Source organism: Heteronotia binoei, chromosome 15, assembly GCF_032191835.1.
Source record: "Heteronotia binoei isolate CCM8104 ecotype False Entrance Well chromosome 15, APGP_CSIRO_Hbin_v1, whole genome shotgun sequence".
NCBI classification, from domain to species: Eukaryota; Metazoa; Chordata; class Lepidosauria; order Squamata; family Gekkonidae; genus Heteronotia; species Heteronotia binoei.
In genome coordinates this window covers 39,263,971-39,331,380 of record NC_083237.1, presented here as the reverse complement: position 1 = coordinate 39,331,380, position 67,410 = coordinate 39,263,971, and the positions used below count along the sequence as shown (strand labels likewise).

At 46.1% G+C, this 67,410-nt stretch overlaps 3 protein-coding genes across 3 annotated transcripts; all 3 read right to left on the bottom strand.

Moving 5' to 3' along the window:
- Nucleotides 1-11,542: 11,542 nt before the first annotated feature.
- On the bottom strand, nucleotides 11,543-16,830 carry LOC132583484 (olfactory receptor 6F1-like). The gene is made up of 2 exons (XM_060255115.1): nucleotides 16,734-16,830; nucleotides 11,543-12,501 (listed from the first exon to the last, which is right to left on the bottom strand). Exons 1-2 carry the CDS (start codon nucleotides 16,828-16,830, stop codon nucleotides 11,543-11,545), a joined length of 1,056 nt encoding a protein of 351 aa, XP_060111098.1.
- Nucleotides 16,831-26,082: 9,252 nt separating this feature from the next.
- Nucleotides 26,083-27,020, bottom strand: LOC132583483 (olfactory receptor 287-like). The gene is given in 2 exon segments (XM_060255114.1): nucleotides 26,083-26,402; nucleotides 26,405-27,020. Coding segments are annotated over 2 exon segments (936 nt in total).
- A 25,630-nt stretch (nucleotides 27,021-52,650) lies between these two features.
- LOC132584348 (olfactory receptor 6F1-like) lies at nucleotides 52,651-53,589 on the bottom strand. Its single transcript, XM_060256212.1, has one exon. The coding sequence runs from the start codon at nucleotides 53,587-53,589 to the stop codon at nucleotides 52,651-52,653; it is 939 nt and encodes a 312-aa protein (XP_060112195.1).
- Between the last annotated feature and the right edge of the window lie 13,821 nt (nucleotides 53,590-67,410).

The window sequence follows — 67,410 nt, the reverse complement described above, 5'->3', positions numbered from 1 at the left end:
AAGCTCACGTACACACCAGATGTCACCTTTGGCCTGCAAGCAACCCATCTGCCCAATGAATGGACCATCAACCCAACTGTTGCTCCCTTTGTCCAACAGAACCCTGGACAAAGACTCATACCCAGAAGAAGATAGAAAAAGAGGAAGACCATTTCCTGCCAAAGCCAAGTCTTTTGTCTAATCTGGGTGATGCCTAGGCCAGTATTTGATTCTCTATTGTCACCTTTTTAGATAAGCCCATCTAATCTTAAATGTCCCCCACCCAGTAGTCACCTCTATTCTTCTTCCCCACTGTCACTTTGGAGCTGCCCCAGGGCCTGTTTCAACCTGAAAGTTCTCTCAGGTATACAGGATCCAAGCAAGTTCATTGGTCAAGAACAGGTACCCAATTATGTGCCACCAAGGAACTTTCTATTGGCTACTGCAGTAGTCCAGCCCTTATGGTCACTGCAGAGCCTCCCCTTTCTCCTCCCTCATACCTCCCATCCCCTGAGGGCTCAAGAGAGTCCTTATAACCTGTGGACTAGCTACCCACAGGTGTGCTTCTATCAGTATCTCATCTTCCGCTGCATAGATCCATCCCCAATTCCTGATCAGTTTCGGGTCCCTTACCCGCTTCCTCACTCGTCGCCCATTGGAGCCTTCCTCGAAGACTACGATAGGTAAATATTACCCTGTGTGTCTATCCTTTATGTTCCCCTATCCATCTATCTATATTTCCTAGGACTGTATGTGTGATTGTATGTGTATTTTTACCCTGTATGGAAGACTATATTTTCCTCAATAAATTATAATTGGTTTTACTAAATTAGAGTCCCCATTATTTAAGCATCACTCTCTGGTTGGTTAATCTTGTATACATTGGGAAAAGATCCCGAGTGAGCCAGGTGCCCACCTGACTAATTCCCCAACCTCGTTTTGAGGGCATTTCAGCTTACACTTCCCTCTCTCATTCTGTTGTCAGACTTCTACCCCCCTGCCAATTTGACTGCTCCAAGCAAAGGAGAAGAGTGGACCACTTATATTTTGTTCTTAAAAACTAGCATGCTTATTTAATATTCATTTTTGAATAATGCAGGGTTTGCATTGTAGCACTGAATTAACAATATATTAAAATAATTATCTTTTGACCAGTAGAGGTGCTCAGTAATGATGCTTGATGTCAGTTTTTTTTAAAAAGATCTGATAATAATTCTGAGTATTTCAGTAAAGAACAAAATATGTGAAATAATGATTGCATCTGATTTCTTTCCTGTCTCCTCCTCACCTTGCAGGATCAAAGATCTCTAGAAGTTTATCTACATTTGTTGGATAAGAATAAAACAAATATTTTTGCCAGACTTCAAATGGTTCGACCAAAATAATTAAAGCCCATATGTGTATGATCCACTCCTCCTCAAACCCAAAGCTATGGGGGGGGGGCTGTGGGGGCCCTGCTCTGACTTCTGGGTGCAGTTCCCTGACTCAGGGCCCCCAAGCAACTGTAGGGCCTCTACAGCCACCTCCTCCACAATTCCAATCATGCTGGAGGAGCAGCAGGAGTAGCCGCCACCCTCCAGGAGCAATTTAAAGACCCCACTGACCAGCTGGTTGGTGGCCAGGGGTCTTCAAATTGCACGTGGAGGCTGGGGGCTGTTCCTGCCACCCCTCCCATGCAATTTGAATCCCAGGGGGAGGTAGTGGCTGAAGCCTTCCCTCCCTGCCTCAGCGGCAGCTTCAGGGCTGCTTCCTCCCTTCCCCACCATTCAAATTGCACCAGAGAGGCAGTAGGAGCATCCCTTGACTTTCCTGTGCAATTTAAAGACCTCACCAGTTAACTGGTCGGGGGTCCTTAAATTGCACGTGGATAGTGGGGGAGATGTGAATAGCTGGGGTGGTGGGGTAGGCCCTCAACCTGTGGTCTGGTGGGGTGGTTGGGGAAGGAAGGTTGCATGGGTGGCTAGGTGCCCCCTAAATTTTAAAAAAAATCTGGCTACAAACCTGCTGCTCCCCAATCTTGCAGGCAGATGTAGCAGAGAACCCAGTTGTTGTCTTGTCAGGGCACCGATGAACACTTACACTGTCACAGAAATAATTTCCATATAATTTTATGTAGTTCACATCAAGGTTGATCATTTGCAGGATTTTAACACTGTGCAAGCGCACTCTAGTAACATAATACAAATTACACAAAGCCAAATTTAATTTAATTTAATTTAATTTTAATTATTTTTTTGGATTTATCCTGCCCTATCTCACAAGTGGGATGCTGAAACTATACAACATTCAGAATATTTTTTAAAGGAGCAATAGAGGATTCCTAAGATTCCAAATTCACATTAGAAACAGCATCATCTGCCATACTTTCACTGCTTCTACCTCACATCTCCTTCTTCACCTCCACTCACTACTTCTATATGATAGCCAGAGAAGTTAATCCTACTTGCCTTCTTAATCTTCCAGCTAGAGATGCCAGGTCTCCCAATTTGGTAGGAAATCTCCCAACTCATTGCTGTTCTTTCCATTGCTGCTCTGCTGGGCTAGCAATGTTGGGCTAGGAATGCTGCTGGGATAGGAATGCTGTTCCCATAGCTGGTCTGCTGGGAGAGGAATGTTGCAGATGTGATCCATGCATGGATAACCATGACTGCATTCACATTTCAAGGCAATAATGCAGTTGACATACGAGCCACAGTTGGTAAAAAAATTACATGTTGTGTGTCATGGGTACTGGGGACCCTGCAGAAGAAGCTGAGCCTGCAGAAGAAACTGTGCCCCTGCCACCTGCACCAGTGCCCCTGCCTCCTGCTGGAGAAGATCCAAGCCCCCCTGCCTCACCCTCTCGGGTGGCTCATGTGCGTGACTGCCTTAGTCAGGACCTCAGGGATTGGAGGAGAGCGACATGCTCACGAGCAAGACGCTCCCTGAGCCCTGAGTTTTGAAAGGATTCTGGCCCTTCTAGGAGTGAGGATGCTTGAGTCTCAGCAGGATCCTGGCTGCCTCTCTGAGCCAGCAATTAGCCCAAATGGGCAACAGACAGCAGAGGGCTATATAGCTGTAGGCTTTGGGAGGAGGCTTTGTGGAAGCAACTAGTCACTTTCCTGATGTTCTAGCATCCACTTTGGCTTTTGACTTTGGCTTCTGGATCCCCTGACTTTGGCTTCTGAACCTCTGACCTGCGATACCTGGACTGTGATTCGGTTTTGGCGCCTTGGACCCTCTTTGCTCACCAGCTACAGACCATGGACTGCCCCTGGACTTTGCCTGACCTGGCCCCAGCCCGTGACAGATTGCTTCCACCACCACAAACACCCATTCCACAGGATGGATGCTGAAGCAAGTGGAACCGCAGGACTACTGGCTGCCCTCCAAGCCCAGGTACAGCAGCTGACACAGGCAATAGTGCACTTGCAGCAACAACCTGCGGCCAGTGCTCCAGCCAAGTGCCCAGTTCCCCCACCTAACAGATTTGGGAGTGCCGTGGAAGAATTTCCTACTTTCCTAGCACAGTGTCGGCTGTACTTCGAACTAAGAGCACGGGACTTCCCCAATGACAAAACAAAGGTGTGTTTTATTATTAGTCTGTTAAAGGGGCAGGCAGCCAAGTGGGCCACGCCCCTACTGGTTGAGTCCTCTCCCCTACTGACTGATTACCAGGGGTTTGAAGCCCACCTGTCTGCTGCCTTCTCAAACCCAGTCCAAGCAGCCACAGCCAACCGGAAAATCAGGGTCCTGAAACAAGGCAAATCCTCGGTGGCTCAGTATGCCACCGAATTCAAGCTCCTGGCCCAAGACTTTGCGTGGAATGAGGCTGCCCAGATGGACCAGTTTACCAAGGGGTTGGCAGAGGAAGTCCTGGATGAACTGGCCAGGGTGGAGCAGCCACCCACGCTCCAAGAACTTATCACCCTCTGCCTCCTCATCGATGGCCACCTGGAAAGTCGCCGCCAAGCCAAGACCAGAGGGCGCCAGATCCCTGCGCCGTGCCACTTGGCTCCTCTCCCATCCCCAGCTAGTACCAGAGACAAGGGTGAGCCCATGCAGCTTGGAGCTGCTCGACCCCGCCTGACTCCAGAAGAAAAGGCCAGACGCTGCACGCGGAATCTGTGCCTCTACTGCGGCATGGCAGGCCACTATGCCTCTGGCTGCCCTGCTAAGCGTCGGATACCCGGAACTTCGTTGCCACCACCGCCAAAAGGGCAGCCCCAGGTGTAAGTGGACCCTCCAGCCTGGGGTGACTAGCTGGGTCCTCCGAACAGCAGGCTGATACCCCGGGCCCGTTCCTGCTACCAGTCAAACTCCATCTGCCCGATGGACACTGGCTCTTCGTGTATGCCATGCTGGACTCGGGAGCGGCCCACTGTTTTGTAGATACCACCTTTGTAAAGCAGCACCTGATCCTAGTGAAGACAAAAGAGATTCCGATGCTGGTGGAGGCTACTGACGGGCACCTCCTCCGTTCTGGCCCCGTCACCCAGGAGACCTGTCCCATCACTTTCCACGTCCAGCAGCACCAAGAACAGCTGCAGTTTGATGTCGCCCGCATGCCTCGCTTCCCACAGATTCTAGGCCTTTCCTGGCTGAAGCTGCAAAACCCCATCGTGGACTGGGCCCAGCAGGAACTATGCTTCCGAGACCCATGCCCCCATCTGACTCCTCCCACCACTCTAGCAAACGGCATCCCGAGTGGTGATCCTCAGCTCCCTCAGAAGTATGCGGATTCCGCCGATGTCTTTGAAGAGACAGGAGCTGATCAGCTTCCCCCTCACTGGCCCTATGACTGTGCCATTGATTTGGTACCTGGGGCACCACTCCCGGTGGGGCATCTGTACCCAATGTCGGAGCCTGAGTTAGTAGCTCTGCGAGACTTCCTGGACAAGAACCTGAAACGCGGATTCATCCGACCCTCAACCTCTCCTCTGTCTGCCCCAGTCCTCTACGTGAAGAAGAAAAGTGGGGAACTCCGGCTGTGCAATGACTACCAGGCCCTGAACAAGATCACCATCCGTGACCGGTACCTTCTATCACTGATCTCTGAACTCTTGGATCGCTTAAAGGGGGCCCAAATCTACACCAAGCTGGACCTCCGTGGAGCATACAATTTGGTGCGCATATGGCCCGGAGACAAGTGGAAGACCGCGTTTGGGACCCGATACAGGCAGTACGAGCACCTGGTGATGCCCTTCGGATTGTCCAACACTCCCGTTGTCTTCCAGAGGTTCATGAATGACGTATTCTGGGACCTGCTCGACCGCTTTGTGATCATATATCTGGATGACATTCTGATTTACTCCCACAATCCTGCCCAGCACGCCGAGCACGTCCACCAGGTCCTGCAGCGCCTATGAGCCCATGGCCTTTATGCCAAGCTGGAGAAGTGTGACTTTTACCTGCGCTCCGTCGAGTTCCTTGGTCACATTGTGTCACCGCAGGGAATCCTCATGGACCCGAGAAAAGTGGAAGCGGTCCTGATTTGGCAGGCTCCTCAGAATCGCAAAGACCTGCAGCGGTTCCTTGGTTTTGCCAACTACTATCGGCAATTCATCCCGGCCTATGCATCCCTGACCACACCCCTGACTCCACTACTCCGCCCCAAAGAACCCTTGCGCTGGTCCCCAGAGGCAGATAACGCCTTCTCCACCCTGAAGACCCGCTTTGCCTCCGGGCCACTCCTGAGGTACCCCGACCCCCAGCTTCCCTTTACGGTGGAAGCTGATGCCTTCAACGTGGCCCTGGGAGCAGTGCTGTCCCAGCACGAGGAGCCATCCCAACCAGTCCAGCCCTGTGCCTATTACTCACGCCAGCTCACTGCTGCAGAGAGGAACTATACCATCTGAGAGAGGGAGTTGCTTGCGATCAAGGCAGCTTTTGAGGTTTGGAGACATTACCTCGAAGGGGCTCGCCAAACTGTTCAAGTGCTCACCGACCACCGGAACTTGGAGCAACTCCAGACCAGCTGCCATCTCAACCAGCACCAGATCTGGTGGTCCCTATTCTTCTCCCGCTTCGACTTCCGGGTCTCCTACATCCCCCATACCCTGAACCGGAAAGCAGACGTGCTCTCGCGGAAACCGGAATACGCCCCTGCTTCAACTGAGACCGCACCCGCTGGGTCCAGCAACACCTCCAGGCACTCCAAGATGACTCAACAGGCGAGTTCATGAATCGAGGCGGCCTCCTGCTACACCGCGAACACCTCTATGCGCCGCCCGGGCCCTTGCAGGCAGAAGTGCTACGCCTGACCCACGACTCGTTACCCGCCGGGCACTTTGGACAGCATAAGACCACCCACTTGCTGACACGGGAATTCTGGTGGCCATGGGTTCGCTCCGATGTTGCCCGTTATGTCAGCTCCTGTGACGTCTGCCGACGGGCCAAAAACATCCCAGCCAAACCCTCAGGGTTGTTACAGCTCTTGCCCACATCCTCAGGACCCTGGGATACCATCTCAATGGACTTCATCACAGAAATTCTGTGATCCAAGGGTCAGACTTGTATCTTGGTGGTCGTCGACCTATTTACCAAGATGGCCCACTTCATTCCGTGCCCGAAACTTCCCACAGCTCAGGAGACGGCCCAGCTCTACCTCCAACACATCTTACATCTGCACGGACTTCCACCCCACCTGATCTCAGATCGGGGCCCCCAGTTCTCCTCTCAGTTCTGACAAGCCCTCCATTCCAGCCTGGGTACTCGAGTGCACCTGTCCTCAGCCTACCACCCACAGACAGATGGTCAGACAGAGCGCACCAATGCCACGCTAGAGCAATATCTCCGCTGTTACACCTGTTACCAGCAGGATGACTGGACCACTCTGTTGCCCCTAGAGGAGTTTGCATACAACAACGCGGTCCATTCATCCACCCAAATGACCCCGTTTGCTGCAACCTATGGGTACCACCCTCAGTTCTTCCCGGCGATCCTGCCACCCACAAATGTCCCCGCCATTGATGCCTACCTGCAAGAACTCCGCACCAGCCAAGACTTGCTCTGAGAGCAGCTACAGCGGGCCAAGGAGGCATATAAACTGGCTGCGGATTGGAAGAGGCAAGAAGGCCCTCCAGTGCAGCCGGGGGATCATGTGTGGCTCTCAACTTGCTACCTGCGCCGGCCTGGTCAGTCTCACAAGCTGGATGCGTGGTTCATTGGACCCTACCCCGTCATGGAACAAATAAACCCCGTCGCCTTCAGGCTCCAGTTGCCACCCCACCTCCGCATTCACCCTGTGTTTCATTGCTCCCTCCTTGTTCCAGCCCCCCCCGACCCAGCTCGGCCTCCTTCCCACCACTGCCACCACCGGTGCTGGTGGATGACGAAGAAGAATATGAGGTGTGCCAGATCCTGGACTCCTGGTACCATCGTGGAGGCCTCCAGTACCTTGTGGACTGGGAGGGATACGGCCCGGAAGACCGGTCTTGGGAGCCCATGGACAATCTTCATGCCTCGGACTTGGTGCAATGGTTCCACAACGACCACCCGACCTCCCAGGCCCCTCGACGAAGGGGGGGGCCTGTGGGGGGGATAGTGTCATGGGTACTGGGGATCCTGTGGAAGAAGCTGAGCATGCAGAAGAAACTGTGCCCCTGTCACCTGCACCAGTGCCCCTGCCTCCTGCTGGAGAAGATCCAAGCCCCCCTGCCTCACCCTCTCGGATGGCTCGTGTGCGTGACCGCCTTCGTCAGGACCTCAGGGATCGGAGGAGGGCGGCACGCTCACGAGCAAGATGCTCCCTGAGCCCTGAGTTTTGAAAGGATTCTGGCCCTCCTAGGAGTGAGGATGCTTGAGTCTCAGCAGGATCCTGGCTGCCTCTCTGAGCCAGCAATTAGCCCAAATGGGCAACAGACAGCAGAGGGCTATATAGCTGTGAGCTTTGGGAGGAGGCTTTGTGGAAGCAACTAGTCACTTACCTGACGTTCTAGCATCCACTTTGGCTTTTGACTTTGGCTTCTGGATCCCCTGACTTCGGCTTCTGAACCTCTGACCTGCGATACCTGGACTGTGATTCGGTTTTGGCGCCTTGGACCCTCTTTGCTCACCAGCTACAGACCATGGACTGCCCCTGGACTTTGCCTGACCCGGCCCCAGCCCATGACATTGTGGATGTTGTAGGGCATAGATGTAATACCTGCAAACTGTCTCAGGAGTGCAGCCTACTGTAGAACAGACTCCCCTAATTTCTAGCTCCTCCTCTCCTAACTATGGTTTTCTCTTTGGGCAAAAATTCTTAGATCTATGGTTTTTGGCTATTTCTCAGAGTGGATGTTTATGATCTCAGAACATTATGAGGTTCAAAAATAAGACAGATCCCTTTTAATAATGTTCATGATAAGAATATTTAAGCTGAATGAATGGGTTAACAAGTGTTACCCTGTGTGGCAGAATGGGCCTGCTCTGGCCTGCAGACCCTTTTTAAGCCTTTCTTCCAGGGTTTTTCTCAACACCTGGAGAGGCTTTCCTTTCTCAGGTAACTCACCACCACCACCTGACCTTTGTAGGGATTGCCTGCTGGGAGAGTCAGGACTTCCAATCCCACTTCCAAGTTCTGAGGCCTTGGCTCTGGTCACCACAAAATCAGCTTACTGCTTTGTGGGCCCTTGGAGGAATTGCTACATGCCAATGCCTGCCTTCCCCTTTGAACTCCTTTTAAAATAGCACATCAAAGATGATGGAGATCTGTATGGTACACACAACCACTACCAGCATCAAAAATTATAAAGTATTTATTAAAAAGAAAATGTTCACAAGCATACTTTTAGCACAGAACCAGACTGAGCAAGGGATTCAAAAGAAATTAGTAAAATATAATTACTGTCACTCTAGCTATACATTACCTATTAGAAGCAAAAATATAGGACAGGCCCTATTTTAGTTTAAGATGTTAGAGATTTCTACCAATTATCCTTTACTTTAAAGTTTTCTCAGGTTTTTTAGGCAAGCACATGGTCATTGGCTGCCTTCTCATTGGAGACGTTTGCCTACTCTCATGGATTCATTGCCCAAAGAAAGAGAACTCCTTCTTGCTGCAAGGAGTTTTTATTATAGCTCTTTCTCTACCCACTGACTAGGTCAGGTCAGGTCAAAGAGGATTTTCCTGGAGATTTCTAGGAACTTCTTCCTGAAGCCTGATGATCATCACATTGTCAAGACCTATTAGTATTTGTATGAAGGTAGCTGAGGTAAGTATGGAAAGCAACTGAACTGACTCCCCCCTTTCCTGTCTTCTACACAGAGAGGAGAAACCTTTTAAAACTCAGAGTGAATGTTTTATTCATTTCAAACTTCCAACAACAACAAAAAATGCATTTCTTCACATCCTGTAAGAGTTCTTGGTTCATATGTGGTATGAAAGAAGACTAATGACACAAACATTGCTTCAGCAGCTGCTTCTTACCTTATGAATCCCCCACTTTCCCCTCAATAGCAGCTTGACTAGTCTAGCTTAGCCTGAGCTTGTTAAAATTTTCCTCATATATGCCCTAGAGGTAATTACAATTGACTACGCAACACCTCCTGACCACCCCTGGCCCTAAGGACGTCTGACTTGCCTCAACCAAGGCCAAGGCCTTTTCAGCCCTGGCCCCTGCCTGGTGGAATCAGCTCCCTGTGGATATCCGGGCCCTACCTGAATTACTGCCATTTCATAAGGCCTGCAAGACGGAGCTGTTTCGCCGGGCCTATGGTTGAGGCAGCGGGCATCCTATTATTCCATCATTTGGTCTCCTTTGTGGTGACATCATGCTTTATTACAGTGCTATCCTATTGTTATTACCATCATTTAAGGTGGGCCTATAACTGGTTATTGATATGCTGTGCCCTGTCTACTAGTGGTGCGTTTTATTTATTGTTTTTACTGTTAATTTTAATTTGGTGTTTTAACTTTGATATGTAGATTTTTATTTTTATATGTTGTGATCCGCCTTGAGCCCGTCTACGGGAAAAGGTGGAATATAAGTCTACTAAATAAATAAAATAAACTTGGAAACTAAGCAAGGCTAGCCATAGTTAATACTTTGATGGGAGACCACCAAGGAAGGTCAGGGTTGCTATGCATAGGAGTGCAATGGTAAACCATCTCAGCTTGTCCCTTGCCTTGAACGTCTTGTGGATTGGGTCACTATAAGTAACTTAATACAATGTTCTTTCTTCTTCTTTTCCCTCAATAGCTGCTTACAACAAGGTTCTCTTGTCCTTCATCCTATCCTTACAACAAAAATCCAGAGAGTTAGGTTAGGCTGAGACAGAAAGTGACTGCCTCAATATCACCCAGTGAGCTTACATGCAGAGTGGGGATTCTGAGTCTTCCAGATCCCAGTCCAACACTATTAACTACTGCACCATACTAGCTCAGTTTTGAGATTTTTGGTACAGAGCCTGATATTACCTGGTTGTGTAAGTAATCCTTTCATAAATATGAACTATCTTGGCAGACCCTTGAAATCCCTGGTATAATGCTGATTATTTTTGACTGTTTCTTTGATCTGCAAGGGCCTTTTGGCTTTGCAATAAATACTGTTCATAATGTATAGCAGATCTCTGGATTTTTTTTTTAAATGAAAGACACATTTTTAACATTGGATAGAATCAATATCCTGTAAAATCTCCAGAATAATGAAACATTTTGGATATGGTATGAAAGTGGGCAAAAGAGAGAATAAGCCAGTATTATGCTGAAGGTGTACTTTAATCACAGGAAAATGTTTATTTAAATATATTTCAGGTTTTGAGGGTGGGGTTTACAATTATCATGTTTACATTTTAAACTGAACTTTGCACCTATCCCATAAATCATGAGAAAAGTAAGCAGAGGTACAAAATCTTTTTTTTTTAAATAGTATTAGGTTTTCTGGGGAAATGGCATAAGTAATGCCTAAAACAAATCTTAAAAGTATAAGCTGTTTTGCCTTTTCTCTAAATAAAGCAAATGGAGGATTGAATCCAAACAATTTCCATCTGGTGATTCTTTTCTGGGGATTTCCTGCATGGAAAAAATCATGTGAGGTAGAGGCTATGACCGTTTTTGCACATAGCTTACCTCTCAGTCACAATCCTGTTCCCTCCGCAGCGTCTGTCGGATTTCCCACCATCTGTGCCGGAGTTACAGGAAGTGCTGCGGCTTTTGTGTAGCAAATGTAAACTGCTAAAACCCAGTTTACGTTTGCTACGCAAAAGCCGTGGCACTTCCTTAACTTTAGCGCTGATGTGGGAAATCTGACCAGATGCTGCGGAGGGAACAGGATTGTGACTGCGAGGTAAGCGAAAACAATCTATAGTAAGGATCAAACCTGATGGTATTGAAAAAAAAATCATTAGATTCCAGTCATAATCTTTTGTGTGCTATATAATCTGTCATGGTTATACTTGTATTGACAACATGACAAAACGAGTTATAAGAAACCCAAATCCTTGATAGCAATATGCATGCATTTATAGAATATATACAACGCTTTTCCATATAAATTCAAGGTGAGTCCTTCAATCCTCTTAGATAGCTGAGTATCTAACACGTGTGGTAGCAATAACTTTTAAACATAAAATGCTATGGGACAACTGAAGTTCTCCTCATTCACTTAATGTGCATCAGTGCAGCGTTTCTATTGAACAGCTTTCTCATTGCATTTTGAATTTCTTTGTTCCTCAAGCTATATATGATAGGATTAAGCATAGGTGTCCCTACTATATAAAGCACAGAAAAAACTTTCCTTAGATTTGGCCACTGAATCGTTGTAGGGCCAGCATATACTACCATTAACGTTCCATAAAATACTGTAACAACAGTCAGATGTGAGGAGCAGGTAGCAAAAGTTTTCCGTTTATCTGTGGCTGATGGAATCTTCAGAATTGTAGAAATAATTTTGTAATAGGACAGAACAGTTAGAAGGAATGGAGAAAAGGACACCATGGAAGCAATAATGAAAGCAGGGATCCTCACTTTTTGTGTGTCTCCACAGGCAAGTTTAACAATAGGAGCCAAATCACAGAAGAAATGATCAATCTCATTAGACTCACAGAAGGGCAACATGGAAACCATTGGCATGGTGACCACCAAAGAGAGGAACCCAGAAACCCATGACCCTACCACAAACAAAAGGCACATCTTGAAATTCATCCTACTAGTGTAATGCAGTGGGCAGCATATAGCTATGTAGCGGTCATAAGACATAGCTGCTAGGAGGAAACATTCAGCAACTGCTAGTGAGCCAAAGACATAAAACTGGAGAAGGCATGCTGAGAAAGAAATAGTCTCATGGCCTTTCAGAAAGGTTTTCAACATCTTTGGGACCACACTGGTGGTATACCATAATTCCAGGAAGGAGAGGTTTCCTAGGAAGAAGTACATGGGGTTATGAAGGCTATGGTCAATCGTCACTGTCATTATAATCATGAGATTTCCCACTATTGTAATTATATAGATAGTAAGAAATATCATAAAAGTGGGGATCCTTAGAAGATGAAGGTTACCAAAACCCAGGAGGATGAATTCTGTGATCACGGTTTGATTTGGACTTCTAAGTATGATTCCACCTGAAAGCATAAATGAAGAGAAGGAAGATGAGAAACACAAAATCAGTATTGTCATTCTGAGGGATGATTTGCTGTTGACATGGGCACAGGAAATTCCTTGGAATGTAAAAACCAAATTAATAAATACCCCACTCCCGGTGATCTGGCTACCATACACTGGAAACCCATTCCTGTTTGTGTAGACTGAGATGCCAGCTATGGTGGATAGATTTTATCTCCTCTGCATTGTGTTATTATTCCACATGGGTAGAATGCAGCCATTTATGATGGTGGAGGGAAGGCAGAGGTGCCTTTAGACATGTCATTAGTGTGCTTTATTCATCTATTTATTTAGAAAATGCATATGCTACCTCTCCAGAGAACCTGTTTTAGGTAGTTTATGAAGTAAAACATAAAACTCTTTAGCAATTAATAAAGTATCCCTGCAAGTACTTAATAAATGCACCCTTGGTGACCACAATGTCTGAGGTGAAGGTCTGGTACTGCACCTTCTCAACTATGCTCAAGATTAACTCTGTTATTTGTGCTACAAAACTATCAAAAAATTAAATAGTTTCTACATGCACGCTTTGTGCAATTTCTAATTGGCAAAATGAAAACAAGGGCCTGAGTTTAATGCGTATAATATCATCACATATAACTGAAGAATCAGATGCTAAAATTTCATATACAATATTCAAATTACATATAGTTCCTAATCCAGTTCTAACTGTAAACTACCAGTCACACTCAACATCAATTGGACTGAAATAGGAATGACATATTCCTAACATCATCCAAAGATGTCCATTCAGCAGGGTCCACATGAGCATCACCATCCATATGGGGATATATGTGTTCAGAAGTGCATCCATATGTGCATTATCCACACACACAAAATAAACCCTGTTTATGTACATGTATTCGTCATGCTAGGTTCCTCATATTGTAAGCCAAAATGCCCTCAAAACGAGGTTGGGGAATTGTCAGGTGGGCACCTGGCTTAATCAGGATCTTTTTAGCTGTGTATATAAGATTCCACATCCAGAAATTAATGCTTAAAATATTAGGGACTCTAATTAAGTAAAACAATTAAAAATTATTCAGAAAAATATAGGCTTCCATACAAGATAAAATACTCATAAAATCATACATACAGTCATACGAAAAATAGATAGAGAGATAGAGACAACACATGGGTAGACAAACAGGGTGATATTTACCGATTGTAGTCTTCAAGAGTGCTCCAATGGCGACGATAGAGGACAGGGGAAATGGACCCAAAACTGATCAGGAATCGGGGATGGATCTAGACAGTGGAAGTAGGATACTGCTAGATGCACACATGAGTGGAGTTGGGTCAGAGGTTAAATAGCCTACTTTAGACCCTCAGGGGATGGGAGATACAGGGAGGAGAAAGGGGAGGTTCTGCAGTGACCATAAGGGCTGGACTTCTGCAGTAGCCAATAGCAAGTTAATTGGTGGCACCTAATTGGGTGCCCATGACTGACCAATGAACAAGCTTGGTCCAAAGATACCTGAGTGAACTTTCAGGTTGAAATGGATCAGGGTGGGGATGCTCCAGGGTAACATTACAGAGAAGAATGGGGAGAGGCTTAATACTGTTAAACTTATCTAAAAGGGTGACAATAGAGAGTCAAATTATAGCCTAGGTAACACCCGGTTTACACAAAGGAACTTGGCTCTGGCTGAAGATGGTCTTCCTCTTCTTTAGTCTTCTTGGCACCAGTCTTTGTTTTAAGTTCCACTGGACAAAGAAAGTGGTGGTTGGATGATTTAGACACCCCTGGGGTGGGTCGGCTGCTAGCAATCGCTGGTGACATCTGACATGTACGTGAGCCATTCGCTGTGCTGTAATGGAGTCTGGCCTGGCTGCGTGTGGTGTTAGCCCTCCACGGTGGATTCCATGGTCAGTGCTTCAAAACCGTTCACCTGGATAGCTCCTGGCGGCACAGTCTCTTCCGCTCCGTGGCCGAGATGGACGTCATACAGAGCTGCGAAAAGCCCTCTGTTCTCCTGGTGGGCACTCTTGTACCAGTCTTGAGTGCCTTCATAGCGTTATGGCTGCTAGTACTGCATAAGTCCCTTTTGCCCCTGGATAGGTTCCCTCACACTCTCTGGCCAGACGTGTGTGATTTACTTTTCCAGGTGCTCTGGCAACCAAGTTGGTGACTATGATGTTCTGTAAGGGGGGTTTTTCCTCACAATATAAGCGCCTTAAAGCTTTATAAAAGGAAAAGGCTGGGTACAAACCATAGGATTTAGGTTCCTGTATGTTGATGCAACTTTCTGTTCTGCTTGCATAGGAAGTCCATTTGAAGAAATAGTCTAAAACAATGGTGCTTGGATCCAAATCATAGGGTTGGATCTCAGAAGTGTTCTTTCATTCGAACAAGGGGAATAAAGGGAATGGAGAAGATATACAAACCTTCGAATACACTGTCTTCCAAATGCATTTCTGTGCTTTATCTTCTGTTACATATCTCATTTCAGAAGTTGTCTTGATTTGATCAAATTCAGATTCTGGGGACACCATGGCTGGGCCCAGACAGCTAGCTGGGCCTGAGGAAGCTCCAAGACACCAGTGCCAATGACAGCTTTGAAGAGAAAAGTAAATCCATTGTCTGAGCATGTAACAACAACAACACAATATATTTATATATTCTGGAGGCAAAAGGAGAAGTGATGAAAGTCACAAACAAATCAACAAATTGGGTGCTTGTTTCATTAATTATAACCAAATAATAATATTTAATAGAGGCACTTCAACAACAGGGATCAGTTTGCATTATATTCCATTTGGGAATATTTACTAATACAACAGGCCAAATCTCTGTTGGCTGAAAAATAAAGGTTAAATGTAATAAACAAGCAGGAACCTGCAAGGACTTGTGGGCGTAATCTCATTCCCCCCCCCCATTTCCTCTTTCCCTTTCCTGAAAGCCTCCCTAGCCTTTCCCCTTTTCCTGCTTTCTTCTCTCCTCCTTTTCATGCCAACAGAGATCAGTTTTCCTTAGGGTTATCAGCTCCAGATTGAAAATTTTCTGGAGATATGGGGTGCAGTCTTGGGTGGGTAACATTTGGGGATCTCATCAGGAATGGGCAACCAGGACTTGTCTGTCCAAATATATCTTTCTGCATTGGAAGTTTCTAGTTTAATCAGATGCAGATCTTGTCAAGTACAACAAAAAATTAACCATTCTCTGACCAGTGCTTAATTTCCAGATGGAATGGGCAATCAGGACTTCTCTGTCCAGAAATAGTCCCCTACTATTGGGAAGTCACACACACACACACATATACAATGAAGGAAATGCACTGTATACCGCCTAAAAGGCACTTTTATGTTTCCTGATTTTATAATATCCCAGATTAAGGACTAGCATTGAAAACATTGAGGCTCAGGACCCAAGCATCACTTCTCTGAACCTGATTCAAATGTATAGAATGGACTTTCCAGGCTCTAGTCAACTGACACAGCAATCAAGATGAAGATACTGCCAGATATAGTTATCATGCAGATGCTCAAAAATATCACAAAAAGGAGAATTTGTAGATTATGAAGATTCCTCGCATCCTAGGAGAATAAATTCTGTGATTGTGGTTTGATTGACTGCTACAACAAGCATCTGGAATCAGCACATTAATAATTATAAAAAGTCAAATAGAGATAGACTAAACAAATATGAAATTTGGATAATAAACAATAATGTAAAATTTAGCAAAGCAATGTGGGTGAGCCATGAGGAAGGGACCTTGGAAGTGACACTATCACTTTGCACAGAACTGGTGGAGGCTATTACCCAGCCTCTGGCAATTGCCCACCTCCCACTTCCTTGGATGGAATTACAAGGGTGGGGAGAGCCGATTCAGGCTTGGCATGGGAGAGTTCACCAATCAGGGAGGGGCTGGCCAGCCAGATCTGGCAGCCACCACCATCCCTGACCATTCTGGTCCAGCACGAGCTCCCCACCCACCTGGCCTCTTGTTAAGGCCATGCAGTATTAGCTAGTCGCCAGTTATGGGGCTGAGCAGGAATATTTGGGGTCTCATTTAAATTGACTGTGAGGGGGCCTTTTTTCACCTGCTCCATATGGTCAGAGAGGGTGAGCCATAAATAGGCATGGTATCACTGTTTATGCCCAAACTGGGATGGCAGGAAAAACACGGGTTGAAGGTGGTTTCAAGCACCCTAAGATATCAGAAATACGGGGGGTCCTCAATTGGGCTACCTAGAGGTTTGGCAGTCTGAGTGGCCTGGTCTTGAGCCTCTTTGGGGTCAGGGAAGCGTATGACCAGCCTTAAGGCTTCACATTCATGGGCATTCATGGGCTATGCTCTCCCATCCCCTCTATGCACTGGTATGCGGGCAGTGATGGGTAGGAAACTTTTAGACCCTGCCCTGAGTTGGGATGGGTTTGCCCTGTTAGGAAACTTGCTTTAAGCGCAACCCATGCTTTAAAATGTATGTAATGGTGCAGATCAGTTTATGTGTAAATAAAATTCCCAGTTTAACCCGTAACTTGTGTAGTGTTTCATTCAAGGGGTACGTGGGCAATAGTCCAGGATTCACTCAAATTATCTGACAAAAACCATGGAAACCAGGGAAATTCATAAAGTGCTATACCCTACAACAGGAAGTGATGTTGCCACATCTGTGATGTAATGTTTGCATTTTCCCTCATTGTGAGAGCAGACAGAGTTGGAAGGGGGGAGGTTTTGGGCAACTTACAGAGAATTCTGTAGGGAATTGGTAGACACTGCAGAACTCAACTCATAACACCAATATCTATGCAAGGTGTTGGTTTTTTAACTATGTCTAAATGTCTGCAAATATAGAAAACCTTCTTTTGACATAACATTTGACATTTTGACACAAAATTGATATCTTTTTTATAATTTGTAAAACCACAGGTATGCCAGTATATATACTCTTATATTATCCATTCTAACTTGTATGGTCTGATCTCATTATGTATTTATTTAATTTGCATCCTACTCACATCCTCACAAGCAGGGCTCTGGGTGGGTTTCAACAATATATACATCATATAGACATAATACAATTTAAAGTTATTTACAGCATTAATAAAGACTATAAAACCTGATATTTTCTCACCTAACAATTAATCTATTAGAACAAAATAGGAGTCGATTGCACCTTTAAGACCAACTTAGTTTTATTCAGAATGTAAGCTTTCGTGTGCATGCACACTTCTTCAGACATCTGAAGAAGTGTGCATGCACACGAAAGCTTAAGTTCTGAATAAAATTGAGATGGTCTTAAAGGTGCAATCGACTCCTATTTTGTTCTACTACTTCAGACCAACATGGCTGCCTATTTGAATTAATCTATTATAACAGGTGGTGTTTCAGTCTACCAGTAACAGTTAGAGCAGTCAATCTAAAATTCTGTTTAACAGCAAAAAAGAAAAAAGGACAGAATCAAGATATGGATGGAGTAAAAAAAAATGGGGAGGGAAAGGAGAGGGGAGAAAAAGGGAAGGAGAGTGGGAGGCCAAGTGATCACTCTAACCATTTTTTTTTGACCATATGTAAGATGGAACACCTCCATCTTACAGCCCTGCAGAATTGAATCAGGTTCCTCAGGGTCTGGGTCTCAATAGAGATAGTTCCACCAGGTTGGGACCAGGACCAAAAGTGGCAGCCAGATCACTCTTGTGCCAGGGACTACCAGTCCAAATTGGTACTCCATCAAAGGTCAGAAGCCCTGATCCACTCAAGCTTTTTCACTCAACTTCATCTATTTCCCTCCAATCCACATCCCATAAGAATTTTGTACATATAAGCCATAATCCCCAGCATAGCCTTTTTGCTGGTCAAAAGGGAGGGGGAACTCTTTCCCTTTCGAAAAACTGGTTGGATCCAATTCAATGAAACCATCTACCAGTTATATGCTCATTCATGCATTATGAAGAGTGCGGATGCTCAGGTATGCATCTAATATTCTGCATCTTTACTCTTACATGGGTTTTCTAGTGTTATTTATTGAGTGTCTTGTTCCAACTCACTTAGTCTGAAATAAAAGAAAGAAACCCTCAATAGACAGTTTAAGATGTATATATAATCACAACCCAAACTAAAATTTGATCTCTGTAGAAATAATCAAAGATTTCACAGTGTGCTGGTTGCCAGTGTTCAAGAGATTCCCAGAGCAATTCATAGAGACTTGCCCAGGGACTGTACACTCCCCTGGATTATTTTAACAGAGGTGATCACTCTTATTTTATTTATTTATTTATTTATTTGATTTATATCCCGCCCTCCCCCCCAAGGCAGGCTCAGGGCAGCTCACAACATAAATCATAATAACAATTAAAACAATTATATTATAAAATCACAATTCTACAGTTTAAAACAATTCAAATAGTTTTGGTGCTAATCTCATCAGATATTGTATATTTCCAGTGGCAACGGCATTTCTCCAGATTCCTATGATGTAGGCTGTACATCAATTAAAAGCCATCTGGAAGAGAGCAGTCTTGCAGGACCTGCAGAAATGAGCAAAGTCCCGTAAGGCCTCACCTCCTCTGGAAATTGGTTCCACCAGTGGGGGGTTGCCACTGAGAAGACCTGCTCTCTGGTGGCCTTTAGTTTGGCCTCCTTCGGCCCAGGGATTACTAATAGATTTTACAATCCAGATCGAAGTACCCTCTGGTGAACATGTGGGGAGAGACAGTCCCTAAGGTAGGCAGGTCCTAGACCATACAGGGCTTTAAAGGTAATAACCAGCACCTTGTAACGAATCCGGTACACTATTGGCAGCCAGTGCAGTTCCCACAATGCTCCCACCTGGGAAGTCCCAATAGCAGCCTGGCCGCCACATTCTGCACTAGCTGTAGTTTCCAGGTTCGGCACAGGGGCAGCGCAAGTATATATATATATATATATATATATATATATATATATACACACACACACACACACACACACACACACACACTGTGGCTAATACCTTTAAAGCCCTATATGGCCAAGGACCTGCCTACCATAGAGAGGCGGTCCCTAAGGTAGGCAGGTCCTCGGCCATATAGGGCTTTAAAGGTATTAGCCACAGTGTGTATGTATATCTATCTATCTATCTATCTATCTATCTATCTATCTATCTATCTATCTATCTATCTATCTATCTATCTATCTATCTATACACACACACACACACACACACACACACTGTGGCTAATACCTTTAAAGCCCTATATGGCCAAGGACCTGCCTACCATAGAGAGGCGGTCCCTAAGGTAGGCAGGTCCTCGGCCATATAGGGCTTTAAAGGTATTAGCCACAGTGTGTATGTATATCTATCTATCTATCTATCTATCTATCTATCTATCTATCTATCTATCTATCTATCTATCTATCTATCATCTATCTATCATCTATCTATCTATGTGTGTGTATGTATATGTGTGTGTGTGTGTGTATACACACACACACACATATTGGCCACTGTGTGACACAGAGTGTTGGACTGGATGGGCCATTGGCCTGATCCAACATGGCTTCTCTTATGTTCTTATGTTTGTGAGGGGGAAAATCTTAATGTGAAATTATCAATATTATCAAATGATTAATATGTTATCAATAGTGTCAGATTATCCAGAGGGGATTGGAGAAACCTATGGAGCAGAGGTCCATCAGTGGCTATTAGCCACAGCATAATATGTGTGTGTATGTGTGTATATGTATGTATGCATAAGTGTGTGTGTGTGTATATATATACACACACACACAAACATATATTGGCCACTGTGTGACACAGAGTGTTGGATTGGATGGGCCATTGGCCTGATCCAACATGGCTTCTCTTATGTTCTTATGTTAAGTAGAGAACATTACAGTAGTCCAACCTCAAGGTGACCATAACATGGTTCACTGTTGCCAGGTTGTCACGCTTCAGGAAGGGGACCAACTGCCTCATCACCATAGATGGAAGAAGGAGGATTTGGCAGTGGCTGCTATCTGGGCCTCCATTGTCAGGGCAAGCTTCAGCAGCACCCCCAAGCTCTTGACCTTGTGCGCCATTGTCAGTGGCGCATCGTCAAATGCTGGTAAGGGAATTTCCCTGGCCAGACCGCAACGACTCAGGTAAAGGACCTCTGTCTTTGCTGGATTCAACTTCAATTGACTCAGCCTGAACCAACATGCCACAGCTTGCAGCACCAGATCCAGATTTTCTGGGATGCAGTCAGGCCGTCCGTCCATCAGTAGATAGAGCTGGGTGTCATCAGCATACTGGTGGCAACCCAATCCATACCTCCAGACAATCTGGGCAAGGGGGCGCATAGAGATGCTAAACAACATTGGAGAGAGCACTGCCCCCTGAGGCACCCCACAATTAAGTGCGTGCCTCTGGAACAATTCTCCCCCAATCACCACCCTTTGTCCCTGACCATCAAGGAAAGAGGAAAGCCATTGCAAGGCCAACCCCTGTATCCCTGCATCAGCGAGGTGGCAGATCAGCAACTGATGGCCTACCGTATCGAATGCAGCCGATAGATCTAACAGCATAAGTACCACCCTCCTTACCCTAACCTAAAGAGATTCATGCACGCCCGAGCGCTGATCGACTCAGGGTGTAACAGGGACCTAATCACCCCCCGCCTAGTTGAGGCGTTGGGATTAGCCACCTCGCCCCTGCCACAACCGATGCAGTTCCAGCAGATGGACGGGGGTCCCATGAGGGGGGAGCCATGTACTTTAGAGACTCAGGCGGTCCCGGTAGGAACCGAGGAGCATTGGGGGATTGAGACTTTCGTAATTGCCCCCTCTTGCTCTTTCGACGTGGTGGTAGGCTCGGCTTGGCTCGCCCGCCACCAACCAGACATAAGGTGGGAGGAACAAATCGTCCGGTTCCCGGATTGGAGGTGTGAGCACCACCACTGGCGCCCCGAATGGGGGCCGCACGCTCCCCCCCAAAACATGCGGGCTTGCCTCACACTCGAGGAAGTCGCCTCAATCCCCAAGGAGTACCGGGATCTAAGGCTAGCATTTAGCGAGAAAGAAGCGGACGAGCTACCGCCCCACCGCCCTACGGACTGTGCCATTGAGCTGATCCCAGGGCAGCAGCTTCCCAAGGCGAAACTGTACTCCATGGGTTGGGCGGAGAAAGCTGAACTCCGAAAGTTTTTGGACAAGAATCTTAAGCGCGGCTTCATACGACCGGCCACAGCCCCCCATGCCGCCCCCGTCCTCTTCAGAAAGAAAAAGGACGGGTCTCTTAGACTTTGCACAGATTTTCGTGCGATAAACGGGATTTCCATGTCCAACGCCTACCCGATCCCGTTGATAAAGGATCTGTTGAACACCGTAGCAAAGGGAAAAGTATTTACCAAGCTTGATCTCCGAGACGCGTACTTCCGCGTCCGCATCAAGGAGGGGGACGAGTGGAAGACAGCCTTCAACACCCCTCTGGGACAGTTTGAGTACCTAGTTATGCCCTTTGGACTGCAAGGGGCCCCTGGTGTATTCATGAACTTTATCAATGAAGTGCTACGGGACTTCCTTTTTAAGGGGGTGGTGGTGTACCTTGATGACATCATTATCTATTCACAAGATCTGAAGTCTCATGTGCCCCTGGTCAGAAAAGTGTTAAGCACCCTTTGCAAACACAAACTGTATGCCAAATTGTCGAAATGCGAGTTTCACAAGACCGAACTGGACTACTTGGGTTTCCGGGTGTCGGGGGAGGGATTGTCTATGGACCCCGCAAAGGTCCAAGCGGTACTAGACTGGGAGCCCCCTCGAACCCGCAAACAATTACAAAGTTTTATCGGGTTCGCTAACTTTTATCGCGACTTCATTAAGGGGTTCGCTACAGTCATGCTCCCCCTCACAGAACTCCTCAAAACCAAAGGGAAGGGTGACGAGGCGAAAAAACCAGGCGCGCGCCTAACGTGGACGCCTGACTGCCAAAAAGCTTTCACTGAACTGAAACGCCTCTTCACATCCGAACCCGTGTTGGCTCATCCCGATGAACTGAAACCCTTCGTGGTCCAATGCGACGCCTCCGACGCCGCAGTGGGAGCCATATTAATGCAGAGAGGGGAAAATGGGGTGCTCCGACCCTGTGCCTATATCTCAAGGAAATTTTCCAATGAACAGAGAAATTGGTCGGTCTGGGACAAGGAGGCGTTCGCAGTCATGTTTGCCCTAAAAACCTGGCGCTCCTGGCTTGAGGGAGCGAGAGTCCCCTTTGAAATCTGGACCGATCATAAAAACCTTGAAGCCCTCACCGGGCGCCGCAAAATGACTGCAAAACAAATCCGGTGGGCAGGCTTCTTTGCTAAATTTGACTTTGTGCTGAAACACATCCCAGGCTCAAAGAACTTTTTAGCAGACGCCCTCTCTCGCATGCCACAACACGACAGTCTCCGGGAGGAGGTAGTGGACTCGCTAATTTCCCCCTCAGCCATCTCAGGGGGGGTCACTACCCGCTCCGGCAAGCAGACCGGCCCTCCGGATTCAGACCTGCTACCTCGATTCCTCTCAGAATATAACCAGGAGGCTGACCGCCCACCTAACTTGGTTAAAGCCGAAAACGGGCTCTGGCTGCACAATGAAAAAATCTATGTGCCCACTCCCCTCAGAAAGGAAGTCTTGGAACGCTGCCACTCGAGCCGCCTGGCCGGCCACTTTGGCTATGTCAAAACCCTCAACTTGCTCACCCGCCAGTTCTGGTGGCCAAAAATTAAAAAAGATGTGTCAGAATTTGTTCTTTCATGTCCCACCTGCCTCATGGCAAAACGAAGGGGGGGTAAACCCCCGGGCCACCTGGTTCCCCTCCCTACGGCCACCCGGCCTTGGTCGGTAGTCTCCATGGACTTCATTGTCGAACTCCCACCTTCACAAGGCAAAACAGTCATCCTGGTCGTAGTCGACACATTTTCAAAGCAAGCCCACTTCATCCCGTGCAAACAGCTACCCACGGCCAAAAAACTCGCCCAGCTCTTTTTCACCCACATTGTACGCCTACACTCATTCCCAGACAAGGTCATTAGTGACCGCGGGACGCAGTTCGTTGCCAACTTCTGGCGGGAGTTCTGCAAACTCGCTGGCATCGAGCAAGGACTAAGCTCTGCCTACCACCCCCAGTCGGACGGACAGACGGAGAGGGTTAATGGTCTTCTGGAACAGTACCTCCGCTGTTTCATTAATTTCCAACAGTCCAACTGGGTGGATCTCCTCCCTTTCGCAGAATATGGCTACAACAATAGCCTCCATAGCTCGACCAAAACCTCCCCCTTCCAAATTATCAATGGTTACGAGGGCAAGCCGTTTCCCACACTCGCCCTCCCTGCCAGCCCGTCCGAACCCACATCCTGCCAACAATGGTGGGAGGGCCTTCGTGAAGGCTGGAAGGGTATTCAGGAAAACCTGGAGGAAGCGAAAAAAGCCTACAAAAAGCAGTTTGACAAAAAACACTCCCCAGAGTGGGACCTCAAGGTGGGGGATACAGTTTTCCTATCGACAAAAAACCTTCCCCTTCCCCAGTCCTGCCGTAAACTCGCACTGAAGTTTCTTGGGCCTTTCAAAATAAAAAGGGTAATAAACAAAGTAACGGTGGAACTCGAACTACCCAAATCTCTAAGTAAGATCCATCCTGTTTTTCATTGCAGCTTGCTTCGGAAAGACCCTGGTGCTACGTCCTTCCATCCCAGGGCCCCACCGCCCCCTCCAACGACAGTGAGGGGTCAGAGTCACCATGAAGTCCAGGAGATCCTGGACTCCAAAGTCAAACGGGGGAAACTGTATTATTTGATCAGGTGGAAGCACTTCCCCCCGAGCTGTGACGAGTGGGTCGAGTCTCAGAACGTAGCTGCGCCGCAACTGCTGAAAAAGTTTCACCTACTGTACCCGCACAAGCCCAAGGCTGGCCCCGCGGGAGGGGGCGCTTAGGGGGGGCAGTATGTCAGAACTTGTATCTTTACTGCTGGTTCCCTATAATGTGACCAATGCTGTATTGTACTTTTACTATGGCTTAGAGCTGCTTTGTTACTGAACCAAACTGACTCCATGTTGTAACCCTTGCTTGACCCAAAGTGCTTGAATAGTACTTAACCTTGCCCCACTGGTATCCAAAATATTTGGGGCTGTAGAATGAGTTATGTTATGTCTCTGCACATTCTCACACTGGGACCCTTTGAAGCCGAACGGCATGGCCTTCGGAGTAGGGAGGCATCCTCTCTACTGATAGTGATGGTGAGAAGACAGATGTGCCTGTAACGGTGTGAATTGTGGCTTTGTGAGATGTTTGCTTTACGTGTATAAAATTGAGCTGGTGCTGGCTCTCGCCATCACTGTTATCTTGCCTCTTCCAGTGCTTAGTTCTCTTCAATAAAATCCTAACTTTGTAACCAAGTATGGGATCCGTTTGAAGTTCTTAAGTTCTGACACCAAGCCGCCTCGATCCAGATGCTCCTGGAGATCATCTTGGGAGCTATCCTTCTGAGCTGTGATTAGTGCACAGGAGGTGAAGAAAAACATAAATCAAAACTTGAGCATCACAAAATTGCACTTCAGCTCTACAAAATATAAAAGAAATGGTGTGTACAAAATGTTACCAGATCAAGCAATCATTGAGTCTTCACTGAAGCTGAAGTCAAATGAGAGGTTAAATATGCGGTAGTTGCTGTTGCACTGCAAATTTAAACTGCAGGTTCAGACAGCAACATCTGCCGCTTGTGTTGGAGCCAGAGTAAATGCTTATCAAACCAAAATGGTGGAGAAGACAATGAGTGATATCACAAAGGCTACCATCTCAATTGTGTATGCATCAGTACAAGGGAGAACCAGGAATCAGTGCTACAGTAGAAGTAGTTAATCACATTGGGCCTACAAAAGGAAGGACAGTCTTGTGATGAAAAAGGCTGTTATGGATATTAAAAAAAATCCATACAATGAGGAGCTGACTGCCAACTTGCCTGAGAGTCTATGGAACATTTCACTGTAGGGGTCTCGACTCTTAGTCTAACGCTGCTAAGTCACAGCAGATTGATATTATTTTTAATTCTCCATATTATAAAAAAAATATTTTATTGAAAGAATGACAAACTAAGATGTGCTTAAAGCAGGGCCGGATCTAGGGGGGTGCTTGCCCTAGGCACCGACGGAGGGGGGGCTCCAAATTGGATATGGAGTCCATTGTATTCTATGGGACTATAAAATAGAATGGCCCATAAGGAGGCGCCATTTTTTAATCCCCCCCCTTCAAAAAAAATGTAGATTCGGTCCTGGCTTAAAGTCACTAAGTAAATTGCAACTTGTTGTATCCTTTATTACTGTTCACTTTCATTTAACTTTGTCTTTATTAACCTGAACCATTCATCTTTCTGCTGCAAATGTCCATAACAATACTAAAACTTTTTTACCTCCGTATTTTTTTAATCTCCCATCCAATTCTGACTTTCACATTTGTTTGTACTGTTGTGCATGTTTTTGAAGTGAAAAGTCTTTCAAAATACTTCCAGACCTCTTTAAAATGTGTGTCTTCAGCCTAAAGCTACACACATCCTACAGATTTTGAAAGAGTGTTTTGTCCTTCTGCAGAACATATTTTTTTCATCCCTTATGCAACAGACTTTTCACAGCCTTCTTAACCTCTTTGTTTCTTAGGGTATAAATGAAAGGATTCAGCAGTGGAGTCACAATTGTATTTAGGATAGTCACTACTTTGGTGATTTCTAAAGAAGTCTGCTTATATGGCTTAACAAAAAGAAAGATGGTGGATCCATACCAAATAACTACAACAGCAAGATGGGAAGAGCATGTGGAAAAGGCCTTCTGCTGTCCTTTGGCAGAAGACATTCGTAGAATGGTAGATATGATGCATATGTAGGAAAGAAGGGTTATCAAACAGGAGCCCAAGATTACAAAGAAATAATAAAATCTGCCAATTCAATGGCATAGGTGTCTGTGCAGGAAAGAATTATCCATGAATCAATGTTACACAAGAAATGGTTAATCACATTGGACCCACAAAAGGATAACCTTGAGATCAGAATTGCTGGTATACAAATAACAAGGAATCCACACAGCCAAGAGGCAACTGCCAGCTTGCCAGAAAGGCTAATGTCCATAATGGTGCTATAATGCAATGGGAAACATATAGCCAAATATCGGTCATAGGCCATGACAGCAAGCAGGAAATACTCTGGGCATCCAAAGGCAAATATTAAGTACATCTGTAGATTGCAGCCAGCTAAAGAGATGCTTCTGCTACTCCCCAGAATGATTCCAAGGGTCTTAGGAATGATCACAGTGGTGTACCATATCTCCAGGAAAGAGAGATTACAAAGGAAGAAGTACATGGGAGAATGGAGACATTGTTGTATTATTACTAGGATTATGATGGGCATGTTTCCCAAAATTGTCAAGAGGTACATGATAAGAAAGAGTGTGAAGATAAACATCTGTAAAGATAGGGATCCAGGGATGCCAAGAAGAATGAACTCCATCACTCTTGTTTCATTTTCTCTTCTTTGAATAGTCAATTTCATCTTGCCTGTTTTATCTGCTGAGACAAAATTTTGATTTAAACATTCAGAAGTCCTACTTTAATTCAAGAACTTGCGGCTTCCATTATAAAGGTGGAACAAAGCAGTCACTGACATGAACTCCCTGTTGGAGAAGCACCATGATGAGTTAATTTTTTTTTCTTGCACTTTTTCATGAACCATCTTAGAGAAATGTAAAGTGAATTAGAACAGAGTCTCTTTCCGTTTTTTTGTCATGTAACTGAAATCACCACAACCATAATCATCATGGTAGTTCATTCATTCAATTTTAACACAGTCAACAATCAGCACAACTCAGAAAAAATTTACAAAAGCTAAAAAAATAAAGCTAAAATACTTACAAGTATTTGAACATTGCATAAGATAACAGTGGGAAGTTATATAAAATAGCAATTGAAATTTGGCTTCAGAACATAATATATCGTTGCAAACTTTACATGCAATTGAAAAGAACCTTGCACAAGGACCTGTAATCTGTGGGTTCACTCTCATAGGAAACTTCTTAGTGATCTCAAAATTAGAAAGACTGAAATGGCCCTGAAATCTACTTATTAAGGGTCTAATTACCTTGCCAGTATCTCCTGGTAAATTGGCATGAAAGGAGAACATGTTCAACAGTTTCGATGGCCCCTACTCCACAAGGGCAGACCCTCTCATTCGTAGGGATCTTTCTAAATTTCCCCTCTAAAACTGCAGAGGGGAGTGAATGCCATCTAGCTAGGGGAAAGGCTCTATGATGAACAGGGGATTCCAGGGATGAGAGATATTCTGCTGGTGTTTCAATGTATCTAGAATTATCTGGTGCCAGAAAATTTGGCACTTCACTGAGATCTCATTGCCATTCGGTATCAAGCACCCTCTGTCTGGTGATGGCTTTTGCCTGGTCTACACCTATATTTAGGAGAGAGTGTGGGGAAAGACATAGACTCATCAATTTATTGTAGACAGCTGTTAACCAAGAAGAATGAAAGCCATCCTGAAGGACTAATGTTGGCAATCCTTGGGGGCAATAATTTAGCATAAGCCATTCCAAATTAATAGAGGCTAGGGTTGCCCTGGCTTCTATTTTAATCAAGCCAGATTCTAAGCTTTAACTTGCATTGGAAACACATCTGGGAAGTCATAAAAGTGCCCTTATAAACTTTGATTCCACTAATTCCAAGGGAGCAAAGAAAGAGGATGATGGGCCTATTATTGTTCCATATAAGAGCTGGGCTGGGGTTTTAGCCTGGAATAGCTTGAGTGTAGCAGGAACAAATTGCCCTCCTCTAATTTGGAAAAATGATATTAAGGCCTGGGCTGATTTTTGGCCAACTGTAGCCACATGCTCATGGCGGGCATTCCATGAACCTGAAGATTGTTATAACACCCTGAGATATTTAAACTTCTCTATCTGCTCAATCCTGTGCCCCTTGATAAACCAGACCCTCTTTTTAGTTCTTCCCAAAATACATGATTTTTGTTTTTTGGTAATTAATTACCAGCTGATTCTCATCACAGAAGATGCCTGAAGTGCTCTTCTGAGCCCCACAGGTGTTCTAGAGAGTAGTACTGTGTCATCAGCATATAGGAGTGCAGGGACCTTTCTATTAGCTAGAGTAGGGGAGTGATAGGAAGTGTTATTTAGGCTACTAATCATATCATTGATATAAAAGATGAATAAAGGTGCCAGGACACTGTTAGTATTGGGTCTGCCTTTACACAGTTTGACAGCTATAATATGACAGCAGGTGATCTAGCTGGCAGGCTAGGTCACAGTGACCTTATCTACAAGCCGGTTCTAGCCGGTAAAGGACAGGTGGAAAGTACCTGCTGAGTCAGCATGACTGTGGACTGCCAGGATTGGCTGATGGAACTATATATGGACTGCACTACCAGTGCACAGGTCTCTCTTTGAGTCACATGCTGGCGGAGCACTTTGATCCTAAGGTTGATGTATAGACCTGCACTAGTGAACACATTGTATATATTCTGTAAATACACTGTTTTAGCACAAGCTGCAGGTGTCTGGCTCACTTCTTTACTGGGGCTCACCATTGTACATATCACACCGCGCACTCTGCAAACACCCACACCGACAGGGTTATGGGCCCAGTGCGGTTCCGCTGTGTGGAGGAGCGATGTGAGTGTTGAGCTGACCGAGAGTTGTGAAGGAGCTGGAGGCGAGGAACGCCATGGAGGACAAAGCTACCAGCTATCTCAGTTCGAGAGCCAGGGGGAGGACGGCAGCCAGCTGTTTGGAGTGTCACTATTATGTATAAAGAGACAGCTTATAGCATGTGCTGCAAAACAGAAAGTAGATCTGAGAGGCTTAGATGATCTACCTGACAGCAGGTGGCTGGCTGCCAGAAGTCTTATATCAGCCAGCAGAGTCAGCATGACACAGCAAGTTGCTGATTGGCTGTCCCATGTATAAATGTACAGAGCAACAGTGGTGATTGTGGGTTTATGGAGTTGGAGTGCAGCGGAGCATATTGTCAGTCAGGAGAGTGAGTTGGTGTAAATAAATGTATATAGTGGTTTTACAGCTACTGTGTACAGCCTTCATTCTTGCGTCGCTAAGCATCACCCTCTTGGTCTCTCTACGCGCATCGACAGGGTTATGGGCCCAGCACGCTTCCGCTGCGCCTAGAACCTGAGACCTGTGAGAGAGGTGGTAGAGGAAGGACGCTGACATGCTCCAGAGGCTGTCTAGGAGGTGAGACCAGCAGTGGCTGAAAGGAGTCTGAGCAGGATGGCTACAGCAGCAGCTACTGTGCTGGTGGAGAAGCTCACCACTACCAACTACAACACCTGGTCGCTGAGGTTAGAGCATTTCCTGAAGAAAGAGGGGCTTTGGGACTGTGTGTCAGCTCCTCCAGCTAATCCCACAGCGGCAGAGGCCGTCAAGGATCAAAAAGCTCTAGCCACCATCATCCTAAGTGTTGCAGACGACCAGCTGGTGCATGTCCGTGGGCACCAGAAAGCAAAGGAGGCTTGGGAAGCTCTCAAGGCTGTGTATGTGCAGAAGTCAGCGGGCACGCTGATATCCCAATGGAGGAGGCTCTACAGGAAACGTATGCTGGCCGGGGAGTCGATGAGGGACCACCTCGACGGTATGTCTAATTGTTTCCAGGACCTTGAAGCAAGAGGGAAGGCCGTGGCTGAGGAAGATAAGGTGAACATCTTATTAAGCTCTCTGGATGAGAGATATGACATGCTGGTGTTAGCATTTGAAGGGCAGGATGCTGATAAGCTAACTTTGCCTTATGTGACCGGCAAACTCCTGGCTGAAGAGCAGAGGCAGCTGGAAAGCAAGAGAGAGCAGACTCGAGCCAAGGAAAAAGAGAAGCCGAGGTCTGTCGGGGCTGGTTCCAGCTGGCAAGCCAAAGAGGAGGAAAAAGCCTTACAGGTGCGGAGGAGGCGCTGCTATCTGTGTAATCAGCTCGGACATTTGAAAAGATTTTGTCCTCAGCAGCAACAGAGAAAGAGCCGGCAGCAGTCTTCAAGGACTCCCCAGGTGACTCTATGTCACGGCTGGGGCCGGGTCAGGCAAAGTCCAGAGGCAGGCCGAGGTCTGTAGCCAGCAAGCAGGAGTGTCCGAGGTGCCAAATCCAAATCGCTGTGCAAGTATCGCAGGTCCGAGGTCCAGAAGCCGAGGTCAGGGAGTCCAGAAGTCAAAAGCCAAAGTCAGGGAGTCAGGAACCAAAGTCAAGCCGGAGTGGATGCTAGAACGTCAGGGAGATGACTAGTTGCTTCCACAAAGCCTCCTCCCAAAGCCCACAGCTATATAGCCCTCTGCTGGCTGTTGCCCATTTGGGCTAATTGCTGGCTCTGGGAGGCAGCCAGGATCCTGTTACAACTCAAGCATCCTTGCTCTTAGGAGGGCCAGAATCCTCTCAAAACTCAGGACTCAGAGAGCGTCTTGCTTGTGAGCGTGCCGCCCTCCTCCGATCCCTGAGGTCCTGACGGAGGCGGTCACGCACACGAGCCACCCGAGAGGGCGAGGCAGGGGGGCTGGGATCTTCTTCAGCAGGAGGCAGGGGTACTGGTGCAGGTGGCAGGGGTACAGTTTCCTTGGCAGACTCGTCTTCCTCTGCAGGGTCCCCAGCACCCATGACACTATCCCCCCCCCAGGGCCCCCCTCCGTCGAGGGACCTGGGAGGTCGGGGTGGTCGTTGTGGAACTGTTGCACCAAGTCCGGGGCATGAAGATTGTCCACAGGCTCCCAAGACCGGTCTTCTGGGCCGTATCCCTCCCAGTCCACAAGGTACTGGAGGCCTCCGCGATGGTACCGGGAGTCCAGGATCTGGCGCACCTCGTATTCTTCCTCGTCATCCACCAACACCGGTGGTGGCGGCGGTGGGCAAGGAGGCCGAGCTGGGTCAGGGGGTGCAGCTGGAACAAGGAGGGAGCGATGGAACACAGGGTGAATGCGGAGGTGAGGTGGCAACTGGAGCCTGAAAGCAACGGGGTTTATTTGGTCCATGACGGGGTAGGGTCCGATGAACCGCGCATCCAGCTTGTGAGACCGACCAGGCCGGCGCAGGTAGCGAGTCGAGAGCCACACCTGATCCCCCGGCTGGACTGGGGGGCATTCCTGCCTCTTCCGGTCCGCAGCCAGTTTATAGGCTTCCTTGGCCCGCTGTAGCTGCTCTCGGAGCAAGTCTTGGCTGGCGCGGAGTTCTTGCAGGTAGGCCTCGACGGCGGGGACATTCGTGGGTGGCAGGATCGCCGGGAAGAACCGAGGGTGGTAGCCGTAGGTTGCAGCAAACGGGGTCATTTGGGTAGACGAGTGGACCGCGTTGTTGTATGCAAACTCCGCTAGAGGCAACAGAGTGGTCCAGTCGTCCTGCTGGTAGCAGGTGTAGCAGCGGAGATATTGCTCTAGCGTGGCATTGGTGCGCTCTGTCTGACCATCTGTCTGCGGTGGTAGGCTGAGGACAGGTGCACTCGAGTACCCAGGCTGGAATGGAGGGCTTGCCAGAACCGAGAGGAGAACTGGGGTCCCCGGTCTGAGATCAGGTGGGCTGGGAGTCCGTGCAGACGAAAGATGTGTTACAGGTAGAGCTGAGCTGTCTCCTGAGCTGTGGGAAGTTTCGGGCACGGAATGAAGTGGGCCATCTTGGTAAATAGGTCGACGACCACCAAGATGCAAGTCTGACCTTTGGATCGTGGGAGTTCCGTGATGAAGTCCATCGAGATGGTATCCCAGGGTCTTGAGGGTGCGGGCAAGGGCTGTAACAACCCCGAGGGTTTGACCGGGACGTCTTTGGCCCGCCGACAGACGTCACAGGAGCTGACATAACGGGCAACATCGGAGCGAACTCGTGGCCACCAGAATTCTCGCGTCAGCAAGTGGGTGGTCTTATGCTGTCCGAAGTGCCCGGCGGGCAACGAGTCGTGGGTCAGGCGTAGCACTTCTGCCCGTAAGGGCCCGGGTGGCACATAGAGGCATTCGCGGTGTAGCAAGAGACCGCCTCGAGTCGTGAACTCGCCTGCCGAGTCATCTTGGAGGGCCTGGAGGTGTTGCTGGACCCAGGGATCATTGGCCTGGCTAGCACGAATGTCCTCCACGAGTGTGGGTGAAGTGGAGGTGGCTGCAAACACTGAGGGCGGCAGGATGGGAGCAGCGGGCGCGGCCTCAGTTGAAGCAGGGGCGTATTCCGGTTTCCGGGAGAGTGCATCTGCTTTCCGGTTCTGGGTATGGGGGATGTAGGAGATCTGGAAGTCAAAGCGAGAGAAGAATAGGGACCACCGGATCTGGCGCTGGTTGAGACGGCGGGTGGTCTGGAGGTGCTCTAAGTTCCGGTGGTCGGTGAGCACTTGAACAGGGTGGCGAGCCCCTTCGAGGTAATGCCTCCAAACCTCAAAAGCCGCCTTGATCGCGAGCAACTCTCTCTCCCAGATGGTGTAGTTCTTCTCCGCAGTGGTGAGCTGGCGCGAGTAATAGGTGCAGGGCTGGAGTGGCTGAGACGGCTCCTCGCGCTGGGACAGCACTGCTCCCAGGGCCACGTTGGAGGCATCAGCTTCCACTGTAAAGGGAAGCTGGGGGTCAGGGTATCTCAGGAGTGGCCCAGTGGCAAAACGGGTCTTCAGAGTGGAGAAGGCATTATCGGCCTCTGGGGACCAGTGGAAAGGTTCTTTGGGGCGGAGTAGTTGAGTCAGGGGCGTGGTCAGAGATGCATAGGCCGGGATGAATTGCCGATAGTAATTGGCGAAACCAAGGAACTGCTGCAGGTCTTTGCGATTCTGAGGGGCCTGCCAGGTCAGGACCGCTTCCACTTTTTTCGGGTCCATGAGGATTCCCTGCGGTGACACAATGTGACCAAGGAACTCGACAGAGCGCAGGTCAAAGTCGCACTTCTCCAGCTTGGCGTAGAGGCCATGGGCTCGTAGGCGCTGCAGGACCTGGCGGACGTGCTCGGCGTGCTGGGCAGGATTGCGGGAGTAGATTAGGTTGTCATCCAGGTATATGATCGCGAAGCGGTCGAGCAGGTCCCGGAATACATCATTCATGAACCTCTGGAAGACAGCGGGGGCGTTGGTCAATCCGAAGGGCATCACCAGGTGCTCGTACTGCCCGTATCGGGTCCCAAACGCGGTCTTCCATTCATCTCCGGGCCGTATGCGCACCAAATTGTACGCTCCGCGGAGGTCCAGCTTGGTGTAGATTTGGGCCCCCTTTAAACGATCCAAGAGTTCAGGGATCAGTGGTAGAGGGTACCGGTTGCGGATGGTGATCTTGTTCATGGCCCGGTAGTCATTGCACAGCCGGAGCTCCCCACTTTTCTTCTTCACGAAGAGGACTGGGGCAGACAGGGGAGAAGTTGAGGGTCGGATGAATCCGCGTTTCAGGTTCTTGTCCAGGTAGTCTCGCAAAGCTGCCAACTCAGGCTCCGACATTGGGTACAGACGCCCCACCGGGAGTGGTGCCCCAGGTACCAAATCAATGGCACAGTCATAGGGTCGGTGAGGGGGAAGCTGATCCGCTCCTGTCTCCTCAAAGACATCGGCGAAATCCGCATACTTCTGAGGGAGCTGAGGACCACCACTCGGGATGCCGGCTGCTAGAGTGGTGGGAGGGGTCAGATGGGGGCATGGGTCTCGGAAGCGTAGTTCCTGCTGGGCCCAGTCCACGATGGGGTTGTGCAGCTTCAGCCAGGAAAGGCCTAGAATCAGCGGGAACCGAGGCATGCGGGCGACATCAAACTGCAGCTGTTCTTGGTGCTGCTGGACGTGGAAGGTGATGGGACAGGTCTCCTGGGTGACGGGGCCAGAACGGAGGAGGCGCCCGTCAATAGCCTCCACCAGTGTTGGAGTCTCTTTTGGCTGCACTGGAATCTGGTGCTGCTTCACAAAGGCAGCATCTACGAAACAGTGGGCCGCTCCCTAGTCCAGCATGGCATACACGAACAGCCAGCGTCCATCGGGCAGACGGAGTTTGACTGGTAGCAGGAATGGGCCCGGGGTATCAGCCTGTTGTTCGGAGGACCCAGCTAGTCGCCCCAGGCTGGAGGGTCCACTTACGCCTGGGGCTGGCCTTTTGGCGGCGGTGGCAATGTAGGTCCGGGTATCCGATGTTTAGCAGGGCAGCCAGAGGCATAGTGGCCTGCCGTGCCGCAGTAGAGGCACAGGTTCTGCGTGCGGCGTCTGGCCTTCTCTTCTGGAGTCAGGCGGGGTCGAGCAGCTCCAAGCTGCATAGGCTCACCCTCGTCTCTGGTACTAGCTGGGGATGGGAGAGGAGCCAAGTGGCATGGCGCAGGGAGCTGGCGCCCTCGGGTCTTGGCTTGGCGGCGACTTTCCAGGCGGCCATCGATGCGGAGGCAGAGGGTGATAAGTTCCTGGAGCGTGGGGGGCCGCTCCACCCTGGCCAGTTCGTCCAGGACTTCCTCTGCCACCCCCTCGGTAAACTGGTCCATCTGAGCAGCCTCATTCCACGCCAAGTCTTGGGCCAGGAGCTTGAATTCGGTGGCATACTGAGCCACCGAGGACTGGCCTTGTTTCAGGGCCCTGATTTTCCAGTTGGCTGTGGCTGCTTGGACTGGGTTGGAGAAGGCAGCAGACAGGTGGGCCTCAAACCCCTGGTAATCAGTCAGTAGGGGAGAGGACCCAACCAGTAGGGGTGTGGCCCACTTGGCCGCCTGCCCCTTTAACAGACTAATGATAAAACACACCTTTGTCTTGTCATTGGGGAAGTCCCGTGCTCTTAGTTCAAAGTACAGCTGACACTGTGCCAGGAAAGCAGGAAATTCTTCCACGGCACCCCCAAATCTGTCAGGTGGGGGAACTGGGCACTTGGCTGGAGCACTGGCCGCAGGTTGTTGCTGCAAGTGCACTACTGCCTGTGTTAGCTGCTGTACCTGGGCTTGGAGCGCAGCCAGTAGTTCGGTGGTTTCACTTGCTTCAGCCTCCATCCTGTGGAGTGGGTGTTTGTTGGTGGAAGCAATCTGTCACGGCTGGGGCCGGGTCAGGCAAAGTCCAGAGGCAGGCCGAGGTCTGTAGCCAGCAAGCAGGAGTGTCCGAGGTGCCAAATCCAAATCGCTGTGCAAGTATCGCAGGTCCGAGGTCCAGAAGCCGAGGTCAGGGAGTCCAGAAGTCAAAAGCCAAAGTCAGGGAGTCAGGAACCAAAGTCAAGCCGGAGTGGATGCTAGAACGTCAGGGAGATGACTAGTTGCTTCCACAAAGCCTCCTCCCAAAGCCCACAGCTATATAGCCCTCTGCTGGCTGTTGCCCATTTGGGCTAATTGCTGGCTCTGGGAGGCAGCCAGGATCCTGTTACAACTCAAGCATCCTTGCTCTTAGGAGGGCCAGAATCCTCTCAAAACTCAGGACTCAGAGAGCGTCTTGCTTGTGAGCGTGCCGCCCTCCTCCGATCCCTGAGGTCCTGACGGAGGCGGTCACGCACACGAGCCACCCGAGAGGGCGAGGCAGGGGGGCTGGGATCTTCTTCAGCAGGAGGCAGGGGTACTGGTGCAGGTGGCAGGGGTACAGTTTCTTTGGCAGACTCGTCTTCCTCTGCAGGGTCCCCAGCACCCATGACACTCTAGTAAGAACTGGTCTGGGACTGCAGAGTCAGCCTTGGGTTGTGGATTCTGGGGCTACTCAGATATTCTGCTGCTGTGAAGAGGAGCTTCATGACTGCAAGCCAGCTGAGCAGAAGACTGTCAGCTTGGCTGATGGGAGGCAAGCTAGTGTTCTTTGCCAAGGTGCAGTCTATTTTCCGGGACTTAAACACAGGTTTGAAAATGTATTATGTGTGCCCGAGCTAGAAACAAACTTGCTAAGTGTCTCTGTTCTGGCAAGAGCTGGGTTTACCGTAGTATTTGATAAGCAGGGCTGTGCAATTTTGAAACAGGGTAAACAGCTGGCTAAAGGCGCTCTGAGAGCCAATGCGTATGAGCTCATGCAAAATGTGGGGAAAGCTCATACTGTGTGGAATAGACAGCCACACAACAGGTGCATCCACAGGCTGCATAGAAGGCTGGGTCACGCCAGCTACAATACAATAAACAAAACTCTAGAAATACTAGAGGGAGTGAAGGTTGACAAATGCAATGCCTTTTTAGATTGCAATGTATGTAAAGAATCCAAATCAAGGGCAGTTCCATCGACCAGAAGGAGTGTACGTGTGTCGGAGAGACCACTCCAATTAATACATGCCGACCTGGTGGGGCCGTATGCACCCAGTGTTTCTAAAAATAGGTTTGGCTTAATTCTGGTTGATGACCACAGCAGGTTTGCATGGGTATATGCCATTAAACACAAAAGTGATGTCTGTGCCTCCTTCAAGTACTGGGCTAGGAGAGTGCAAAAACAGTTAAATGCAAAAATTCCCTCAATTCAGACTGACCAGGGGGGTGAGTTCCTGAATAAAGAGTTTGCTAATTATTTGAGGCAAGAGGGCATAGAGCACAGGGTTGCTAATGTTTCCTCTCCGTGGGAAAACGGGATTGTGGAACGGAGAGCTGGAGTACTCCAAGGTATTTGACATGCTTTGTTGCAAGATAGTGGGCTAAAGCAGACATATTGGGGTGAAGCCTTAAAGGTGTCCTGTTATATTTCCAACCGCTTGTGGACAGAGGCTATAGACGATATACCCTACAGGGTTTTGTATGGGAGAAAGCCATGCCTAGATCACCTCAGAATATTTGGTTCAAAGGCTTGGGTGAACATCCCTCTGGATAAGAGAAGAAAGGGAGGTCCCAAAGCCAGAAAGCTTGTATTTATAGGATACCAAAATGGCATGAAATCCTGGAGGTTTGTGGACAATAATAACTTGATAAGGCTGAGTAGGTCTGCCTCATTTTGCGAGGATGAAAACTGGTCTATGATTCATGCTAATGAAATGCCTGGGGAAAATAAACTGCAGCTGTCTCTGACAAGTGAGGAGGGGCAAAAGCCAGAAAGCTCACTGAAGCAGGAGGAAGACAGTACGGCAGGCAGCAGTACACAGGATGAGACATCTGAGGCTGTAAAAGGGGAGCCGGTCAGAGTCTCTGCGAGAGAAAACAAGGGTGTGCCACCAAAAAGATATGGTTTTGACACTGATGTTAACTATCTGGGCAAGGGAAATAGTTTGCCAGATGGAAAGCCAAGGGGCTGTGTAAGTGCATCAGAGGTACACGTGGATACTTCCTTCACTAAGGAAGAGGGAGGATATACTTATGTATATGATGGCCATCCTAAAACATATCCCAGTGTGTTAGAACTGTTGAATGAGATGTCTCTTGGAGAGGAAGAAGACACCTGAGCAAAGCCTGGAAGGAAAGGCTGTAAGCAATAGCTGAATTAAAAAGGGTGCAATGTACAATGCATAAGTGCTGGAATGTAAGGGACAATGCTGTAACGTTAAACAAACTTACTGTTTGGAAATGGATGATAAACTATGTAACTAAACTATGTGACTATTATAAAATTGAACTGAAGAAGTGTGTAACAATTCTAAAAAGCTGCAAATGTTATGCAATGTGTGAAAAACCTGAAATCTGTAACAAGTCTGTAAGCAAATGTGAATTGAAAAATATGTGCGCTAGTATTGAAATGATACGGTACTGTGTTAGTAACAAGTCTGGGAAACAAGCCAGCAAAAGATAAGGCAAGTGCTCAGTCTGGACAGAGAGCCAACTGAGTAGATATGGTCAGTCTGGGCACAGCGCCAACTGATAAAGATGTGCTTGCAAGTTAATTGGCAAGCTGGGCAAGATGTGTGTGCGTTAACACAATGAGTTCAGGAGAATGGAAGTAACTGAACTGTAATGTATATATGGGAATGTATGTAACCAATGTATTGATGGAAAAAATAATCAATATGTGTATGCAATGTTGTGATGGATGGATGTCAGCACCGCTATAACCTGAGGAGGGGTGTCACTATTATGTATAAAGAGACAGCTTATAGCATGTGCTGCAAAACAGAAAGTAGATCTGAGAGGCTTAGATGATCTACCTGACAGCAGGTGGCTGGCTGCCAGAAGTCTTACATCAGCCAGCAGAGTCAGCATGACACAGCAAGTTGCTGATTGGCTGTCCCATGTATAAATGTACAGAGCAACAGTGGTGATTGTGGGTTTATGGAGTTGGAGTGCAGTGGAGCATATTGTCAGTCAGGAGAGTGAGTTGGTGTAAATAAATGTATATAGTGGTTTTACAGCTACTGTGTACAGCCTTCATTCTTGCGTCGCTAAGCATCACCCTCTTGGTCTCTCTATGCGCATCGACGTGCATCGAGTCTGCGTCATGGCTCAGCTGCAGCTTGGAGTGGCCGTGGAGAAGCTCAATTCAGCCAACTACGCGGTGTGGAGCCTACAAATGGAGCACTATCTCAAGCGTGAGGGTCAATGGCTGTTTGTAAGTAATCCCCCTGCCGTGTTATCTCCTGACGAGACTGTGTTGGCCAAGAAGGTGCTGGCAAATATTGTGCTAGCCGTGGGAGATGACCAATTAGTATATGTGCGTGGGAAGGACACTGCCAAGGCCGCCTGGGACGCGCTCAGTGGGGTATACGTGAGTACAACTGCAGGCTCCCTAATGGCCTTGACCAGAAAAATGTTCCGCACTTTAATGCCGGCTGGAGGATGTGTAAGGCAGCACATCAAGAAGCTTACAGACTGCTTCATAGAGCTTGAAGCCCGGGGCAAAACTGTTGCTCCTGATGACAGAGTGTATATTTTGTTGTCATCGTTGCCGCCGGAGTTTACACCACTAATTACCTCCCTGGAAACAGTTGATGTGGCTACTCTGACCATGGAGTACGTGTGCGCCCACTTGTATGATTTCCAGGAGCAGATTGCAGCTGTGAGCCATCCGGGAGTATCGGCTGGAGAGCGTGTGGCTATCGGAGCGTCTGGGAAGATGTCCAAGCAGGAGCCGGCTTGTGCTGCTGGTAGGCGACCAAAGGCTGAAGAGGAGCCGACTGCACTGTCGGTCAGGCGTTGCTTTGGTTGTGGCTCATCCTCGCACCTTTTACGCGTTTGCCCTGAGAAAGGGAAGCGGCGTGGACGGAGGCAGCGGGGGCAGAAGACCACCAGCAGATGTGAGGAAGAAGCCCGGCTGGTCACTTCTTCAGGAGAGAGTACCGGGTCTTTGTGGATATTAGACTCTGGTGCAACAAGCCATCTCTGCTGCGATGAGAGGCTGCTGAGAGATGTTGACATTCCTGAACTCTCCCATGTGAGATTAGCCGACGGTTCTTCTGCGGCTGTAACATGTACTGGATGTGTACATTTTCCTGTTTTGAATTGCACATTCCAGAATGTATTATGTGTCCCCTCATTAAGATCTAATTTGCTAAGCGTCAGCATGTTAATTGATGACGGCTATGAGGTGGTATTTAAGAAATCCTGTTGTAAGATCTTAGGAGGTGGGGGGAAGCTACTTACTACTGGCAAAAGGGATGGAAATGTATATGTGGTCCAGAGTGATTGTGCCCAGGCTGCACAAGTGTCAAATGTGCCAGTGCACGACCAATGTATCCATCTGTTACATAGAAGACTTGGGCATTGCAGGTTTCACGCATTGAAGAAAACCCTGCAGATGGTGCCAGGTCTGAAGGTGAAGCCCTGCAAGTGTTACCTAGACTGCCAGGTCTGTAAAAAGACCAAGAGCAGGGCTTGTGCTGTGGCTAGAAAAAGCACCAGGGAGAGCAAGCGTGCTTTAGAGCTAATGCACCTTGATGTAATTGGCCCATTTCCCAAAAGTCTGTCGGGGAGGCGGTACTGCCTAGTGGCTACCGACTTCCTGGGTGTTTGCCATGGAGCACAAGTCCGAGGTGTATAAATTGTTTACAAAATGGGCTAAAGCGGTTGAAAGGGAGTTGGACTTGCATATCAAGGCAATTCAAAGCGACCGCAGAGGAGAGTTTATCTCTAATGAGTTTAAATGTTGGCTGGAGACCAAAGGCATTGCTCACAGGTTAGCAAACCCAGCCACGCCCCAAGAAAATGGGTTAGCTGAACGGCATGGTTCAATCCTACAGAATTTAATGTATTCTATGTTAGAGGATGCCAACTTACCAATTGCATATTGGGCCGAGGCCATTTGCTCCGCGGTGTACCTGTATAACAGAATTTGGAGCAAAGCTGTGTATGACATGCCTTATAGAAGGCTATATGGTAGAGTGCCTGACTTAAGATTTTTAAAGGTCTTCGGGACGCAGGCTTGGGTTAATATTCCCTCGGAGAACAAGAGGGGGGGAGCTGGCCGGGCAGTACGCCTAACTTTTCTGGGCTACAAGCCAGAAACTAGGTGTTATCCTTTTTGTGATAAGAAAGCCAAGCTGACTTTCAGTCGGTCAGCGAAGTTTAACGAGCACACCAGCTGGCCTAAATTGCATGGTGAAGTCGTTTTGCTGCCAAGTACTGATAACAGTGCTGGAGTCCTGCCAAGGGAGATTAAGCAGGTGCCAAAATCTCCCGGCCGAGAGCTAGCACCAAAGGAGGCTGAAGAAGGTGAGCCCAACGCTAGCACAGAGCCTCAGGTGTCAAGTCAGGAGGTGGAACCTCCAGCCCAGGAGGTGGCAAGCAGTCAGCCTGGAGAAGATGAGCCCAGTGCTAGTGCAGGGCCTCGAGTATCTTCCAGAGCTACTAAGGGTATCCCTCCTGCTAGGTATAAAGTACCTTATGTAACACTGATAACTAAACCAGACCCACCAGGGTTTCAAGAAATGCTAAGAAAAAAAGCTGAAGCATGGAAGGTCTGGGTTGCAGAGTGTGAGGCACGTAACAAGGAGGCTGAGGCCAAACGCCAGAGGGAACTGGCTGACCAGGACAGTGATGATGAGTGCCTGGATTGGAAATTGTAAATCTGTAAATGGCAAAGTGCAAATGTATAATGCTGTGATACTGCTGTCCAGGAATGTAAATGTATGATGCTGTGTTACTGCTGTCTAGAAATCAATGTACAGGCATGTGAGCGAGCACTGCTTAACATTGTGTATGGTGTGAAGTTGTCAAGAGTCTATGTAAACTGTGGATGGTAGACTAGGAGGTGTGTTAGTATTGAGTCTGCCTTTACACAGTGTGACAGCTATAATATGACAGCAGGTGATCTAGCTGGCAGGCTAGGTCACAGTGACCTTATCTACAAGCCGGTTCTAGCCGGTAAATGACAGGTGGAAAGTACCTGCTGAGTCAGCATGACTGTGGACTGCCAGGATTGGCTGATGGAACTATATATGGACTGCACTACCAGTGCACAGGTCTCTCTTTGAGGAGTCACATGCTGGCGGAGCACTTTGATCCTAAGGTTGATGTATAGACCTGCACTAGTGAACACATTGTATATATTCTGTAAATACACTGTTTTAGCACTAGCTGCAGGTGTCTGGCTCACTTCTTTACTGGGGCTCACCGTTGTACATATCACACCGCTCACTCTGCAAACACCCGCACCAACAGACACATTCTTGCTTCACCCCTTTTGCTGTTGGAATGGAGTTGGTAAGGTGCTCATTCCTATTGCATCTGACTCCAATAGATGTGTTAACATATAATGCTCGCATTAAATGAAGAAGCCTTTGGTCGATAGTAGTAGTTTCTAACTTCTCCCAAAGTTTTTTTTCTAGATATGGAGTCAACGACTGTCTTTAGGCCAATGAATGTGGCATGCAAAGAAACGGTAGAACTGGCTGCATATTTATCTAGCAGATGTTGCATTATCAAGCTTTGCCCCAAAATAGATCAACCCACTCTGAATCCGACCTGCTCCTCAGCCAGTAAATTATTGTGCTCTATCCAAGATTTAAATGTATCTAATAGATGGCTTGCATAGAGTTTTCCCACTATACTCAGCAGACTGATTGGTCTGTAGTTGGATGGTTCATCCCTCCTCCCTTTCTTGAAGAATGGGACTATTATTGCCTGTCTCCATTCCTCTGGGACGCATCCTGTGGAGTCAATATATGTGAATAGTGAGGCCAAAGGAGGGGCCCACGAATCGATATTATTTTTTAGAAGTTCAGGTGGGATATTGTCAATTCCAGAAGCTTTTCCTCTCTTAAGTTGGTTGATAAATGACTTGATTTCATCCACAGAAACAGGGGGCCATTCTAGGAGGTTAGCAGGCCACTGGACAGAAGATTCAGAAGAGCCCTCGTTATATAGCTTCCAAAAGTATGCCTCCCAACTGTCAGCTGTAATTAAGGAATCTATGGGGGAGAAATCCTTATATGAAAATTTGAAATCAGATCAAGGAGTTTTTAACTTTTGCTGCTTGTATTAATTGATCCCATGTTGCCGATGACTCCTATATGCCCATGCCACAGGTGGCTTTCTTCTTTTGTGACACTATCATTTTATAAGTTCTCTTTTTATCCACCAGTGAGAGGTGTAGTGCTGATATATTGGCTAGAGAGGGAGTTTTAAAGGCCTTATATGCTGAAAGAAGAGCCTTTTTGCTTCCAGACAGTCCTTATCAAACCACCTCATTGAATGCCTTTGTAGTTTGTTCAGTTGTGGACTGGCTTCATTAATCCATGAAGGGTTTAATAGCTGAATTAGATTATCAAAAGGGACCATTGGATCACAACCTGGAAATAATTCCTCCATGGCAGCTTGATACTCTATAGCATTTTCTCCTGCTACAGTTGCTTTAGAACTTTGTTCCAGTTGGTCAGACCACTTGACACAGCATCCCAGTTTCTTTGAGGGAGTAATATAGGTCCCAGGATGGATCATGAGATGATACTAATGACCTACTAATACCAGATGGAGCAAAAGGGGTAGATGGTCCCCCCCAGCTCAGGGAGCACCTGTAGGTTCTCCTCCATCATGGTAGTTTAGTGTTGGCAAAATGTCAATATTATGTCTAGGCCTAAAGGCAGGAAGGATTCCCTTTGACCACCCAAAAAGCTATGCTGGGATTGTGTGAGCTGCATTGATAAAAGCCATGTGGGTTGGATGCTGTAAAAAGAGGAGAGTTTAGTGAGATTGTCTTAAAAATCTATCTGGATCCAATCCAATGTTCCCACAATGCTATATGATTTCTGCATAGACTTTTGGATAAGGGATAGGCAAAAACTGAAAAATGGACCACGGTTAGAACATGAACCGGGCTAGTTCATGGTACTTTTTGAACTGGTTTATTTGGTTGTGCCATTCCTGAACCCAAAAATGAACCACCTTTTTTCCATGGAGGTTCAGGTGGTTCATTTTTGTGGTTCATTCTCCAGACAGACTTGTGGAGAGTCTTAGAAACATCTAAAGCAGTTGTCCATAGCTTGATTGGCAGCTCTGGGAACCAATCACACAGCTCGCATTCTGCTCTGTCAGAGCAGACACCCTGACTCCACTCTTTCATTTTGCAGCATGAACAGAGAAGAGTTAGTTTTCATGAGAACTGAAGCTGAGCTTTCCTCAGGGCACTTGCTTTGGGGAGTTATAACTCAGACATTCCAAATCCAATATTTGCCAAACTTGGAGGGCAGGTGGAGGAGAGCCTGCTGAAAATATGTTTAAAGTACCATAACAAATGGCTGATGTAGATTTATCTTGGGGGGGGGGCAGAATTAGATGTATAGTTCTCACCAAACTTGTCAGTGCCATAATGAAAACATTCAAAAAGAAAAAAAAGGTACCCCAGTGTAAAATTATGACATATCCATGTATACCCATTCATCCATTCCTTCACTTATCCACTATTTTTTCCAGTAAATATTCTTGCAAGGGAAACGTTGGAGGCAAACTAAACACAGCATAATGTTGTACTGGATGCTGGCCACATAGGATTCACAATATCTTAGTATTTGCATGTAGAAGGAAATTTTAAAAACCAAGGAATACTTACCAAATGTTTGCTTCTTTATTCTCTTGAGTTAATAGGACAGTGCAGTATATTGGTTTGAATTTACTCAGAAGAGGCTAAATAAATATTATATGTCAACCCAAACTCAAAACATCCATGTGATTTTGTCCCCAAAGAATTAAAGGATTGTTCTGCTCCCTTAAGAGCTTCTCTGAGCTGAGCCTTGTGTTCAGTTCCTCAGAACCTCAATAATCAGTTTCTGGAGGATTCTGACAATTTGTGATTAGTTTCTTATTGAAAGGCTCCAATTAGTCCTTGAGAAACATAATGTATTTCAATAATATAATATTTTTTTTTATAAATATTTTTATGTTTCATTGACTTTTGTAGAATTGACCATTACAACACATGAATGTTGGAATTACAAATAACCCTCCCCCCCCAACCCTCCCCATCTTCTCTTAGTCTTTCCCCCTCAGCCAAGGGCACAAAGTCTTGATCTTCCACTGAATGTCCTTCCTTGTTTCTCCTGAGATCCATTCTAAATAAGGGTTCCATCTGGTCTCGATTTCCTTGGCTTTATCTTCCCACGTGGAATCCTTATTGATTGTTGCCACAATGTCAGACTGTATGTAATCAAACAAATAGTTGTGCCAGATTTCTATTGACCATTTACTTTTATCTTTCCACCCCAAAGTGATGACCGCCTTCCCCGCTAGTATCATTGCCTTGACAAGGTTTTGAGTGGGTCTACTTAGTGCGGGACTTCCTGTTGTGCCTAACAACATCATATTAAAGCCAATAGTTAATGGTACATTGCAGACTTTTCTAATAAATTCAATAATTTCCCCCCAGAAGGGTTTAACCTCTTTACACTCCCACCACATATGTGCAAACCAACCCTTAAATTGTTTGCAATGCCAGCACTTGGAACTCATTCCTGGGAATATATTGGCTATTTGTGCGGGTGTTTTGTACCATTTTGTAAAAAAATTATATTCCAGTTCTTTAAATTTGATTACTTTAATCCCTTCTAGTCCTTCCAAGATTTTCCCAGCCAACCTCTCTGTTAACTGACCTTTATGACTCCAAATCTTTTGTAAATGTAGTATTATTTTATCTTTATTTGAAATCATTTTTCTGTATAGTAACCCCACTAGACCCTTCCTTTGTTTGGCCATTACTTTATGTATCTCTTCCATTGGAGCATCTAACCAAAGCTCTCCCTTTTCACTGATCTTCTTAACTATCTTATCTAAGCCTGCTATGTTTAACCAGTATTGATTACCTAAATCTTCTGTAATTTCCTGTAAAGGTTTTAGTTTACCACCCCTAAACATATCGCCCACTCTATAATAGCCTTTGTTTTTAAGTTTTCCCCACCATTTTATAGCATGTGCCTCCTTAACAATAGCTTCTAGGGGGGTCCATCTTGAAATCTTTCCTAGCCACTGTGGGTACCATTTCATCCAGGTTTCTAATGATGCTCTTCTGGGCCCTATGGCTAATTTTAGATCTTTTGTCGACACTGTGGAAAAAATACCAAATCTTCCAATACCACTGTTAACTGCATTCTCAAAATTAATCCACTTCTGTACCTTATCCTCACTCAGTTCTAGTAACGCTCTTAGTTGGAAGGCCTCATAATATTTACTTAAATCTGGGATTCCCCAACCTAATTCTGATTTATGGTTGTATAGAATTCTCTTATGAAACCTACAGTTTTTATTATTAAAAATCCACACTTTAATTGCTTTATTCCATTGTTCAATTTGATTTTTCCTCAAACCTAAGGGCAACGTTTGGAATAAATACATTAACTTTGGTATCAAGAACATTTTAAGGGATCTTATTCTAGTTGATATCCCTAGTATTTTATGATTCCATTTATTCATATCGCTCTCTATTTTCTTCCATATTTTACCATAGTTCTCATTTATCATTTGTCCATATTTTTTTGCAGGACTATCCCTAGGTATTTAAGTCTCTTGGCCCCCATTCCTATATTCGTAATCCTATTTATTTCCTGTTTTTCCTCTCTATTAACATTAAGGTATAAAATTTCTGATTTTGCCATATTCACTCCTAGCCCTGAACACTTTTCAAAATCATCTAAAATTATCTTAATCTCTTTAACTCCATCTTTGGGGTTAGACATAATTACTATGATATCATCCGCAAATAAATTAATTTTCATTTCTTCATTATCTGACTTATACCCCTCTATTCTCCCCGCATTCCTAATTCGCTCTGCTAATTGTTCTATAGCTATTATAAATATGAGCGGGGATAGTGGACAGCCTTGTCTTACCCACCCTTGAATCGGAAACGCTTGTGAGTGGTCAGTGTTGACTCTAACTTTTGCCTTACCACCGTTGTATATTTCCTGTATGGCGTGTAAGAACCGTTCCTCTAAACCTATCTTCTTTAATATTTGCCACAAGAATTCATGTGAGAGAGTATCAAAGACTTTGTAAACATCCAACTTTAACAGAGCTATTTTTTTCTTTTGGCCATGGTGCAGTACATTTAAGATATTTCTAATGGGATGAGCAATAGATCTACCCTCAATGAAACCGTATTGGTCCCCTTTTATAATTGATGGGATAACTCTCTTAAGTCTATTTGCTAAAACCTTAGCAAAGATCTTATAATCTTGATTTAGTAAACTAATGGGCCTATACGAACCTACTTCTTCCAGGTCTTTCTGGGGCTTTAATATCAAAATTATTTCTGTTTCCTTCCATGAGTCCGGGGCTTTCTTTCCTTCCAAGACTTTGTTAAAAACTATCTGCAATTCGGGTGCTATGATTTCTACCATTTCTTTATAAAAGTCAGAAGTAAAGCCATCCAGCCCTGGTGATTTACCTTTTTTGAGTGCTTTTATTACTTCCTTTATCTCTTGGAGTGTAATCTCAGCTCCCAGTGAGGCTTTCGCTTCCTCCTCTATGATTAGCTTAGGTGCATCCCACACCTCCGTTATATTCTTTTTCATATATAACTTTTTATAGAAGTCCTCAAATGCCTTAGTGATTTCCTTAGAGTTTTGAGTTGTATTATTATTAATTTTTATACTTCTAATTGATTGTTTTGCCTTTTTAACTTTCAAATAATTAGCTAACCTTTTTGCTGTATTAATACTATTCCTCTGGAAATCGTTCCTAACCATTATTTCCTTTTTCCACATTGTTGCCATATCTAGGGCTTCCAACTGTTTTTGAATCTCTTTAATTCTAATCTGTAAACTAGGATTACACTTTCCCATTATTTCTTTTTGTAACTCCTCCAATTCATTAAGTTTTGTTTGCCTTTTTTTATACCATTCCCTTTTTATGACTTTTTCTTTCCTAACCAAATGGCCCCTTATTACCGCTTTAGCAGCGTCCCATAATATATTAGTTGACACAGTGCCTCTATTTTCCTTAAAATATAATTTTAACTGTGTCATTAAGTATTCCCTATCCTCTTCTTTTGCCATTACCAGGTTGTTATACCTCCAAGGTCTGTTTGTCGAGGGAAGATTTAGTTCTAATTCTATACTTAAAGGGGCATGGTCAGAAATCAAAATTGGATGGGTCTTGATCTCTTTAACCGCCATATTATTATTTTTTTCCAAAATTATATAATCTAAGCGGGATGCTGTTTTATGTCTACTAGAAATGTGTGTCGGGCTGGGTCTCGTATCGGTAAACTCATGAGTGTCCTTCAAGCCCCAATCTCTTAGCGCAATACTATTGTTCTTGGTTATGTCCGTATTTAAATCACCCACTACAATTAGTTCGCCCTCTGAAAACTGCTGTATCTTCTTAAAAACCAAGTTTAAGAATTTCCTTTGTCTTTTATTTGGTGCATAAACATTTACTATAGTGATTTTTATGGCTTCCAGCTTAAACTTAACTAACAGGTATCTACCTTCCTTATCTACTAATTTTTCAATGTCCTCCACCTTAGTATCCTTACGAATCAATGTAGCTACCCCTCTGGCTTTGGAAGACCCCCTTGCTTCTGCTAAAACCTGCCACCTCAAATCTTTTATCAATGGTTTTCTATCATTTTTTTTGTGAGTTTCCTGTAGGCACAACAGATCAATTCTTTGTTCTTTAGTCATTTTAATTACTCTGAATCTCTTAATATTTGATGTTAGGCAATTCACATTCAGTGAAAGCACTCTTAAAAATCTATCCATTCTCTTTATTTGTAACAAACTTGGGCCCTACTGGCTGAGGGTATTTTACTTTAATTCTTACTAAAAACCCACCCCCCATTCCCTTCCCCTGTGGCACAGACAACTTTCTGGAGGAGGCAATCATCCTGTCTTCCACCTTCCAGGGAGTACGCACCCCGACCCTCCCCTTCTAGCTTCTACCTAAAGTTAGCTCAAATTGTTTTATACTTCCCTTTAGTAGTCCATTCTTGGCCTTTTCTCTTGTCTACTTGAGCTTCCTTCTCCCGGGTCCACTTTGAGATCCACTGTTTCTTCTTCTTCTTCCTCTCTCGGGTCTCTCAGGTCGTCTGTGGCGATGCCCAGGTGAGTAAGGAGATCTCTTGCTTCCTTAGGGTTGCGGGCAACCAACCTTTTTTCGTCTTTAAAAATAATTATTGAGGAAGGGTATCCCCAAGAGAATTTAATCTTATTGTCATATAATTTTTGCCCAAAGGGTCTCATTAGCCTTCTCTTTCTGATGGTTTCCTGGCAGAAGTCTTCGCTCACCCAAACTTTCCTTCCTCTAAAAGAAAGGTCTTTCTTTTTTTTCCAAAGTCTTGAAAACTGTCTGCTGAGTCTTTTCCCTTGAAAATTTAATTATGACTTCCCTTGGGGCACCACCATCTTGTCTACTTTGCAGTCAATGAGCCCTCTCAATGTCCTGAGATTGCAGAGTAACTCCTTGCTCACCCATCCAGTCTATAAGAGTTCCTTCCAGCAGTTTATTATTTATTTCCTCTGAAATTCCACCCAGAATCAAATTCGCTCTTCTATTACGGTCAGAGAGTTCTGTAAGCTGCATATTCAGCTGGACTATTTTCTGTTTGTTAGATAAGGCAAGCTCGTTAGCCGAAATAGCAATGCTCCATGTGTCTTTGAGTTCGGCTGCCAATTCTGAAACTGCCTCTCTCACTGACTTAATTTCAGATCTTATCTGGTCCTGGGACGACATTATTAAAGCCTGGAAAGCAAACATTTGTTCTGATAACTCTTTAATTGATTTAGCCATAATTTCTTATTAATTCTTTTGGAGCTACACGCAACACGCTGAGTAATTAGCCTGGGCATTGCCTCCTTAATTTGATAGTAAGAGTGTTATCTTACCCTCTGGGACCCCAGAAAGGAATTCTTACGTTCTTCAGACCTTCGTAAGTAAGCTCCTTCTTCAATTAGTCTTGCCAAAAGGCTATTTACATTCTTTTGAGCTATTTAAAATTCCAATCCGAAGGGGAGGACGAGCAAACAGCCGGCTTCCTCAGCACATGCGTACCATCCCTCCAATAATATAATAATAATACATGTATTACCTTGATGGTACAGGTCTTTTTGTATGGGATCTGGCTTGCATACTTTGACAATAATTACATCTATCTATGTGAAGACTTTTAAACACTTTTTAGTGCTGTTTCATAATAGAGTCCATGTCATTTTGCCCAGTGTGCACCTTTTATTTCTTCCACAGAGGAGCTATTTGTGAATTTCCTGCATTGTGAAGTGGGTTGGACAAGGTGACCCTGGAGGTCCATTCCAGCTTTATGATTCTTTGATGTAGCTCTCTGAAGAAATGTCCATGTGGCCACAAGAAACTTCTTCTCTAGATGGTCAGGTGCTAGAATCACCATGTGTTTCCCTACAGCCCTCTCTTTTTATTACAAAGGATTGGACTGCTTGGCTATGATGATTTATGTGATATAGATGGAACTGAGTGACAAACATGGAGCAAATGTCTGGGACTGTAAATAGGTGAAGGATAAGTAGGGTTCCCAGGGCAAGCAACTCTGGCAACCAGCAAGAGGACTGGGGAGGGGACAGGGGGCTGGCCTTGCTGACAAAGGGTAGCTTTAGAAGGTGAGACACTTTCTTTAGCATAGGGCTGGCTAACAGAAGATCAGAAATGTATTTTCATGAATCATTTACCATGGATAACACAGGTATATCTTTAATGTCCATGTCTCCAGCATGAACAACTTCATGGAGAGATTAAGTTTCTAGACTTTGCTGCATTTTGAAAGGCAAAAATGTAATGAACCTCTGTTGTTTGCCTGCTCTATGGTATAATGTTCAACTATTGCCTTTTTAATTTCCAGGCCAGCTTTCAATAAACTGGAGAAAGTGCTTATCTACCTTGCCTTTTGCTAAAGGAAAGCCAAGAAAGGAATTATTCTTTATATGCTAGAAATATCCTGCTATGGACTTGAGGAACATTGTGATGGACCTTGATAGTTGCCAGTCTGGTGTACTTGAAATACACAAATAAAAACACTGATTGGATAGCTCTAGGAATTGCAGGACACTATGATTTTACCCTAGAGTTTTGGGCAATTGCAGAGCTACTTTAGGGGATTTTGCTAAAACCCAGTACAACCCCCCCCCCCTTCCTTTCAAGCTCAATCTGAGACAGAAATTACTTATTCAAGGTTTTTGCTGACAGAGCAAACAGTTTTATTAAGAATTATCATTCCTGATACAAGCCGGAGAGAGGGAAAATGTTGGGTTCCCCCCCCCCCCCACTACCATGTAAAGTGGTGATAGGCAATAGAACTTGCTATTGGGAGGCTATCATGATCCAGATGGGAGTGCTACCTGACGCTGCCACCATTCTGGAATTATGGTCCCTTGGGAAGGCCCAGAATACTTTCCCAAGCGCTTCCAATCCCTTGCTTTGACCAAGAAAATAGGCATATTGACTGGGCAGAGTAACAAGCAAAAAGGTTTATTTTAAACAGGAAAATGAATAAAGGGAAAGTGAAAGATAAGGTGCTTTAAAACTATAGTAAAGTGGGTGAAGGAAAGTAAACATAGGCTGATAACAGACGGCCAGTTTGGGGCGGCTTGCAGCTGTCCTGAGGAAAGCCAGCTGGAAGAAGATTGCCCCAGAGCTTCCGGACAGCGCTCTAGGAAAGAGGCGGGCCATGGGAGGCCGGGGAGCATCTGGAACACTCACACATCCCACTTGCGGCTCCCCAGGTGCTTGTGAGGTGCTCTTCGGCCTTCCAGATGGCCAGGCACCACCTCAGAGCCACCCTAGCAAAAAGGGACCACTTTCCAAGTGGTCCCCTTTTGAGCCAGGTGGATCATCTTTCAGGACGCATACCAATGCAGTTGGTGGGCAGTGCCTCTGCTCTTTGGAGGCCTTTTTGCCTCAATTCTATTCCATTCTTTGAGTCTACAGAAGGGCAGGAAGAAGAAGAAGAAGAAGAAGAAGAAGAAGAAGAAGAAGAAGAAGAAGAAGAAGAAGAAGAAGAAGAAGATGATGATATTGGATTTATATCCCGCCCTCCACTCCGAAGAGTCTCAGAGCGGTTCACAATCTCCTTTACCTTCCTCCCCCACAACAGTCACCCTGTGAGGTGGGTTGGGCTGGAGAGGGCTCTCACAGCAGCTGCCCTTTCAAGGACAACCTCTGCCAGAGCTATGGCTGACCCATGGCCATGCTAGCAGGTGCAAGTGGAGGAGTGGGGAATCAAACCCGGTTCTCCCAGATAAGAGTCCGCACACTTAACCACTACACCAAACCAGCTCTCCTATGGAATGAACTGGTGAGGGACTGAGAACAAATTTGTGGGTTCCTCCTCTTCAATTGGCTGTGGTCCATAGTAATCCATATTGCTTTACTGTGGTAGTTTAGATTTAACTAAGTTTGGTTTTAGGACTGGGATTGATTATGTTCTGATTAGATTGTAAGGAATACTGTGGGTTTCTGAAATACAATTGGGGAAAGTGGGTGAGCAGTCTAAAGATCTAACATACTCAGGCCTCGGATTCAGTGGGAGCTCACGGGAGCACAGCTCCTGAACCTTTCTGAGAGTTCCACCTCCTTTCCATGTTGTCCATTGAATAGTAGATGGAGCTGCATAAGAATCCCTGGATGAGCTTCGCCACCTATTTTTCTACAAAACGACCCCTGAACATACTTATTCTTTTGTCAACATTATGAGCACAAAAGCATAAACAAACAAAAACCCTGAGACTTTCAATCATTTGCAAGGGAAGGTTGTACGAGAGAGGATATCTTTTGTAGCATGATAAGGAGAATACAACCACCACTAGTGCATGCATCATGGAAAGTGAAGATTTTTCAAACTACTTTGGATTTTCTAAAAAAAACCCCTGGACAATCTGAAACCTCAATATTTAAGATATTCAGATTTAAATGTGATTAGATACATTAACAATCTATTTTCTAGTTCATACCCTGTGGAATTTATTTCTCAAGACATCCCTCACCTCTTTGTTTCTTAGTGTGTAAATGAAAGGATTCATTACCGGAACAACAATCAGGTTGAAGATGCTCACTATTTTGGTCACCTCTAAAGCTGTTTGTTTAGATGGTTTGACAAAAAGAAAGACAGTAGAACCGTACCAAATAATCACAACTGCAAAATGAGAGGAGCATGTGGAAAAAGCCTTCTTCCGTCCTTCAGTAGAAGGGATGTGTATGATGGTAGAAATAATGAAAATATAAGAAAGTAGAGTTACTACACATGAGCCTATGATGACAATTATGGCTGTAACAAAAACTATCTTCTCAAGGAAAGACGTGTCAGTGCAGGAGAGAATTACCCAGTTATCAATGTTACAAAAGAAGTTGTTGATCACATTGGACCCACAGAAGGACAACTTTGTAATAAGATAGGATGGGAAAATAACAACAAGGAATCCACCCAGCCACGCACCACCTGCTAGCTTGCCAGAGAGGCCCATGTCCATAATGGTATGGTAATGCAAAGGGTAACATATAGCCAAATACCGGTCATAAGCCATGACAGCAAGCAGGATGTGTTCAGTGCATCCAAAGGAGAAAATGAAATACATCTGGAGTAAACAGCCATTAAAAGAGATGGTTCTGCTCCTCCCCAGGAAGATGGCAAGGATCTTGGGGACAGAGGCCGTTGTGTACCATATCTCCAGGAAAGAGAGATTGCATAGGAAGAAATACATGGGGCTATGGAGGCGCCTGCTAGTTGTCACTAGGATGATGATGGATGTATTTCCCAAAACTGTCAAGATGTACATGATAAAGAAGACCATGAAGATCAACATCTGAACATGTGGAGAACCAGGGAACCCAAGAAGAATGAATTCTGTTGCTCTTGTTTCATTGTATTCTTGATTTTGGTCTGTCATTTGTCTTTCTTTATAAGTGGAAACAAAGTGCTGAAATAACACATAAGGACCTTTACTCACAATTCAAAATGTTATAGTCTATTCAATAAAGCAGTTATCCTTTTTTTTTCCATTATAAAGCTGGGTTAATTCAAGAATACACTTAAAGGTAGGAACAGCCTCTGAGAAACTCAAGATAAATAATGTGTATCCCAAGAAAATGTCACCTCACCAGGGATTAACCTTGTTCACACCTGGCCATGCTCTCCCTAACCCATTTACTCTAATTATGCTGCACTCAAGGGGCATTAAGAGATATTTACACAGATAAAGCCATCAAGATTTCCCAAATATTGTATATTCCTTCCAAAAGCCCATCAAGATATTGTTTTGAGAGCAAGCATGTCAGCCTGCCCTCAGGCCTCATTTTGCGTTATAGCTGTAAGTACTCTGCTGTATGGCAGTGTGTATGTGTTCTCAATTTCAGCTTCACACTCCCACTTGAATATGGGTCCTCTCCTCTTCTCAGTGAAATGCTGGCTGTTTCACTGCCTCAGCAGAACTTAATCTCCAAAATTCCCTTTCTCTTCCAATCCTCCCTGATTTCCTGTTAGCTAGCTTGTGTGCTTTCTGGTTGAACTTCTGACTGGTTTATTTGAGAGTTCTCTGAGGGGAAGATCCTGGTATACATTGGTGGAAATCCCAGTTACCCAATTTTGTGTGTCTCAAATTAAGCTAATCTCCTTCAATTAAACAGGAGACTATCAATTGGGGTCACAATGGGGGTTAGGACAGGAACAGAGTGAGATGGAGAAAAAACATTGGTTAGAGCCACCCAGTTTGGAACCCACACAGTAAGATATCCACCCCACCCCTTTCAATTACATATATATACTGCTAGCAGTCCAGGAACACAAATGTCGAAGAGTTTAATGTATGGTCTAGGAACTTGTAAGTGACACAGAGTGACACAAGAGCAAATCAGACAAAAGAGCAGATCAGTGACAGAAGTGAGACATCATCATAGAAACTAGAAGCGAGACTTCATCATAGGAACTAGAAAAGAAAAAAAAATGATACAACCAATGAATGATGAATGCACTAAAGAGGAAAGAACTGTGACTTCCACTGACATTTTTCATTGTGTATCAATTAAAATTAATTTCCAGAATTGTTAAGAATTACCATGCTCTCAGCCTTTGAAGGGATCTGTGTATTTCACTTAGTGTTTGAGATTTTGGGTTAAGTTCTGGTTTTGTATTTCCGGTGGGAGTACTCCAATAGCTTACATCTTCAACTCAGAAGGACAAGGGTCCAATCTGCTGCCAACACAATTTTAAATCTGCTTGCCTCCTTAGGATTTTATAGACTATGCTGATGACATGTAAGTAAGTAAGTAAGTAAAATTTTATTTGTATCCCGCCCTCCCCCGCCAAAGCAGGCTCAGGGCGGCTAACAACAACAGAAAACAACAGTACATTAATAAACATTAAATTAACCTTAAAAACCAGTTAATACATTAATTAAAAGCCATTATTAATTAATTACATTAAATTGAATTACATTCAATTGAGTTAAATCTAACCATAATATTATCGTTGGCGCTATATCTATCAGTTGGTATTGATGGCGGATATTTCTTTGTTGTGCACTTGTGACATGCTTAAGATAATGATCTCAGAGACATATGGGTTTTCTCCCCCACCCTGTTTAACTTTTTGAAATGTTCAACCACATGAAGAGTTCTAGGTAATGCAAAGGCTTTCTGGAGGCAGTTTTAGAAAATATGAAGGTCCAGATGAGATGGAGGTGTACTACGGGTGAACAGAAAGATTGACCCAGAATTTAGGCTGTCACCTGTTCTGGATGGGTTTGCACTCCCCTTGAAGGAGCAAGTCCATAGTCTAGAAGTGCTGTTATACCCAGACCCACTGCTGGATAAACAGGTGACCGAGAGGGACTTTTACCAGTTTTGACTGGTTAACAAGTTGCAGCCTTTCCTGGGGAGAAAAGATTTTACCACTGTGGTTGCCCTGGTTACATCTAGTTTAGATTTTTGCAAAGCACTGCATGTGGGGCTGCCCTTGGAAAGTGTTTGGAAACTTCAGTTGGTACAGAATGCCATTGCTAGGATTTTGACCAAAGTGGGCCATCTTGGACTACCTACACTGGTTTCCAATTTGTTTCTGGGCACAATTCAAGCTACTGTTCTCAGTCTTCAAAGCCCTATATGGTTTGAGACTTAAAGTACCACCTACTCTTGTATGAACCTACCTGATCATTATGTTGAACTTTAGAGGTTCTGCTTCATGTGCCCTCACCTTCTGAAATCAGGCAGATGGCAACCCAAGAGAGACTTCTCAGTCATGGCACCAAAGTTCTGGAACTCTCTCCCAGGGATATTCATCCATTGCCTTCTGTTGCTGTCTTCCAGCAGTGTGCAAAAACTTCTTTGTTTTATTTTCATTTATGTTAACCCTATTGTTTGTTTTGATGAAATGTGTTTGGGAGGGGAATTGATTTAATGATTTTAAAATCTGATTTTGTCATGCATGTTTTAAATTCTTGGGCCTTTTAATGGCAGAAGGTGAGATTACAAATTTTGTAAGTAAGATAAATAAATACAGTAATTTTCATCCCACCACTCTACTCAGCTAAGTATAAAACCTTCCTCTGACCCAAAAAGGTTTCCTTTGGCTACATCAAAATATGTTAAATGTGAATCAGAATGGTTTTAAGACAATGTTGATTTTAAAGTTTTTGTATAACTACTGTATTGTATAATAATTCTATGAATGCTGTTAGCTGCCCTGAGCCTGCCTCAGCGGGGAGGGCGGGATATAAATTATTATTATTATTATTATTATTATTATTATTATTATTATTATTATTATTATCATCATCATCATCATCATCATCATCATCATCATCATCATCATCATCATCATCATCATGAATTGATGGTTTTGCTATTCCATACATTCAAAGAGCAAACCCAAGCAAGCTGATTCAGGTCTATTCAATGTGTCTTACTCCTAGGAAGTGGGGTTTTTTTTTTATGATTTTACTGCCATTCTCTCACAGTTCTATTTCTCTTAAAACAAAATAGAATTTTCTCCCTATGGCATCCTTGTGATAATTATAATTTAATATTATAATAATGAAACCAATTATATTGAATTCATCTTCACATTTCTATTCCACTGTCTTCCAGGAGACTCAGGGTGGTACACAAAGGCAGAGAAATCCCATTTTCTGTCTAAAAAAAAAACCCTCATAAGAAGTCTCAACTGAGAAAGAAGTTTTGATTAATGAGCTTTATGGCCAGAAAGGAGACTTGATCTCAGATCACCACAGCCCAAATCCAACACTCTTAACTTCAGCACCCCACCAGTTTTGCTCTATATAATGCATAAACAAAATAATTTTAAATACCTAGCAAGTTTAATCTAGCTCACAAAGGTATTACTTAAAGTTTTAATGAGCTGTTATATGACTATCTTGCTTCAAGAGTGAATTAAATTCAATTTTATACCATCCTTGATCTCTTATGTAGTGAATATATATATATATTTCCATCACATAAACAAGTATGGACAATTTGTGTTTCACCAAGATCCTAAACCTCCATGGTGGTCCACTATGAGCCTTCCCTTGTTTTCTGCCTGTTACTTCTGAAACAAAATTCAGGAATGGAGATATATATATATATATATATATATATATATATATATATATATATATATATATATATATATATATATATATATATATTTACAGATGGTGGACTATATTTGATTTGATGGACTATAGATGGTACTAGCCAGAAGTTAGACTGAGCATATGATCTACTCAATAGTTGCTCAAAAATAACAACACTAGCATGGCGTAGTTGTTAAGAGCAATGGACTCTAATCTGAAGAACCAGGTGTCAGACTCTGTTCATTGATACTATTGCTGAATGCTGATTACTAACCAGATTCATTAACTCACATATATGCTCACTAACATGTGCTAGTAGAATAGGAGAGGGGGGCCAAGTAGGGAATAGCCAGAGAGTAGCTTCCCAGGGACATCAAAGGTTGTTAAGCATTCTTTGAAGTGGGGAATGCCCAGCAGATTCTCACCTCCTGCCTAGAAGCAGCAAGGACATTGCCGCCGGGAAATGCCACCAACTGTAGGAGATAAGGGGGGGGCCGTGTGAAAAGTCTCATATGCAAAAGCAGCCTTTGTTTTGGGAAGTGGGGGGGTAGTTGTAATTGCTTTGATGTAGAATGTTAAATACCAATGACTTGAACTGCTTGCCATCAGTTCCAATGCCTATCATGCTGATGTAACTTTGGAGTATACAATAAATGCAACTTTGTTTTAAATAATCAAGCTTGCTTATTTTGGGAGCTTCAATGAACCTTCGCTGACACCAGGTTTGATTCTTCTCCCTTCCATATGAGGCCTGCTGGGTGACTGTGGGCCAGTTACAGTTCTCTCAGAACTCTCAGCCCCACCTACCTCACAAGGCGCCAGTTGTGAGGAGAGGAAGGGACTGAAAGCTGCTTTGAGACTCCTTAGGGCAGAGAAAAATGGGGTAAAAAACTAACTCTTTTTCTTCTTCAGATTTTTAGATTCATTGGGTGGGATACAAATAATTCACATCTCTCCCAATTACCCTTCTTACTACAGTCTCCATCCCAAATGGCTTCTGTGTATGTGGGTTCATGTCCCCAACTTGGACTTTTGAGGTGATCAGGTGTGTTTATATATAACACTAGTTCACTGAGAAGAAAATTTTGGATGTAATCCTGCCTCTAAATCCCACAGGACTCCATGGGATTTAAGTGTGTGCAGGATTGACACCAGTGATTTTATATGAAAAGCAACTGGCTGGCACTTGGCCAAGGTGCTATAATCAGTTTGGTAGGTCACAACTCTGTTTTTGGCACAGAACTAAACTTTTATTTGTGATGAAAAATAAACAGAAAAAAATCTTGTAAAATTGTTATATATGCAAGTATGCAGATGTAATTATGTCATCCACACTGCTGTCCCTTTGATCTAGTTGACCATTTTCTTATGAAAACAAGATTTGGGGAAATGGTTCTGACAAAGTCAGGAAGAGCCAGTCTGAGCCTATAAAAAAGAAAGGGAAGACTTATGCATTGTACAAGTGTAATCTTTGCAGTTATCATCCATATAGTGTATACTACTCTAGAGGGACTGAAATTATTCTCAAGTATCATTTTGATGGATGACTAAAGAAGCTGTAATCATAAATGTTTCTCTATTGCTATGAATCTTTAAAACTTACTTTGAAAAGGTGAAAGCCAAAATTTAGCAAAAGTATAAATGAACATTTAAAAAACCCAGAAAGATCATTATTACATCAGTCATCTATCTCACACAAAGAGCCTTCCTCTCTTATTTTTTCCCCCATTTATTTTGATTGCATCTGTCATTTCTACTCACCCAGTGTAAATCATAAGAATGTCCTCTGAAACAGCAGTTTCTAACAGAATTGAGTCAATGCACTTTATACTGGGATAACCAATAGCCCTCTTGAGATGACATCTCTAAAGAATTAATCAACTTGGTGTTGGTGGGGAGCTTCCAGTAGTTCTTAGGCAACTATGAAAAAAAAATCCAAACAGCATTCAAATCTTCTGTGTGTCATTCTCTCTGTAGATTTGTATTGCTGTGCTGCTTTACGTCATTCACCAAACGCAACACTGTGTGCCTAATGGAGGGATTTGAACCCTAGAAAGGAATCTGATGCAAAGTATGAGCAATCAAAGTGTGTAGTTCATAATCACTGACATATACTTTTGATCCCTTGAAAAACCATTAATATTCAGTATTTATACCAGATCACTCTCACAGCCTCACTTCAGACCAGGGCCAATTCACAGACCAGGTAAATGAGGTCCACTGGAAATGCTTACCTGGCGTGCCTAAGTTGACTTTGAAGAGGGTTGTAGAGCAACAGATGTTGTCAAGAAGGCTGTTTGTTGCTTTTTGATGACAAGGAAATGCAAGGAATAGGGTGATAGCCCAAACGGTGACAGGTGGATTGGGAGGAGCAGGTGGCTGGAAAGGGTGGAAATTGCCACAAAGATAGACAAACATTAAACCTCAGTACAGGGGCAAAGGACTGAAACATGCTTCAATTCACCCTCCAAGAACTGAGGAGGGAACACATGTTGGAGAAGAAAATGGAAAAAGAGCTTCCAGGGAGTTCCTTCATCACTATTGTGCAGATGGACCAGCACCACTGTCTGAGGAATGGGTGCAGATGGTCCAGCATCACTAAAGCAACTTGGATCCCCTGGCTCTGTTTTCATGGCAGTATATGAAACAGATAAGAGCACTAAGGAGGTTGTTAACCTCCATGTGGGATCTGGAGATCAGTGGGCAACCAAGGAGGCAGTGGAGCCCTTGGATGACTGAAGGAGAATACGATTACTGAAGGAGGATAGGGAAATGGCTGAGAAGCTGAATGCATTTTTTGCCTCCGTTTTCACTGTGGAAGATTAGAAATGTTTGCCCACTCCAGAACCACTAATTTTGGATGGGGTGTTGAAGGACCTGAATCAGATTGAGGTGATGAGAGAGGATGTCCAACAACTGATAGACAAATTAAAAACTAATAAGTCACCAGGCCTGGATGGCATACATCCAAGAGTTCTGAGAGAACTCAAAGGTGAACTTGTGGATCTCCTGACAAGAATATGTAATTTTTCATTGAAATCTGCCTCCATTCCTGAGGACTGAAAGGTAGCAAATGTCACCCCCTTCTTTAAAAAGGGTTCCACAGAAAATCTGGGAAATTACAGATCAGTCAGTCTGACTTCAATACTGGGAAAGTTGGTAGAAACCATTATCAAAGAGAGAATGAGTAGGCACATTGATGAACACGGGTTATTGAGGAAGACTCAGCATGGATTCTGGAAGGGAAGATCTTGCCTCACTGTTACAGTTCTTTGAGGGAGTGAACAAACATGTGGACAAAGGGGACTCAATGGATGTTGTTTACCTTGACTTCCAGAAATTTTTTTGATAGTTTCTCATCAAAGGCTCCTTAGTAAGCTCGAGAGTCATGGGGTAAAAGGACAAGTCCTCTTGTGGATCAAAAACTGGCTAATTAATAGAAAACAGAGAGTGAGTATAAATGGGCAATTTTCACAGTGGAAGATGGTAAGCAGTGGGGTGCCACAGGGCTCAGTACTGGGTGCCATCCTCTTTAACTTGTTCATTAATGATTTGGAGTTGGGAGTAAGCAGTGAAGTGGCCAAGTTTGCAGATGACACTAAATTGTTCAGGGTGGTGAGAACCAGAGAGGATTGTGAGGCACTCCAAAGGGATCTGTGGAGGCTGGGTGAGTGGGCTTCAATGTGGCAGATGAGATTCAATGTGGTCAAGTGCAAAGTAATGCACATTTAGGCCAAAAATCCTAGCTACAAATACAAGTTGATGGGGTGTGAACTGGCAGAGACTGACCAAGAGAGAGATCTTGGGGTTGTGGTTAGGGATGTGCAAAAAAAAAAAATTCAGTAGTACCCGGATTCGGAAATATACGGGGGGGGGGGGAGGGAATACGGAATCCTGTATATTTCTGAATTCCATAGTCGGAATAGCTGCATATATGGTAGATGTGCGGCTATTTCCAAATATATGGCCCCATTATATCCTATGGGCCATTGAAATCAATGGCAAATAGGGTATATTTGAAGCCGCCTGGAGGGGAGGGGGTTTGAGGGCGAGCCCCCACATTTGCAGGGGATCTGCAGGGGACCTGCAGGGGACTCAAAAAGTCCCAAAAAGATTGGGCCAGGGGGTCCAATTCCTGGGGCACCCAAAGCCAAACCTAACTTCACACCAGGGTCTGCTGCAGCAAACCCAGATGTCAGCTCTCCAGCCCTGCCCCAAACAACATGGGGAGAGCTGGCCAAGCACAACAAGCCTGCTGGTTCTGGGTCTCTCACCCAGGTGCCAGCTTCCCTGCCACAGAACACACAATCTACAGATGCCAGCTCTCCAGCCCTGCCCCAAACAACACAAGAGAAGCAGTGGACTGCACCTAGCTCCACATCATTCTGTGTCTGACACAAAGCAAGAAGCATTTAGACTTACCTAGAGTGATGGATGGTTGGCTGGTCTAGGCTCTTTTGCGTTACCCAGGGTGCACCACGAGGAGGCGAGCCAGAGTTGCACCCTAAATGAGGAAGATCACTGGGAGGTAGGGTTGCCAAGTTGAACCCCCAAAATATTTGGGGACTTTGGGGGTGGAGCCAGGAGACTTTGGGGGTGGAGCCAGGAGACACTGGGGTGGAGCTAGGGGGAGGGGGAAACAGCGCCGGGGAGCATGGCGAGCCGCCCCGCAGCTGCTGCCTCTTCTCCGCTCGCCGTGCTGCTCCTCCGAGATGGGCTCAGGCTCTGAGGTGGAAGTGGAGGGGGGGTGGAGGCGGGCTGGGGGCGTGGCGAGCCGCAAGTCCGGGTCCTAGAAGGGCCCGGATTTGCGGCTTGCTATGCTCCTGGCCTGCCTCGCCCTCCTCAGCGCTGCTGCTGTCTCTTGGCTGCTCCTCCAAAATGGGCTCAGCCTGGGCCCATCTCAGAGGAGCAACTGTGGTGGGCGGGGAGGGGGCGGCAGCGGTGTGGCGCGGCAGCCTCCGGGCGATTCGCCATGCTCCCCGGCGCCGTTTCCCCCCTCTCCCCCCGCTTCCATTTTTGGGGGGAGCGGGGGAAGAGGGTGGAAATCCTGGGGTCCCCCGCCAGGGTGGGAGGGTTGGGAAGCCTACTGGGAGGGCCTCAGATTGTGTGAGAGGAAGGCAACCGTTTTTTTCTCTCTTAGCTCAGCAGCAGTACACCAGCTATCACTGTCCCATTAGAGGGACCTCAGCATTGGTATGGCTGCTGGCTGCCTGTCATCATCACTGGCACCCTCCTCTTTCCTTCTCCTGCGCCTGAAAAAAAAACCTGGGTTATCCTGGCTGGGCCTGTGGGTGCTGTCGGTTACAGTTGGGGGCTGCAATGGCCCTTTCAGTATTATTAGGCATGTGTGGATGGGGGACTGGGGAAATTTGGATTGCTTTGCAGATGTGAAACCAGCATTCACTTTTGGTTTGGGAGAGATGAGGGGTGGGTGGGGGATGCACTGCCAATCAATTTGTGAGTGAGTTTTTGGGCTGTCTTTGGACTCTAGTCTATTTTTAGTGGAGGAGCGTTTTGCAACCACCTTCCAAGCGTGGGCCAAGAGAGGATGCAGGCACAAATAGGTGCTCACTTCATTAACTCTCAAAGTCTATGTTCGGGGAGCTGAACAGAGGCAAGTTGACCTTCAGGAAGACCAACTGCTCAACTGTCCAGGGTTGCAGGCGATTGTGATGTGGGCAGACAATGTCGCCCATATGCGAAAAGATGTGCTCGCTCTGCACCCTCGTCGGTGGGCATGAGAGGAACGCCTTGTCCATGGAGGAAAGGGCCTGCCAGACCTCCTCCTTCATGACCCAGTAGTCCAAAGGAGACATTTCCTGTGGCTCGAGGGGCTCCAAAAGATAGTCCCTCACCATCGCAGCAACCGTCTTCGCTCTCGGTGCCCTACCGCTCCTAGAGGGGCCAACGACCCGCCCGATGAGTGTCACCTCAGGACTCTTTGTGGCATGAGTCTGGTGGGAAGCACTGCCCAGCTGGGGAGGTTGGGGATGAACAACAGCAGTGGAAGTGGCAGATGAGCTGCTTCCACCCCTCTTCTCCTCAACTACCGGCACTAGGCCCGCCCTGACTCTGGAATGCTCGACCTTCTGGAAGAGCTCATCTCGCCAGTGATTGTGCTTGTTGGCCCGCTCAGTGACTGTGCCCTTAAGGCGTGGTCTAACATGGTCGCCATCATGTAGACCTTATCCCGAGTGAAAGTCTGAAAGCTGACCTCAAGCCCTTCCTGCAGCCTAACAACCAGGGCATGCACCACTGGAAGGTCTGCACGGCCTCGAGCTGGCACTAGAAATGAGGCCAGGTTCTCATGGGCCATCTGGACCATGGGGACAACCAGTGCGATGCTCGCCGTGTCAGACGAGAGCATTTCTGTGTGGGTCTTGAAGGGCCCAAGAACCTCCACAGTCTGAGAAATGACCACCCAATCCTCTTGGGTGAGACGGTTCTCATCCCGAAAGACCCTTGTCTCAGAGACAAAGGCATCCAGGGCTGCTCTCTGCTCCAACATGCGCTTCAGCATGGCACAGGTGGAGTTCCAGCGTGTGCTGATGTCACCGATCAGGCGGTGCCCTGGCACGCCTGTCAGTATCTGTTTCTCACGCAGCCGATACGAGTCTGTGATGTGCCGAAACTTCTGGAGCAGAAGTCGGTACTCATGGGTCACGGCTAGATACCGACGATCCTGGCTTTTCATTTGGCCCAATGCGTCCTTAACCACGAGGTGGAGAAGGTGGGCCACGCAAGGAAGGCGTTTTAGGCCCTGACGCTGGACAGCCGCCTTGATGTTGGAGCCACCATCAGTCACCACGAAGCCCATGGCGACGTCCCTGCTGCCTACCCAGCCCTCTAACTGCTGTGAGAGGATGGCTCTGAGAGTGTCCGCCGTGTGTGGCACATCGACTGCTTTGGCGTGCAGCAAGGCCCAGCGATAGCCAGCCTGGCAGCCCTGACCCTGCCTGCCGCTACTGTTGCCACCCCCACCCCCACACTGCACTGCCCCCAGCTCTCTGGGTTGCCACCAATGCGCAGTCAGGGAGAGATACCCCTCAAACGCATGTTGGGAGCTCCAGATATCTAAGGTGAAATGAACAGTCCCCCCCCCCCCCGGCAGCACAAATGCTCCTTCACCACAGATCTGGTCACCCTGAAAACAGCTGGCACAATGGTCCTGCTAATGGTGGATCTTGCAGGAACTTTGTACCAGGGCGCCAGGTACTCGAGCAACCCTAGCACCCCAGGATTCTCGATCACTGAAAATGGAAGCCCATGGACGATCGACCTAGCAAGGTTCCAGGCGATCACCCTCCTGCCATACCTGATTCCCCCTCTTGGCACACAGGTGCGTCCCCCACCAAACATCTCAGGCAGAGATGCCTGGGGTCCCTGTACTCCCACGGAACGATCCTGGAGAGCGGAGGTAGTCACAATGGGACAGACCTCCTGGCTGGGTGGTGTTGGTCGCTTGGGCACCACAGCACCAGCCTGCTTCTCCCCCTTAAGAAGCACCCCCGGGTGGTGCTTCCACAGGTGATTCCGCATCCCCCCCCGGAGTCAGGTGGGCAGGGTCCCACCCACGCTGATCCGGGCCCTGCACAGTTGACACTGCATAATGGGCCCCAATTGGATTCGGCTGTATGCGATTCCGTATACAGCCAAACCAGGGGTGATTCGGCGGTTGATTCGGTTCGGCCGAACCGAATGCACACCCCTAGTTGTGGTAGATAACTCACTGAAAATGTCAAGAAAGTTTGCGATTGCAATAAAAAAGGCTGATGCCATGCTGGGAATTATTAGTAAGGGAATTGAAAACAAATCAGCCAGTATCATAACGCCCCTGTATAAATCGATGGTGCGGCCTCATTTGGAATACTGCACCTAAAAAAAGAAATTACCACACTGCACCTCACCGCATCTTAAAAAAGATATCATAGCGTTGGGGAAAGTGTAGAAAAGGGCAACTAGAATGATTAAAGGGTTGGAACACTTTCCCTATGAAGAAAGGTTAAAATGCTTGGGGCTCTTTAGCTTGGAGAAACATTGACTGTGGGATGACATGATAGAGGTTTACAATATTATGCATGGATAGAGAAGGCAGAGAAAGAAGTACTTTTCTCCTTTTCTCACAATACAAGAATTGATGGGCATTCAATGAATTTGCTGAGGAGTCGGGTTAGAACTGATAAAAGGAAGTACTTCTCCACCCAAAGGGTGATTAACATATGGAATTCATTGCCACAAGAGGTGGTGGCAGCTATAAGCATAGACAGCTTCAAGAGGGGAATGGATAAGCATACGGAGCAGAGGTCCATCAGTGACTATTAGCCCCAGCTTATTGTTGAAACTCTCTGTCTGGGGCAGTGATGCTCTGTATTCTTGTGCTTGTGCGGGGTGCACAGTGGCAGGGCTTCTAGCCCCACTTGTGGACCTCTTGATGGTACTTGGTTTTTTTTGGCCACTGTATGACACAGAGTGTTGGAATGGATGGGCCACTGGCCTGATCCAGCATGGCTTCTCTTATGTTCTTATGTCCAGGAATTACAATTGATCTCCAGACTCAGGAATCAGTTCTCCTGGAGAAAATGGCTATTTTGAAGGTTGGAGTCTATGACATTATACCCTTATGAGCTTCATCCACTCATCACACCCTGTTGTCCCTAGGGTCTGCTCCCAAATTTCCCAAACTTGAGATAATCCTAGCAACAGAAAGACATTAAAAACATGAATATAAGAAAAGAGATTTGTTTTGATTGCTGGAAGTTCAATGTAAGTTGAGTGGTATTTGCCAGGATCAAGCATCTGTGATGCAATTCTGATCAGGTTATGTACATTGGTTGTTTAATTGAGTGGTGTTTGGGTGAATTATGCAGACTAATATTCATATAAGATTCAAACTTGTATATCCTGTATAGCAGGGGTGGCCAACAGCAGCTCTCCAGATGCTTTTTGCCTACAACTCCCATCAGCCCCTGGGGCTGATGGGAGTTGTAGGCAAAAACATCTGGAGAGCTACTGTTGGCCACCCCTACTGTATAGTATGGGTGTTTCTGAAATATATGATACTTCATCTTTCTAAGTTTGGGATCCTGGCCATAAAAGAGGATCCTAAACACTGGATCCTGCTCACACCAATATTCTTTCGATATTCAGTGGCAAAACCTCTGAAACTAAGTGCTCATGGGAAACATCTGTCAGAACTTGTAACTTTTCCTCTATCTGCCTTGGCCAAACCGACTCCATGCTGTAACTTAACACTAACACAGAGTCCATAGCCCAAGCAAATAACCCAGCCCTCATAGCTATTCCAAATATTTAGGGCTGCAAGACGGGCGACAGATAGTCTCTGTTCAACATCCACAGGTGCCCTTTTGAAGACAGGCCGTTTGGCCTTCACCACAGGGAAGCATCCTCCCTTCCGATAACGAAGCCTGGGAAGGGAGACACTTGTCTGTAACCCGTGTGAATGATAGCTTTATTGTACTTTACTGATGGCATAAAATGTAACCAACTGCCAAGACTCGGCATTACTGTTATCTCGTTGCTCTAGCACTGTAGTTCTTCAATAAAGATCCTAACTTTGTAACAAGTATTGGAATCGTCTGAAGTTCGTTCCAGTTCTGACATTATAACAGTAATGCCGAGTCTTGGCAGCTGGCGGGGGAGGTGGAAACCGACCTCCAACACGTCGGGATGCGGCGTCAGCAGCAAGGCAAAAAGGGGGGGAAGCCGAGTCCTGCGTCCGGCAAACCCGAAGGGAAGCGAGCCCCCGCAACCTCAACCCCCACTACCGCGGCTCGCAAGTGCTTTAGGTGCGGGGACCCGAACCACCTAGCCGCCAACTGTCCGGTGAGACAGACACCGACCCCTACTCAACCCAAGCCGGCAACCACCGCGCAGAAGAAGAAAGGCAGTCGCTCCAAGGAGCCCAGTCGGGGCGCCGTCGCCATCTCCTTGGCGATTGACGAGGATGTTACCACCATAGAGGAGTCCAGCGAGGAGTCCTGGGACCAGGAGTCGGCGGGAAACGACAGCGACCTGCTTTAATCAGTGCCGCAAAGCAGGTCCAGGAAACGTCGGCACTACTGATGGTGAGAGTTACCGGGGGGCTATTGTTCATGGCGGTCACCCTCCTGAACCCCAACC

Bases quoted from the DNA above. Each gene is read 5' to 3' on its own strand.
- LOC132583484 (XM_060255115.1), bottom strand. From the start codon at position 16,830: ATGAATGCCCATGAATGTGAAGCCTTAAGGCTGGTCATACGCTTCCCT. The intron at 12,502-16,733 runs GTAGCCCAATTG...TTATGCTTTCAG, and splicing joins TCAGACTGCCAAACCTCTAG to GTGGAATCATACTTAGAAGT.
- LOC132584348 (XM_060256212.1), bottom strand. From the start codon at position 53,589: ATGACAGACCAAAATCAAGAATACAATGAAACAAGAGCAACAGAATTC.